The following is a 59,519-nucleotide window of genomic DNA, read 5'->3' as shown; positions in this document are numbered from 1 at the left end:
CATGGAGAACATCGACTGGGATCCGGCTCGAACAAGAGCCGCCACTGGTTGTCATATTGGGCTCATGGAACGGAATCCGTGTGTGACGGGGTTTCGGCTGGTTCGTTATGGTTTTGTGTTTATTCTCCGTGTAAACATTTGACTAAGCTGTTTGTGGGTTACTCACACCTGACAATGCTAACAATCATAGAATAACACTCAACAAACGATGCACTCAATTCTTTGTTTTATTTTGTGGGAACGCAAACGACCATCACTCACTGAGTGTAAGTTATGACGTCATCTAAACGAATTAATGTGTGTGTGTGTGTGTGTGTGTGTGTGCATGTGTCTGTGTGTATGTGTGTGCATGTGTCTGTGTGTGTGTGTGTGCGCGTGCATGTGTGTGTGTGTCTAACCCCCACTAGACAATGCAGGGTACCCCCACTAGACAATGCAGGGTACCCCCACTTGACAATGCCGGGTACCCCCACTTGACAACGCCGGGTACCCCCACTTGACAACACCGGGTACCCCCACTAGACAATGCAGGGTACCGCCACTAGACAACGCCGGGTACCCCCACTTGACAACACCGGGTACCCCCACTAGACAATGCAGGGTACCCCCACGAGACAACGCCAGGTACCCCCCCTTGACAATGCCGAGTACTCCCACAAGACACCTCGTCAACTCATTCACCAAGTTTTGTCATCATCCGTTCATTCAACAGCTCAGTTCATATTGGTGACGTGTCTGGGTTCCCATGGTAACGTTTGACACCGGTCCCTTTAGATTGTTGGCCTTGACACATAGTGCCGGATGAGGAACATGAACGATTTGACATATTCATTGTTTCTACATTACCTCCATCAACAGATTAACAACACCAGTATGTGCCCGTAAAAAAAAAAAAAAAAAAATATATATATATATATATATATATATATATATATATATTCAACCCACGAGCAACAAACAACAACCACACAGGCCGTTTCTTCGCTCTCGAGTGCCCGACGTGTGTGGCCCGGAAGTTCGAATACTATTCGCAGTTACGATTATTCGCAATTTAGTTTTAATACCCAATTATTCAATTAGCACCAATGTATTTTACCTTTTTCCAATATCGTGGCAAGGAAAAACAAAAAGAGAAGAGAGAGAAAAAAAATTTACTTTCTGATTCGGAGCATACCAGCACTCTGATGTTACCGAAATTTATACACCGTCTAATATGAAAATGATCATAACTTGGAGCATTGTGTTTGTCTATAAATGCGCATAAGAAATCGAGAAATTATTAGAATACACGAAGTCATCATTATCCGTACGTTGTAACCCGTAATGGATCCGGAAGTCCGTACGTTGTAATCCGTAATGGTGAACTCAGCTGAGCTTCCCTTCCCCATCGGCCATGCCCACGCAACAACGTGTCTTCCCATTGGTTTGGTAAATAAATGGCCATAACTTGGGAAGCACTTGTCTGATTAATATCAAACCTTGAAAAGGCACATCCTCAGGTCCCCAGCAATATATCTGGCAAGTTTCAATCAGATCGGACCAGAGGTTGTCGAGAAACAGCGGTCACACACACACACACACACACACACACACACACACACACACACACACACACACACACACACACACACACACACACACACACACACACACACACACACACACACACACACACACTGCTGGAATTATAGATATATGATGATCATATGAGTGACCTCACAAGCAACTTTGAAACAGGAGGTAGTCATTCGGACAGACACGTACACAGACAGACAGAGACACACACACGCATACACACACACACACACACACACACACAGACACACACGCACACACACACACACACACACACACACACACACACACACACACACACACACACACACACACACACACATTGCTGGAATTATAGATAGATGGCCGGATAAAAGTAGTAAATGCTGAGTTGAACAAACGTCCTGAACTCATGGACTTGGTTAAGTAAAGCACGTCATTTGGGACCCCGCCGTCGGTTTGCCGCCGAACGCTGCTGATTGTGACGTCATCGATTCCTCTTTGAAAATTCTATCTATATTCGATTTTCTGAATCCGCCATCACCTGCGACAATACATGGAACACATAATGTGAAGATTTCGGAAGTGTGAACAGAATATGTTCGGAGAAAAGTGTGTTCGAATTTCCAGACTTAAGCCCATTATATTATGACTAGTGCAGGCCCGTAGGTGCGTGCCAGTATGTGCAGCTTCGTGCCTGCAGTATCAGGTCCCCAGCATCAATTGTGACGTCATATCAAACGAAGAAGAATTGTGACGCCCCCTCTCTCCCCCTCCTCTGTCCCCTCCTCTCTCGCCCCCTCTCTCCCTCCCCTCTCTTCCCCCTCTCTCCCCCTCCTCTCATCCTCCTCTCTCGTCCTTCTCTCTCCCCTCTCTTGCCCCCCTTTCACCCCCTCTCTCGCCTTTCTCTCTCCCTTCTATCTCCCCCCTCCTCTCTCCCTCCCCTCTCTTGCCACCCCCTCTCACCTCTTCTTTCCCCCCTCTCAACCCCTTCCTTTGTCTGTCTTTGTTTGATCACAGCTTGATAATTTAATATTTGTTCTTACTCTCAGGTTGAATCAGGGAAACGTTTACCCTGGAGTAAATCGAAGTGGGGGGGAGGAGGGGAGGGGTCGCACAGCCCCCTCCAAGCCGTCTCGCCTGGATTACAATCCCGACCCCATTACACAAGCTGTCATCCTGATGTTTCACAGTCAGGGTGATGCATCAATGTTTGTGGCGTCCCTCGGATGGACGTTAAACTGGCGTCACGTCTGCTCCCATTAATTGGTGAACGTGAAAGATCCCACCCACCCTGTCCCTCGTGAACAGCCGGCGAGCTATCGCCCGCACCCTGAACAAATTCAGGATCGTGAAAGATTTGGGGCAAACATTCCCACAGACAACAGCCAACCGCACAGAAAGGTGGGAATAATTGTGGCCGTTGAAGAGGGAAAGAAGAAGAAGAAGAAAAAGAAGAAGAAGAAGAAAAGAAGAGGAGGAATAGGAAGAAGAAAAAGAAGAAGAAGAAGAAGAAGAAAAGAAGAGGAGGAATAGGAAGAAGAAAAGGAATAGGAAGAAGAAGAAAAGAAGAGGAGGAATAGGAGGAAGAAGAAGAGATGAAGAAGAAGAAGAAGAAGAAGAAGAAGAAGAAGAAGAAGAAGAAGAAGAAGAAGAAGAAGAGGAAGAAGTGGAGGAATAGGAAGAAGAAAAGAGAAGGAATAGGAGGAAGAAGAAGAAGAAGAAGAGATGAAGAAGAGGAAGAAGAGGAGGAATAGGAAGAAGAAGAAGAAGAAGAAAAGAAGAGGAGGAATAGGAAGAAGAAGAGATGAAGAAGAAGAAGAAAAGAAGAGGAGGAATAGGAGGAAGAAGAAGAGATGAAGAAGAAGAAGAAGAAGAAGAAGAGATGAAGAAGAGGAAGAAGAGGAGGAATAGGAAGAAGAAGAAGAAAAAGAAAAGAAGAGGAGGAATAGGAAGAAGAAGAAGAAGAAGAGATGAAGAAGAAGAAGAAGAAGAAAAGAAGAGGAGGAATAGGAGGAAGAAGAAGAAGAGATAAGAAAAAGAAGAAGAAGAAGAAAAGCAGAGGAGAATAAGAGGAAGAAGAAGAAGAGATAAAGAAGAAGAGGAAGAAGAGGAGTAATAGGAAGAAGATGAAGAAATCGCTCTCTCCATCCGATTGAGACACACCTCCAATAAATAGCCCACACAGTACAGAATACAATTGTTTGTGTGTTTGCCCCCCCCCCCCGGTTGGTGTATTAAGGTCGAGAGACCAAACCTCGAGCTCTCCTAACTACAGTACGATATATTGATTGAACATCTGACTTGCGTTATATATTGTTCGTTGTGTTGCGAAACGCTCTGAAGAGGTTTTAAAAGGTGAATCAGGGAAGTGACGTCATTCCACCACCATGGCGGCTGTGGAGCCTCAGACTCTGCGGTCCTTGGCGCATCACGTTCGAACTGCGGCCGAACTGGACAAGAGAGATCCCGTCACGGCTTATTACTGCCGTGTGTTCGTCATGCAGACCGCCATGAAGATCGACTCGCGGAGTCCAGAGAGCCGCAAGTTCCTCGGAGGTTTGATGGACAACCTGGAGAAGGCCAAGAAGGAGCTGGCGGACCGGGAGGAGGTTCACGACGAGGTGGTCGGGCAATGTCACGTGGAGAATTACGCGCTTCAGTAAGACTGTCCTCCTTTATTGTTATTAAAGTCGGTTTCTCTCTCTAACCCCTCTCTTCGTAGGCTCTTTTCTATGAGCCTCCCCCTCCCCCTTCTCACAACCCCCCTTCCCCTTCTCGCAACCCCCCTCCCCCTTCTCGCAACCCCCCTTCCCCTTCTCGCAACCCCCCTTCCCCTTCTCGCAACCCCCCTCCCTTCTCGCAACCCCCTCCCCTTCTCGCAACCCCTCCCCTTCTCGCAACCCCCTCCCCTTCTCGCAACCCCCACCCCTTCTCGCAACCCCCACCCCCTTCTCGCAACCCCTCCCCCTTCTCGCAACCCCTCCCCTTCTCGCAACCCTCCCCCTTCTCGCAACCCCCTCCCCCTTCTCGCAACCCCTCCCCTTCTCGCAACCCCTCCCCCTTCTCGCAACCCCTCCCCCTTCTCGCAACACCCTCCCCCTTCTCGCAACCCCTCCCCTTCTCGCAACCCCTCCCCCTTCTCGCAACCCCTCCCCCTTCTCGCAACCCCTCCCCCTTCTCGCAACCCCTCCCCCTTCTCGCAACCCCTCCCCCTTCTCGCAACCCCTCCCCTTCTCGCAACCCTCCCCCTTCTCGCAACCCTCCCCCTTCTCGCAACCCTCCCCCTTCTCGCAACCCCTCCCCCTTCTCGCAACCCTCCCCCTTCTCGCAACCCCTCCCCCTTCTCGCAACCCTCCCCCTTCTCGCAACCCCTCCCCCTTCTCGCAACCCCTCCCCCTTCTCGCAACCCCTCCCCCTTCTCGCAACCCCTCCCCCTTCTCGCAACCCCTCCCCCTTCTCGCAACCCCTCCCCCTTCTCGCAACCCCTCCCCTTCTCGCAACCCTCCCCTTCTCGCAACCCTCCCCCTTCTCGCAACCCCTCCCCCTTCTCGCAACCCTCCCCCTTCTCGCAACCCCTCCCCCTTCTCGCAACCCCTCCCCTTCTCGCAACCCCTCCCCCTTCTCGCAACCCTCCCCTTCTCGCAACCCCTCCCCCTTCTCGCAACCCCTCCCCCTTCTCGCAACCCCTCCCCCTTCTCGCAACCCCTCCCCCTTCTCGCAACCCCCCCTTCTCGCAACCCCTCCCCCTTCTCGCAACCCACCACCCCCTTCTCACAACCCCCACTCTGTTTTATTAACTCGACCTTTCCTTACCCTCCCTCTCTCAACCCCCTCTTCTCACGTCCCCCCTCTTCTCACGTCCCCCTCCCTTCTCACGTCCCCCTCCCTTCTCACAGTCCCCCTCCCTTCTCACAATCCCCCTCTTCTCACAATCCCCCTCTAACAACCTCCTCCCACTTCTCACAACCCCCACCCCTCTGTTTTATTAACTTGACCTTTCCTTAACCCACACCCACTACCCCCTCCCTCTCCCCCTTCCCCTCCCCTCTCCTCCCTCTCCCCACCTCCCCCACCTCCGCCCTCCCCACCTCCCCCCACCTCCGCCCTCCCCACCTCCCCCTCTCCCCCTCTCAGAAATGCAACGCAACATTAAGATTTGCCAAGATTGATAACACGAGTGCGGGCCCGTACGTGCGTGCCAGTATGTGCAGCTTCGTTCCTTCGCTCTCGTAAATGACGACTGGATTGGGGCATTTTTTCAATTAGATCAGACCAACCGTATCATAAATGGCCATAACTTGGGAAACACCTGGGAAACATACTCAGGTCCCCAGCGTCAATTGTGACGTCATATAAAAAGAAGAATTGTGACTCCCCCACTCTCACCCCCCCCTCTCACCCCTTCACTCTCCCCTCTCTTGAATTGTGATGCACCCTCTCTCACTCCCCCTCTCTCACCTCCCCCCTCTCTCTCACCCCTCTCTTGAATTGTGATACCCCCCATCTCTCTCACCCCCATCTCTCTCACCCCCTCTCTCTCACCCCCTCTCTCTCACCCCCTCCCTCCTCTTCCCCCCTCTCTCTCACCCCCTCTCTCTGTAAATGTATTCACAAATGTCTACCAAGCACAACAATTAATTCAAACCTTGGGGGAAAAAAAACAGCTTTCAAACCCTTGGGGAAACAGCTGTTTCCTTTGGGAAAATTCAAACCTTGCGATTAATTAATAATTTGAACAATTAATTAAAACCTTGGGAAAAAAAACAGCTTTCAAACCTTGGGAAACAGCTGAAATGGATGAAGAACGATATCAAACCTTGAAAAGGCACATACTCAGGTCCCCAGCGTCGATTGTGACGTCATACCAAACGAAGAAGAATTGTGACAATCATGCAAAAAAAATAATAATAATAAATAAACGAATTGTGATGTCATTCGTGCCGTCATAGCACCGTGTCCTGTCATTGGTTGACGGACGTTATTGGTTGACAGACAATATATCGGTCGTTATTGGTTGACAGACATTGGTCATTGTATCACGTTATTCTTTTTTATTACTGCCAACTATTGTGCTATTATTATTATTAATATGCTGTTGTCATTATTCTGAGATATCTTTGGGGAAAAATGGCATGAAAATGTGGAACGACACTTCAGCTGCGATATATATATATATATATATATATATATATATATATATATATATATATATATATATATATATATATATATATATATATATATATATATATACACACACACACACCTTTCCAACACTGAAAAAAGCAATAAAATGGCCGTAACTTGGGAACCGCTCGTACGATTAATATCAAATCTTGTAAAGGCACATCTGTGGGTCCCCGGCAATATTCCTGGCAAGTTTCAATCAGATCGGACCGGCGGTTGTCGAGAAATGGCGGTCGCAGACAGACACACACACACACACACACACAGATTGCTGGAATTATAGATAGACTAGTGCATGCCCGTAGGTGCAAACAAAAAAAAAAAACTTTCAAACCGCATGCCAGAAACAACTCCACAGGCCGTTCCTTCACTCTCACGTGCCCGTACGTGCGTGGCCGTACATGCAAAAAAAATATAAAAAAAAACTTTCAAACTGCATGCCAGAAACAACAACCACACAGGCTGTTCCTTCACTCTCATAAACGACGACTGGATTGGGGCATTGTGTTTATCTATAAATGCGCATAAGAAATGTAGAAATTATTAGAATACAGTAAGTCATCACTATGCGGAAGTGGTGCGTGCCCATATGGAATGTTCACATGCAATCCACAAATTATCGCTTGCATTGATTTTGCCTTTTATCGCAAGGAAAAACACAAAGAGAAGAGGAAAGAGGAGAGAAAAAAAACGTGCAAAAAATAATTTACTTCCTGCTTCGGAGCATACCAGCTAACTCTGATGTTACCGAAATTTATGCACCGTCTAATCTGAAAACGATCATAACTTGGGGCATTGTGTTTATCTATAAATGCGCATAAATCGAGAAATTATTAGAATACACAGTCATCATTATCCGGAAGCCCGTACGTTGTAACCCGTAATGGGGAACGCGGCTGCCCGTAAAAAATAAAAAATTATAAATAAATATTCAAACCGCGTGCAACAAATACACAGGCCGTTTCTTCACTCTCGCGTGCCTGTACGTGGGTGGCGCGGAAGTTCGCATATCACAGTTACGATGACTCGCAATTTAGGTTTTAATGGCCAATTATTCAATTTGCGCCAACGTATTTTTCCTTTTCGCAATGTCCTCGCAAGGAAAAACAAAAAGAGAAGAGAAAAAAAAAATTTACTTCTTGGTTCGGAGCATACCAACACTCTGTTACCGAAATTTATGCACCGTCTCATATGAAAACGATCATAACTTGCAGCATAGTGTTTATCTATAAATGCGCATAAGAAATTGAGAAATTATTAGAATACACGGTCATCACTCTCCGGAAGTCCGTATGTTGTAACCTGTAATGGGGAACGCAGCTGAGCTTCCCTTCCCCATCGGCCCCGCCCACGCAACAACGTGTATTGTCATTTGTTTGGTAAATGAATGGCCTTAACTTGGGAAGCACTTGTCTGATTAATATCAAACCTTGAAAAGGCACATCCTCAGGTCCCCAGCAATATATCTGGCAAGTTTCAATTAGATCGGACCAGTGGTTGTCGAGAAACAGCGGACACACACACACACACACACACACACACACACACACACACACACACACACACACACACACACACACACACACACACACACACACACACACACACACACACTGCTGGAATTATAGATAGATGATGATCATATGAGTGACCTCACAAGCAACTTTGAAACAGGAGGTAGTCATTCGGCCCATTAAAGCCTGCGTTATTATTACCGACCTATGGTTTTTGTCCCTGCTCTATCCATGTTAAATTCTGAACATCACGCAAGGAAGCAGCAAGTACCTTTTTTAAAGTCGTCAATATTATTAGGACGGGGTTTGAACCACCGACCTCCCAGACTCAGAGCAGATGCTCTAACCATCACAGCACTGATTGAAAGACTTGTTCCATTTGTTAGATGAGCATCTAACTCCAGATCAGCAGAGTGATGCAGCTGCAGTCTGCCTCACTGTGGGATGGGGAACTGAATGACTGAGGGTTTTCCAGAGCATAGACAAGGGTCGTTGATGTATGCGAGGAAGACTTTGCCCATGACAGAGTTCCATCTTGTGTAAGTTGGGGAAGTCAGAAATGGAGGTATTGTTGTGGGGCCAGGTATCGGTGGCAAGCACGACTGCTCGAGGGATCAGTTGAGTCTGCTCCACCGAACACCCGGAATTTATGTCGAGACCCTCGGATAAGTCCGAAAGGCACCGGTCCCTTACAGGACCATGAGTCGCCAATATTTCGACCGCGTGGGGTAGGGTTAATTGCCAAACTTCAATATACCTAATTACCCATGCGGCAAAGCTATCGGGGAATTCACACCCTCGACAGACCTCGAGCGGAACGAGCCGTTACCGTGCCTGAACCGTGTGTAACCCAAGCGGATGGTTACCGAGGCCCGTCGGTCCAAATGAACAATTTACTGCCTCGCTATTTCTCAACACCGTGCGAAGCCAATGAAAGAAATGACAGGGAACGAGCTGGAACATTCAACAATGGGGAAATTTATTACAATAATAATCGGGGTGGGAAGCACGTAAGGGCAGAGTTATCCGAATACCAGGCAGGCAATATACAGTGAGCAAAAGCACTTATCAGTTCCACTTAAGAGACGGCCACAGACACACACCCAAAGAAATGGACCCCGTCGGGTCTTTATTGAAGGCTTCCAGCTCGAGGAAAGGTGAGCTGGAGACAGAGCCTGTGCTTGGACCTATCCGCCTCATGCGGTTTGACGATCTGGCTCAGTGGCGGGACTCAAACACGCAGCTTCCACGTGGCATCAAGGACGAAGGCACCAGGAGTGGAGCAGAATATGCCAGCACGATCGGCAAAAACAAGCGAGGGGGCGGCAAGACAGGCGAAGCAAATGATTCTCCTCAGGCTCCGAAGCCAACACGATCACGATTATGAATACTAACACGAACACCAACCCGAATACGAACCACCCTCCAAAGAGAGCCTGGTCTTTTTATCCACTCCCTGAGCGGGGCGGAGCCTCGGTGTCCGACGCTCTGTGCGCGCTTGGTTGGACATGGATCAGGTGTGGTGATGCGCTGTTCGCTCCTGATTGGACAGCAAGGGGAGCCTGGTAAAGCGTGAGTTCAGTGGATGAGTCGTGAATGGGAACACGCTGTAAAGCGTGAGTTCAATGGAGGAGTCGTGAATGGGAACGCGCTGGTTCAGTGGAGGAGTCGTGAATTGGAACATGCTGCAAAGCGCTAGTTCAGTGGAAGAGTCGTGAATGGGAACACGCTGTAAAGCGCTAGTTCAGTGGAGGAGTCGTGAATGGGAACGCGCTGGTTCAGTGGAGGAGTCGTGAATTGGAACACGCTGCAAAGCGCTAGTTCAGTGAAGGAGTCGTGAATGGGAACGCGCTGGTTCAGTGGAGGAGTCGTGAATTGGAACACGCTGCAAAGCGCTAGTTCAGTGAAGGAGTCGTGAATGGGAACGCGCTGCTTCAGTGGAGGAGTCGTGAATGGGAACACGCTGTAAAGCGCTAGTTCAGTGGAGGAGTCGTGAATGGGAACGCGCTGGTTCAGTGGAGGAGTCGTGAATTGGAACACGCTGTAAAGCGCTAGTTCAGTGGAGGAGTCGTGAATGGGAACATGCTGTAAAGCGCTGGTTCAGTGGAGGAGTCGTGAATTGGAACATGCTGTAAAGCGCTAGTTCAGTGGAGGAGTCGTGAATGGGAACACGCTGCAAAGCGCTAGTTCAGTGGAGGAGTCGTGAATGGGAACACGCTGTAAAGCGCTAGTTCAGTGGAGGAGTCGTGAATTGGAACACGCTGCAAAGCGCTAGTTCAGTGGAGGAGTCGTGAATGGGAACACGCTGTAAAGCGCTAGTTCAGTGGAGGAGTCGTGAATGGGAACACGCTGTAAAGCGCTAGTTCAGTGGAGGAGTCGTGAATGGGAACACGCTGTAAAGCGCTAGTTCAGTGGAGGAGTCGTGAATGGGAACACGCTGTAAAGCGCTAGTTCAGTGGAGGAGTCGCGAATGGGAACGCGCTGGTTCAGTGGAGGAGTCGTGAATGGGAACACGCTGTGAAGCGCTAGTTCAGTGGAGGAGTCGTGAATGGGAACGCGCTGGTTCAGTGGAGCAGTCGTGAATTGGAACACGCTGTAAAGCGCTAGTTCAGTGGAGGAGTCGTGAATGGGAACGCGCTGGTTCAGTGGAGGAGTCGTGAATTGGAACACGCTGTAAAGCGCTAGTTCAGTGGAGGAGTCGTGAATGGGAACGCGCTGGTTCAGTGGAGGAGTCGTGAATTGGAACACGCTGCAAAGCGCTAGTTCAGTGGAGGAGTCGTGAATGGGAACACGCTGTAAAGCGCTAGTTCAGTGGAGGAGTCGTGAATGGGAACGCACTGGTTCAGTGGAGGAGTCGTGAATTGGAACACGCTGTAAAGCGCTAGTTCAGTGGAGGAGTCGTGAATGGGAACGCGCTGGTTCAGTGGAGGAGTCGTGAATTGGAACACGCTGTAAAGCGCTAGTTCAGTGGAGGAGTCGTGAATGGGAACGCGCTGGTTCAGTGGAGGAGTCGTGAATTGGAACACGCTGCAAAGCGCTAGTTCAGTGGAGGAGTCGTGAATGGGAACACGCTGTAAATCGCTAGTTCAGTGGAGGAGTCGTGAATGGGAACGCACTGGTTCAGTGGAGGAGTCGTGAATTGGAACACGCTGCAAAGCGCTAGTTCATTGGAGGAGTCGTGAATTGGAACACGCTGTAAAGCGCTAGTTCAGTGGAGGAGTCGTGAATGGGAACACGCTGTAAAGCGCTAGTTCAGTGGAGGAGTCGTGAATGGGAACGCGCTGGTTCAGTGGAGGAGTCGTGAATTGGAACACACTGTAAAGCGCTAGTTCAGTGGAGGAGTCGTGAATGGGAACGCACTGGTTCAGTGGAGGAGTCGTGAATGGGAACACGCTGTAAAGCGCTAGTTCAGTGGAGGAGTCGTGAATGGGAACGCGCTGGTTCAGTGGAGGAGTCGTGAATTGGAACACGCTGTAAAGCGCTAGTTCAGTGGAGGAGTCGTGAATGGGAACGCGCTGGTTCAGTGGAGGAGTCGTGAATTGGAACACGCTGCAAAGCGCTACTTCAGTGGAGGAGTCGTGAATGGGAACACGCTGTAAAGCGCTAGTTCAGTGGAGGAGTCGTGAATGGGAACGCACTGGTTCAGTGGAGGAGTCGTGAATTGGAACACGCTGTAAAGCGCTAGTTCAGTGGAGGAGTCGTGAATTGGAACACGCTGTAAAGCGCTAGTTCAGTGGAGGAGTCGTGAATGGGAACACGCTGTAAAGCGCTAGTTCAGTGGAGGAGTCGTGAATGGGAACGCGCTGGTTCAGTGGAGGAGTCGTGAATTGGAACACACTGTAAAGCGCTAGTTCAGTGGAGGAGTCGTGAATGGGAACGCACTGGTTCAGTGGAGGAGTCGTAAATGGGAACACGCTGTAAAGCGCTGGTTCAGTGGAGGAGTCGTGAATGGGAACACGCTGTAAAGCGCTAGTTCAGTGGAGGAGTCGTGAATGGGAACGCGCTGGTTCAGTGGAGGAGTCGTGAATTGGAACACGCTGTAAAGCGCTGGTTCAGTGGAGGAGTCGTGAATGGGAACACGCTGTAAAGCGCTAGTTCAGTGGAGGAGTCGTGAATGGGAACGCGCTGGTTCAGTGGAGGAGTCGTAAATGGGAACACGCTGTAAAGCGCTGGTTCAGTGGAGGAGTCGTGAATTGGAACACACTGTAAAGCGCTAGTTCAGTGGAGGAGTCGTGAATGGGAACGCACTGGTTCAGTGGAGGAGTCGTAAATGGGAACACGCTGTAAAGCGCTGGTTCAGTGGAGGAGTCGTGAATGGGAACACGCTGTAAAGCGCTAGTTCAGTGGAGGAGTCGTGAATGGGAACGCGCTGGTTCAGTGGAGGAGTCGTGAATTGGAACACGCTGTAAAGCGCTGGTTCAGTGGAGGAGTCGTGAATTGGAACACGCTGTAAAGCGCTGGTTCAGTGGAGGAGTCGTGAATGGGAACGCGCTGGTTCAGTGGAGGAGTCGTGAATGGGAACGCGCTGGTTCAGTGGAGGAGTCGTGAATGGGAACGCGCTGGTTCAGTGGAGGAGTCGTGAATGGGAACGCGCTGGTTCAGTGGAGGAGTCGTGAATGGGAACGCGCTGGTTCAGTGGAGGAGTCGTGAATGGGAACACGCGAGTTCAGTGGAGTTGTTGTTGGTTTGTCAGATCTAAAGATTTAAAGACCTGATTGTAAAACAACTTTGCAGTGCACGTACACTTAATTACCCATTAAACAAGGGATGGGACTCTAACCAGAAACATTCTTACCGATATAACTGATCTTTAAGGACTCTGGCCTGTTGTGTGCGATGGCTTCCAGATTCGTAACAGCATCAAGGTGGCCTTGCACACCACAGGCAGAGCTTCAGAAGCACATCAGCATGCCAGATCGTTGACGACCCATGATGTAACCAGGGAGACTATCCTGACCTCTCGCTTAAGATTTGGAACGTCCGACTATTGCTAAAAGAGAAACGGTGCCGTGTCCAAGGCTGTGATGACGATTGAATCTGAACTGATGGTCAGAGATTGGGATGTTCAAAAACTGTAAAGATTTGACCCAGGAACCATTTCTTCCAAATATTTTATATTCCATTTATCAGACTGCCTCGTGCCCGTTCATCCAGCCTTTCGACAGTAATGCACATTATCATGTTTTACCGACCCCTGGTCTCTTCTCCCCTTGATGATCCCACCCCTGCCACCACCTTTCATGTCTTTCAGTGTGGATTTTTGCCCCATCACTTAGCTGCTCCATGAGCCTCTGTCTGCATTATAAAAAATATCTTCAGATATCCCTTTCATCCCATCCCCCCCCCCCCCCCGACGCTGTTCTGCACCATTCCACTCCCTCTTTCCATTCTCGTTTATTTTGCACATTCGTGTTCCAGTTATGAATAGATAATAATTTAATATGCAAAAACAAATGTTCGTTTCATTTGAAGTATTCTTTCAAACACCGCAGGATTTTTATTTATGCTGACAACGAGGATCGTGCAGGACGAGCAACACGTGCTGTTGTCCGGGCCTTCTACACAGCCAGTCTCCTCTTCGACGTCCTCTCCCTCTTTGGCGAATTGTCTGACGAGCTAATGGAAAAGCAGCGTTACGCCCGATGGAAGGCAACGTACATACACACATGCCTCAAGAACGGGGAGACTCCAATACCAGGCCCTCTGGCCGAGCACAAGGGCGACTCCAACCCGGCACCTTCCATCGGCTTCTTCGGCTCTGACGCCCACCCACAAACCCCAGGCTCTCATTTGGCCGATGGTAATATTGCGGATTTTCCACCACCACAACCTTCCTCCTCTTCTGATGCTTTTCCTCACCCCTCATCCTCTTCCACCACGCATCAACCAGATATTGCTGCTCCTCAGGCATCTCCTACCGCTCCGACTCCATCTATCCACAACTCTCTGGCCCCTTCCGGAGCTACCGCCGTGGTCCAAAGCTCCACCACGGTGAGCCTCACTCAAGAAAATAAAAACAGGGCCCAGCGTTTGGCCAAGTTTGCAGTGAGTGCAATCGAATATGACGACATGATCACAGCACAGGATAATTTGCAGCGAGCGCTTCGCCTGCTCACCACGGGCCAGGAATAACCTTCAAATACAAACTTGTTGTATTGAAATGAGCTTTAACTGTTTGTGGTTTACAAAAAAAAATTACTTATTCTACATCTTGTCGTTACATCCTGTTATAGATTTGTAATTTGCAAATGTACTATTACCATAGCATAGATAACGGCTGCCTGCTGAACAAATCGTCATTTGAGGCCACAATAAAGTGTTAAATTAACAGTTTGTCACATTCCAAAGTGAGGCGTGAACTCTCGTATTTGAAAGAGGAAACATCTGTTTACATGACATGCTGTTTTATGGTTATGTCTTCACCCGTTTGTCAGTCTGTCTGTGTGAGCTGGATATCTCAAAGTTGTGGACAGATTTGGATGAAAGCTTGTGGACAGGTTGTGTGCGACAGACAAATTTATTCGATTTTGGTAAATATCAGGATCATATAATTTTAAAAAATTTTTATTTTACAAGTAATTCTTAATCGGTGAGAGGTTTCATCAAAAACGGATTGACTCAAAAAGAGGTATTCATCAAAAACGAAATATCGCATGATATTTAAAACGGTTTTCGATGAGTTGTGACAAAACAGGGAAGACGAGTTGGTTAGGTGATGAGAAGAAGCCAATTCGATTCTAGTTCAGGTCCGGATGCAGATCGGGCCGACTCGTGGAATACAAAACGTAAACGATTCAGCCTGGCAGAGGTATGCACTCTACCGAGTGCCGTTCTCGTTTGCAGTGTAATAATTATGTTGCAGGAATTTTGGCTTGAGCTCGATGCTACTTTATGATTTTTTGCTTTGGTGGTGGGAAGAACAGGACTATAATCAAATGGTTTGAGATGAAGGGGAAACAGTTGCACAAGAATGTAGCTATGCACCACAGCACAAGGAGAGGAATTACAGGTATAAGGGGAACAGGATCTCAAAGTGTAGCAAAGGTTGAGTACAGAGAGATCATGGGATGTGGGGGCGCAGAGTTGAAATTCTGCAAGGAAGAGCCCGAGAGTTCACTTCAGAACCAGTTTGACAGGTGAGAGAAGTGGAGGATAAATAAGGTGGTTGTGAATTTTTGACATGGAGAGGATAAGGTTTTACCTTTGTGTTTAAAAAAGCCAAATAATATCCAGGATTTTGTTCGTGCTCCTTTGCCCAGTTGTTTGAACTGCAAGGTGCTCACTCCCCATGCTCTGGTCAAGCATATTGAGACTGAGCTTGGAAAGGCATGGAGTCATGGGAAAGGATGAAAAAGTAAATAATTTAATTGGGGACAGCTCATTTTGTGAAGGACAGCTCAAGGTTCGAAGCACAGAAAACTGTCCTTTGGTCACTTATTACAACGAGAGTTCATAGAACACCTTACCCCACGTCGTCATGAGAAACAAGGACATGGGCGGGGTCTGCGAGCACCAAATTTGATTGGTCGAGATTACGTAAAATGTTGTAATATTTTGTCTATATATAATTCACTTCAAATAAAAAACAATTTTAAAGGTTGCAGAAATTTTCTTTGGAAGTTTACCGCCATTGATGCAGCTTCTTTTACACCACCTTTTCGAACACGTTACATCAGTTCTTTGTGCCTGTTGTGTCCTTTATGACGTCCTTAAAAAAAAACAGGGAGTTTCCTGTTTGGAATGATTTTCAATTTTATTTGCCTGCCAGACGAGCAGACAGAATAAAATAATTATCTCGCTCCTCTGTGCATGTGCAATCGGGACGAATTTAGAGCCAAAGTTCTACCAAATTGGAGGTTAGTTTTCCGATTTGTAATCAAAATATAACATTCAATAAGAAGTTGTTCCTCATTCATAAGCTGATATTTGTAGACGGATAAAGTAAACCAATCGCTTCACCTCACTTTTCACTTTGCTTGCATGGGGGTAATAACCATAAATCAATTGGCATTAGCTATTTCAACACATCAGGCAAAATTAGGAAACTGTCTGCCTTGAAAAGTCATTTGAATTTGTTGTTGGGGGGTGGAATCTATGTACAAGTTCAAGCTTGTCTTGTCTTTTTTTTATGTCCAAGATCTTGGCTCGTAGAAGAATGAGGTGAAAGGGTACAAAAAGACAACATATTGATGGGGCAGCAGAGGTGGAGGCAACAAAGGAACAAACTAACAGAGAGATGATGAAAGGAAAGTTACCTTCAATTGAGGATGGGAGATGACATGAGATGGAGTTCTGCCAGCTTCCAGCTCTGGAGGGAGGAGTGGAATTGAATCACTTTGAGAAAGCAGGTCCTTAAATTGGAGAACAAAGGTGTGCAGTAAGCAGTTGAAGCAAAAGGTTTTTGGAGTTTAACCAGAAGGGAGTTACCGGAAGAATGCATGCGTTCTGCAGAGCCAGAGGGCTGAGAAAACATCAGGAACGAGAAGGGCACTCAGAGCGCATACCTCCACCCCGCATTGACTGATCCACGAAAACATATCGGGCCCAATACATTTTAAAAATATGTTTTATGTATCATTTTTGGCCCTATCTCTAAATGGAAAAGAATCACCTTATAAATTCTAGTAGTCGGATCTGGATTCGATTCTTCACCAAAATCTAATCAGTTCGTCCTTGTCACACAACGATCCTGTTAACAAAATTTCATCCGGATCCGTCCACAACTTTTTGAGATATCCTGCACAGACAGACGAACAAGAAGACGTGCAGAGCACGATACTTGCAAAATCCACCCCCTCTCCAAAGGTTGCCATGGATACATCAAATTGTCAATTTCATTAAGATTAAAATTGACAATCTTACAGCTCAGGTCAATTGGATGAAAATTGATTATTTTTCAGATTTAAATTGATGATTTTTGAAGTTTGAACTTGAGTTGACCTTTGAGTTTTTGCCCTCAAATAGTTGGTTTCCCAATTCACTGACTATGTAAATCTTGTTGAAATTTCAAGTCAATCGGATGAAAAATGACTGTTTTATAAATCTGACCTTTGACCTCAAAATCAATAGGCTTCTCAGTTGAGACAACCTCAACAACTTGGTGAAGTTTCGTGAAGATTGGTTTGAAATTGTGAACTGTAGGCGATTGATTAACAGGTAGAATACCAAAATCAACTGACCAATATACTGTACTTGTAAAATCTTTGATTTTGCAAGTAACAAACAGATAAGCACACAGGAGTGAAAACATAACGTCCTTCACCTTTGGTGTACGGAGGTAAATTATGGAAGGAGAGGCAGTAAAATGAAATTAAACGAGACAATTAGATGTTGCGACGTCGACCGTTATGTCTCCTCCAACATTTTACACACTTGTACCAAGTTTGATTCAAATCCGTTCAGCTGTTCAAGTATCACGTTTTTACCTGACCCTTGACCTCTGACCCTTGACCTCTTGATGCAGAAATCTTATCAGTTTATCGTTGCATCATAATATATACTTCTAAGTTTGGTCAAAATCCCATCACTGGTTCACAAGTTTGATCCCACAATCTAATCAATTCATCTTCACATCATTAAACATACTTGAACCAAGTTTGACTTTGATCCCTTAAGCCATCAAGTTATCGTGGTATTGAAAACCTATCACGGACGGACGGATAACCCAAAAGCGTGCCTCTGGTGACTTCGTCTGCAGAGGGAGAGAAAGGTCACCGAGCTATCTGTGATGCGAGATGAACACACATTGGCCTCATCATGGGAGATTCCAATAACGAGAGCTTTGGAATCCAGGAGAAAGGGAGGGAGATGTGATACTGGAGTGCCAGCCTGCAGCTGAGACGAGGACCCCATTGAGCTACAAACAAAGGCATTATAAAACAGACTACTTTTATTTTGAAATATGACAGCAGTTGTCCAGTCCACGGATGGCTTTGGAGGCTCGAGATGTGGTCGTTAAATATTTGCAAAGCTTTTGAAGCGTTTGATGCATTTTGAGCATCAGTTATCACAACTTAACATGGCTGAGAAGGGTTTGGTGTCAAGAAATCTCAAACTTCGGAACATAAGTATGAATAATTAATCTGTCATTGAATAATCACTAATTTTTTATTTTGTACACATCGTCGAGGCTCGTATGGGAGCTAACACACAACGCACAGCAAGGGGGGGGGGGCATGGGACAAGAGGGCCAGGAGAAGGAAGGACAAAACAGTGGGGAACAGGGACATGAAGAGATCTGTGGAAGGGAGAGGGATCGGGTGGGGAACACAGGGTATACAAGATGGACATTACAGGGACTTTCAGGAAGGAAAGCAAGGAATTTGAAGGAGGTGGATTAATGGGGGTCAAAAAGATTGAGGTTTTGTCTGGGGGAAGATAAGAGGTGGTGGTGAACAGCTGTTTTGAAGACCTGGAGGGAAGAATGGGATTTAACAGAGTGAGGGAGTTTATTCCAAAGGCGGGGAAAAAGAGGAATGAAAGAATGAAGGTGAGCAGTGAGCAGTGATTTTGGTAGTTTTAGCAGAAGGGGGTTGTTGGTGGACCTTGAGCGCCCTGCAGAAATATGGTGGGGACATATCACAGACAAAGCAGAGGGGGGCGAGACCGGAGAGGAGACGGTAGAAGACAGAAAGACCACCGACCTGCCTGTGGTGAGAGAGTGAGAGGCCCGAAGACTCAGCCTCACCGTGGGAAATACCAATGATACCAAATGCCTTGGTTTCCTCAATGTGAAGCCGAGAAAAGTGAGAGGCAGGAGCTCCAACCCAGAGGGGAGAGCAGTGCTCCATCAGGCTGTGGACAAAAGCTTTGTATGTAGTCAGGAGCTCAGGTGGGCTGAGGAAGGACTTTGCACGACAGAGGATTCCCAGTCGGTGATTGGCTTTGGAGGTGAGGTTTGAAATGTGACTTTCCCAGGAAAGATCATAGCAGATAGTGAGACCCAGAAGCTTGAATGAAAGGACTTCTTCCAGAGGATTGTTGAGAAAGTAGATGGGGGGGGGGCTCTAAACGGTCCTTTCGGAGAGACATTGTGAGTGTGAGATTTGTCCGGATTAAAAGATATGTTCCACGTGTTGGACCAGTTTGTGACTTTCCCAGATCTGCAGTGAGCGAAGAAGCTGCAGCATGCCGGTCTGAGGGATGACAGATGATACGGCAAAGGGTGGAGTCATCAGCAAAGAGATAATGGGGATTTTCCACGAATCAGAGATCACTGATAAAAAACAGAAAAAGAACAGGGCCCAGAATAATGCCTTGAACTCCAGCCTGGACAGGAAGAGGGGATGAGAGAACTCCATTGAGGACCACACTTTGGCTGTGACAGGAGAGGAAGTCTGCGAGCCATGAGTGGAGATGACCTTGGATACCATGGGAAACAAGTTTGGTGAGCAGGGCAGGGTGCTAGACCGTGTCAAAAGCACGTGATATGTCTCGGGATATGGATCTGATTTCATGTCTGGCATTGAGGACCTCCATCCATTGTTGGGAGAGCAGAAGCAGCATATCCAGGGTAGGGTGACCTGGTCTGAAACCAAATTGATGATTGGAAATCAAGCCATTGGAGAAGAGGAAGGATTTCATGTCTGAAGCAATGATGGATTCCATAACCTTGCTGATGATTGGGAGAAGGCTGATTGGTCTGTCGTTGCAGGGATCTGTTTTTTAACCTCCGCCATCGAAGATGGACGGAGGTTACTGTTTTCACCCGTTTGTTTGTTTGTTTGTTTGTGAACAGTATTACGGAAAAACTCCTGGACGGATTTTGACGAAACTCGGTGGGGGGATTAGGTATGGTCCAAGGATCATGCCATTAAATTTTGGACTTGGTCCAAAAAAAAATTCGATTTTATTTGAAAAATATTTGCATTTTTTTTGCATTTCTACCTGTTTTAAGTGATTTCCACCCCCCCCAAAAAAAATTTGTTCGAGAAAAAAAACATTTTTGCAACTTTTTTTCAAAAAAATTTCGATTTTTTTTTTTTGGCATTTCTTCATGCGCGTCGATCTAGTTTCGTTTATTCAATCGTGGTTCAGTCGAGTCTGATCCGTTTTGACCTACAATGAATCGGATATCAGGTTCACTTAAGTGACCCAGCAGTATTGGCGGTGGAGGTTTTGCACTCCACAGAGTGCTCCCCCTCTCGTTTGCACCTTTTTTGTGCAGGGCAGTAATGTTTGCTGATTTCCAAGCAGATGGCAGGTGACCTTGAGCAAATGAGAGGGTGAATAGAACAGAGAGAAGGTGAGTAAGAGCAGAGGAGCAGGTTTTTAGGACACGTGGGCTGATGCCGTCTGGACCGGTGGCAGAATCTGAGTCGAGGTTTGACAGCAAACTCTCCACTTTGTCATTAGAAAAGGACACAGGGTCCAGGGACAGTTGGGTGCGACTGGGCAAGGTGGGAAGAGAAAGCGATGGGTTTCAGACACTTGATGGGTTTATCACAATCTGTATATCATGGAGGGAATGTTAGTGCAGTGTGTTGTCTATTTCATCTACTCCTCCGAGAGACTTTGACCTCGGAAGTTGAAACTTTCAGGGATTAATGAGGGTACCCTGAAGACTTGCCTGTGAAAGTTTTGTTTGATTGCATTTGAAGAGAAAAAATTCCACCCATCTTGGTGTTTTGGGGGAAGAGGGGGATGAAATTGGAATTATACGAGCGATATAACCACGGTGTATTATATCGCACATAAGTAGTACATGTTTTTGCTTCATATACGTAACCAGGGTTTTTTTTCTTTTCGGGAGATATCGAGGCAGTGGTCGGTTGTCTGTACACCGCCTAAATAAAGGGACGTTTCAGAAAAACGTGTTGCACGCTTGGAACAAGATCGCCCGTAGGGCAGGTACTCAGCTCGTGATTATAATGATCCATTCAAAGAATTGGGAATTGAACACATCAACTAAATGACCTTGTCTGAAGAGGTCCGCATCTGGTAACCGATATATCTCGCAACCCCACATTATTGTGTGTGCTTTAAAAATAAATAAATTTTGTGCTGAACATGGCAATTTATTTTTACCTCTGCCACCAAAGGTGGATGCAGGTTATGTTTTCACCCCTGTCTGTCTGTTTGTTTGTGAACAAAATATCTCAGTTGTGGACGGATTTGGACGAGATTTGGTGGAGAGCTTGGCAAAGTGATCAGGACAAAATTATTAGATTGTGGTGAAGATTCGGATCTGGATCCGAGAATTTAAATGATTTTCACCATTGAGAGATAGGGCCAAACCCGACGTGGTCGCAAGATATCTCAAAGTGATGGACGGATTCGGACGAAACTTGGTGTGCAGGTTGGGTATGTAACAAGGAAGAATCGATTCGATTTTGGTGAAGATTCGAATCCGGATCCGAGAATTTTTTAAGCGATTCTTCACCATTGAGTGATAGCGCTAAAACGATATATTGCACGATATCTCAGTTGTGGACGGATTCGGATGAAACTTGGTGGATGAGTTGGTTAGGTGATAAGAACAAGCAGATGAAATTTTAGTTCAGGTCCGAATCCAGAAACGGCCTATCAGTGGGATACAAAACGTCAACTGATCAGCCTGGCGAATGTATGCATTCTACCGAGTTCCCTTCTCGTTAAAGTACATTTCCCTCATCTTCATGAAACTCTCCAAAAACACCTTTTGTTTTCCTGTCTGGCTTTTTGACAACCAAGCAATGTTATTCTATATTAATGATAAAATGAGAACTCCAAGAATGAGGAAAAGAAACAAATGATGAGAAGTTCTGTTATTTTAATTTTCTATTTCATCTGGAATAAAGGCTGAGAAATTGAGATGGAAAAGGGAAGCAATGGTTAAAAGGAGAGGATGAAAACAAATTTAACATTCTCGAATTTCCGATTTACAAACACCCCGCCACAAGGAATTCAGTATTTTGTTGTATCCGTTGGCCAAACTTGTACTCAATCCATTTGATTTATACATATCTATAAACTGCCAGATTTTGTTCCTCCTTTGGTATGGTGGGTGGTGGTATGAGGTATCCGGGACCGGTAGTCAGCGATTCCATAGCGGAGAACCAACCATGGACGGTGCGCTAAACAATTGCAGGGTGCTGCTCTGACAACCCTCGACCAAGATGGGGATTTGGAATTCATTTGGCCAGGGTACGAGCACATGATGGTCAACCATTTTCTAAGGGTAACAAACTGCCAACGGATAATCGGCGAAAAAAAAAAGCAAACCATCGGCTTGGCATGCTAACGTCAGCGAAGAACTTGTATAGACAAACTATTTGAACAACTCAAGATGAGCTCTCTGCATTCTGCAGCTTCGCCTTCATCCTGCATCCCTTTGCCTTGAACTTCATGCTGTTCTCCCTCTCTTGGTCACGTGCCATCTCGGCCTTTTTGTTGTGCCATTGCGTCATTGCATTCTCCATTTGATGGCTCAGACTCACAATTTGACTCTGCAACAGAGTCATGGCACAGGGAGGGGGAGATGGGGTGGGTGTTAGCCATGTTGTTGCAAGCGCAGAATGATAAAACTTCCCCCATTAAGCTGCTCCAAGGTTCGCCTGTCACATCAATCCTATCTTCTGGCCTCGCGGTCAGTACGTCCAATCCATCACACGAGGCATTTAGCAAGTAATGTTGAGATTCCAGGTTAAATCCCAGTTATCGTGTTGATTTGTCCCGAGTTTAGGATTGCTCTTGCAATTGATGTAAAAATTAATTATGTACATGGCTCATAATGTCCTTATCCCTACACGAATTAAGCCACGAACCTTGGATTACCACTGTGATAAAAAAAAAGAGGGAGAGTTAACTTCACACACTTGGGATTCAAAGCAGGAAACAATTTTCTTGCCGGATATGGGTATCAATCCCGAAGGTTATGCATTACTATATCAAAAGAACAATCAAAATAAACAGTAGCTCGTGGACATTTGACCAAATATTTGCAGATCTTTACCACCCAAACAGCACAACTTACGGCAATCTCTGCTCGCTGCACCCTCCTCCTGGCAATGCCTTTTTGTATCGGTGCCGGGCGTCCATCTGACAACAAAAAATAATTTCCATTCTGAGCACATCATCCATCTTTAATTTCCACCACAATATTTACCTCCGCCACCGAAGGTGAAGGAGGTTATGTTTTCACCTCCTTTCTGTCTTTGTTTGTTTGTTTGTGTACAGGATATCTCAAAAAGTTACGGACGGATTCGGATGAAATTTTGTGGACAGGTTCTGTGTGTGACAAGGACGAACAGATTCGAGTTTGGTGAAGATCCGGATCCGACTACTGGAATTTTTTAGGTGATTCTTCACCATTGAGAGATGGGGCTCAAAAATGATATATAGTACGATATCTGAAAAAGTTGTGGGCTGATTCGGATGAAACTCGGACAGGTTAGGTGTGTCGCAAGGATTAATCGATTCGATTACGGTGAAGATCCGAGAATTATTTCAATTTTTAAGTGATTCTTCACCATTGAGAGAGAGAGAGGGCCAAAAACGATATAGTAATGTATAGCATGATATTTCAAAAATGTATTGGGCCCGATATGTTCTCGTAGATCAGACATTACGTATATAGTGGAGGTATGCGTTCTACCAAGTGCCCTTCTCGTTTATCCTAAGATTGTGGGGTTTGTCGGACAGTGTAAATTTTCGTTTTTGTGGACAAATAATAAATTTCTCTTCAATTCAATGAGGTTCAACACCCTCAACCAAGCACGAAGCTTTCAACAAAATCAAGAAGCACGCACCCGACGAACACAAATGTTTTGTTAAAAATACAAACTCAAAGTTCAACGTTTCATCCAAAAAATTGCCGTCAGTGACAATGCAAGCTTGGTTTGCTCACGAGCTTCATCGAAGGGTAGAACGACACACCTGCAAACACACACAAGGTCAAGGTGTGTCTCATATACCTGCAAATGACCAATCGGGGAGGTCAGTCAGTGGTCCATAAACCGAGTTGTTTTCAGCCAATCCATGTCTGCGATTCCAAAAAAGAAAAAAAAAAAAAAAAGAGAGACATGGAACAGATGTTAGTGCAGACAGCCATCCCTCCCACAGCATGGATCCAACCAAGGACCAAGGATCCCCATGACAACCACACATCCCTCGAGTGAGTGCAAGAGCTTCACCGCACACCAAACCAGCAAGATAACACCACCGTGGTATCTTCGATGTTTTTTTTGTTTTTTTTAAACATTTCTCGCAAAAACATTTTAAAATCTACAAATCCAAAACGTGATGACGCAGTGTTTGCTCGAGTGCTTCTGGACAAACGCACTTCACCCGCCATTCGGATCCTGCGCAGCATCTCGGTGAAGTGGACAAGGAGGAAGAGCACACTCTCACTGAAGATAAGAACCCTGGTCCTGGTTTGGAACAAAGAAAAGGGACACACGTCACGTGACCGTACGTCATAACGTGTTGGGAGTCATTCAACGCAGAGACGAAGAGACGGGCTTGGGGGAACGAAAGGGGGCACTGAGTCAGGAAGAGGCCGTGAGTGCCATCACGCCTGTGCTTTACCTCAACAACCGATTATACTCGACAAAAACAACAAACTACTCACACTAACTTAGCATCCACATCGTTTCATGGTTAACTTGATGTACAACGAAACGCGTGGGGGCACACGACGGCCTCCTCGGACTATGGACGTACAAAAACACCAAACAACTCGAACTCTGGACACACGGACAACCGACCGATTCGAGAACACGCCAACAGCGCCGCCATGACGCTTGGGTGGTCGTCGTCGTCGTCGTCGTCTTCTTCTTCTTCTTCTTCTTCCGACTTTCTTCTTCTTCTTCCGACTTTCTTCTTCTTCTTCTTCTTCCGACTTTCTTCTTCTTCTTCTTCTTCTTCTTCCGACTTTCTTCTTCTTCTTCTTCTTCCGACTTTCTTCTTCTTCTTCTTCTTCCGACTTCTTCTTCTTCTTCTTCTTCTTCTTCTTCCGACTTTCTTCTTCTTCTTCCGACTTTCTTCTTCTTCTTCTTCTTCTTCTTCCGACTTTCTTCTTCTTCTTCCTTTACTCTTCTTCTTCTCTTCTTATATTCCACACTGTGCTGTGTCACGTTCGTTGCTTGGCATCTTCTTTCATACTCCCGACGCATGTAGAATGAGAAAAGTGTGAAATATATTTTGTATTTGCCCAAATAATAAAAAAATTACACATATTTTCGAAACAATCCTGAGCAATCGCAATTTTGTCTCCTTCGAACAGGAAATAAATGTTTGCACGGTCTACAGAGAATAGGAGAACGGTTTTTTGACACGGTGGTTTTATTTTATTTTTTTAAATAATCATTGTTACGCGGAAAACCCGAACAGAAATGAACTCCAACACAGGATCCCAACCCACGACGATTGGGGGTGTATATAGCTTTGCTATTGAATTGATCGGAACCTTCATCCCGCTCGACCAACTTTTTATTTTTTTTTTGAAACGTTGTTATACCGTAACTATTACCGTTTGAGAATTTATTAAGCAGTTAGACATTGAAGAAACTATTACAGTGATGAGGTTCATGTCCATATTTGGTTTTTAAAAAAATTGATTTATTGACGTCATTTGAGCTCCAGATTGTGTCCAACAGGAGGCGATGTGACGCAGGATATGGTTCCTCACGACAACAAAAAATTCACACAAGCAGAAATGGAAATGAAACTAAAAAACGTCTTGTTTTTCAATAGCTTTCTGTAAACATGGTAAGGGAATCCGCAAAAATCGATTTTAACAACATCGGTAGATATTTCACATAAGTCAGTCAATTGTCGAATAAGGGAAACAATTACAATATGCAAGGAACATTCACGCAATGTAAGATGTGACTTCAAGTCCCCAACCTCCCGCACAAACCCCAAATCATCAACCATCCCCTACCGAACCCCAAGTCATCAACCGCCGCGCTGCCGAACCCCAAGTCATCAACCCCCTCCCGAACCCAAAGTCATCAACCCCCTCCCGAACCCCAAGTCATCACCCCCTCACAAACCCCAAGTCATCAACCCCTCCCCTCCCGAACTCTAAGTCATCAACGCCCCCTTCCCGAACCCCAAGTCATCAACCCCCCTCACTCCCGAACCCCAAGTCATCAACCCCCTCACTCCCGAACCCCAAGTCATCAACCCCCTCCCAAACCCCAAGTCATCAACCCCCTCTCCCGAACCCCAAGTCATCAACCCCCTCCCGAACCCCAAGTCATCAACCCCCTCCCGAACCCCAAGTCATCAACCCCCTCCCGAACCCCAAGTCATTAACCCCCCCTCACTCCCGAACCCCAAGTCATCAACCCCCCCTCACTCCCGAACCCCAAGTCATCAACCACCCCTTCCAAACTCCGTCCCACCGACAATCTCTCAAAAAGCGTCTTCATCACGTCTCGTAAAAAATAAAATAAAATAATTAACAAACAAACAAACAAGCAGTCATATACTGGTACTGACGAAATCATCAACTTGACCTCTGACCTTGTCTAAAAAAGCTGTCTCTCGAGAAGGTAGCGACGCAAACCAGAAGTTTCTACGATGATTCTGTACCAAACCTCTCATAAAACATCCCATTTTTACCAGAATTTCGACAACCGAGTGTTAAGCATACTTAACCGTTTCCAAAAGTGAAAACAGGATTGAAATCGACTTTAAAACGAACTCGTAATGCCATGTTACAATCCCCCTCATTAGCATAATCTTCAGTTTAAGGTCCCCTGACATGCAAAATAAACTTGTTATTTATAAATTAACTTTATCCTCCGAGTGAAGAAATCACCCATGTTTTTTTTTTAATCAAAATGGGATAATTAGAGCAATATTTCGATCATTTCTGGAGCTATTCACAACTTGCTATGCCCCGCCACTAAAAAATGGACTTCAGCGAATCTCTGCGTGACGTCACAAACAGTAACTCACACAGAGTGGATTGACTCTAGTCGAGATGTCGCGCGCCTCAATACAGTACCTACAAATGCATTTTGCACATGTTAGTGCAATCTCTGTGTTCGTCTTAATTCCGGTGATTGTTTCGCGAGTTTTAAATAGTTTTAGCCGTACTTTCTAAAATGCCTGCAAGATGTATCGTAGCAGGATGCAGCATTACAAGCAAAGACGGTGTAAGCCTTCATGTATTCCCGAAAGATGATAATCGTCGGAGAATATGGACATCTAAACTGAAGGTACTGCTTCCATTGGCTTGCTATTCATTAACATTCAGCCAAAATGCTAGCCTGGTGTTGGCTCAGTGGTTAGGGTGGTGGCTTGGGATCCTAGGGTCCTGAGTTCAAGCCCCGTCGGCCGCTAAATTAATACACCAGGGGGTTGACTCAGCCTGTCATCCTTCCGAGGTCGGCGAAATGAGTACCAGTTCCAGTGTGTGTACTCGTAGAGGGGCACTGCATCAGCGACACAGCCGCGCTTCAAGAAAAGATAGCTACCCCGGCAGTGACGCTGCCATACGACCACCACCACCAGCCAAAATGCTGTAATAAAAGAAAAGGGGAAAATGTTTGCACAACTATGAAAGACAAATGTATCTGTCCTATTACACGGCCTCATATCCTCGGGACTCTTACGCATTGACTTATCCATTGTGTGCATGCTAACACAAGTTACTTGTCAACTCGAGATCTCTAGAGTCTTGACTACTCCGATAAATCTGTTGTCCGTCCGACTAGGCCGATAAATCTGACGTGCTGTAGCTTTATTTTATTATTGTCTTTTCTTCATTGTTTTCTACTGGTGCTACATGACGACAGTAGGAATAAGATAAATAAAAATGCAACAGAATGTCAGATTTATCGGACGACTCGAGACAATTGTGTTGCAAGGTGTGTTCTGCACACAAGTTTTCATCGTATCTGGACAGCGAGGTTGCTTCGTTTTATGCGCGGAGAGATACGGCCGATGACATGCGCCGGCCTTGTTTGTGATTAATTCGCCGCGGAGAAACATGTCCGCTGCGCTATTCACGTCACCTCACTAAAATATTTCTGATATTGAGCAGTATGCAAGTCGAATTTACATTATTGAATTACGAAGAGGATTTAGTCTCACCAGTTGTTATTTCCGAGCCTTCCTTCGATGTCCTCCCGATCGTCATGAACTCCGGGAATTTCAGCCATTTTCCTCTGCTTGTCCTGCTTCGGGCTCGAACTGCTAAGGCCGTATTTCATTTCCAGCTGCCTGAACTTCATCTCCCGCAACTACGTTATCCGACAATGCTCCATGTGATTCAGACCAAAATCCTTCATTTCTCTCACACTCACTGTCATTACCAGACAAGTGAAAGTCCATGTCATCCATGATTCAAAACCAAATGTTCGATTTTTTTAAAGCAGAAATGAACGAAGCGATTGAGTCGACCAATCAAATGTGGAAACACACAGGAAGCCAATAGAATCACGTAGACCACCCACCCGAGTAATTAACGTGCAGCCTTTGACATCCTATATATGACGTCATGTGGGTTACGCCCCTTTCAGGAGAATTTTTAGGGGCGTTCCCAAAGACGTTGTTTTTTTAATTTTACATTTTACAGAATGAGTATTGTGAAAAAAACATTGTCAGATCTGAAATCACGATGAAAAACTCCTCTAGGACATATATAAATGAAATTTATGTACTTTGGCATGTCAGGGGACCTTTAAGCCTCAGACACGACACCCGACATAAATCTCATAAAACATCCGATTTTTACCAGAATTTCGACAACCTAGTATTAAGCATACTTAACCGTTACCAAAAGTGAAAACAGAATTGCGATCTAAGTTAAAACGAACTCGTAACGTCGACCGAAGCAAAAATCTCCATTTCTCCACGCAATTATTTAATATTATTTTATGAAAGTCACAAAACCGTAATATTCGGCCATCCACCAACAATCTTTACATAATCCGACGGCTTAGCGAGTCAGGCATGCGACGATAACCTTTATTGGGATAAAAAATGACTTTTAAACACCATTTTTATCGAAAACACCATCAGCGCGCACACGCAAAACCTTTACGTGACTCAACGCCGCGTCTGCTCGAGGGCGCTGCACCACGTGACGAGCCGTGACGTGGCGAGTGAAATATTTTTTTATACAATCTTAAAACGTCTCCAAAACATCCGATTTTTACCAGAATTTCGACAACCGAGTGTTAAGCGTCCTAAGCGATCGCAAAAAACCGAAGACAATTAAAATCGAAGTTAAAACGAACTCGTAACGTCGACTGAAGCAAAAATACTCCATTTCTCCACATGAATTTACGGAATTATGTTTGACCTCACTGTGACCTTGACCTTTGACCGATTTTGACCAAAATCTAATCAGCGCTAGCCATCGCCCTCCTGAATCACGTGGTGTAATTTGACATTGGTAGCTTCTTCCGTTCTCGAGTTGTCGTGCATACAAACAAACAAACACACAAACAGAGGACAGAAGTCATCAAAATACTTATGAAATCTTTAGATTTCGTAAGTAATAGAGAATGAATTGATGAATGAATGAATAAGTGAATGAAACAAGCCAGTATGCGACATGGCTGCTCGTTCTAGATGGAAAGCTGGCCGACGCGACTAGCCGATATTCATGTGCATGCTATCAATCAATTTAGCACAATAAATATGATTATCACAGCCCTCTGAGTTTGCGCCCAGAAACCCGCCTTGTGAAATTTCAGGCATGTTTCCAAAGAGACTCTAACAAATGGCAGCCCTGGTAATTCCATTTATCTATTCACTAAATATTTTATTTTTTTATATGATGCTGTAAAACATTCTCCTTGGGCACAAAAAAAACAGGTCCCTCGGAGGTCCAGTTTCGGAGGTATTGATTTTTTGGTACAGTCCACAATAAGTGTACGATGTACGATAAAGTATTTTAGCTGTTGCTAAGCGACGGAGGTGTGCATAGCAACCATTCATTTTTGCGTACATGCCAGCCACATTGTACACATTTCACCCAAGTTTCATCAAAATCAGACTCTTTCTCTTCGAGATATTCGCAATTAACCGTTTCTGAAATGTTCGACATGTACTCGCCCAAAACCTATCTCCTCCTACAAATATTTTTTGTTAGAGCTGCAAATTGGCATGAAGGGAGCTAGATAGATTGTGCACAGAACTCTAAGCTTCGATTTTTCGATTTTTTAAATATTTTTTTTCGAGATTTGACAACTTTAAAGGGCTGTTGCTATTCCGTTGCTAGGGCCCGGGGTCCCATATTCGAAAGCACACTATTCCCAGAAATATTAGTCCTACCTACCAAATTTCATTGGAATCGGTTGAGTGGTTTAGCCCCGAGGCTTGACCAAAGTTTCGCGGACAGACGGACAGATGGAAATGTCCAGAATAAGGGTGCTCTCAGAGCAGCCAAAAAACCCACTTTCGATTCCTACCAACCCTCTTTTTGTCTGTCACCTCTAACTCGCCACCAAAAGTTATTTTATTGAAGACTTCAAATATTAATCATGACGACGTGTATTTTCTATCCTCTGCACGGTTTGTAATCAAAGTGTATCTTTCTTTCATGAGAGACCAGTTGTTCAGCATTTAAATGTACATTTAACTCAGCAGTCCTCTTTTTTTTGTGTGGATTAAATCGACGAATATAGAGCAGCAGAGATCTTCACAGCACAACAGGACCCCAGGTGGCTGGAAAGAACCCTGTCCTCATAAAATCTCGTGGCACCTCAAATCTCGCAGAACCAAGGAACAGACCAAACCCCAGACGAAACTCTGCCCAACTGGGTCACAACCCTCAGCTCCGCCCAACTGGGTCACAACCCTCAGCTCCGCCGAATTGGGTCACAACCCTCAGCTCCGCCCAACTGGGTCACAACCCTAAGCTCCGCCCATATTTTTACTTTACTTAAAAACGGTATTGCAGAACAGCTGCTCTCAAAAGCAGGTTTTGAATCAATTTAATAAAATCATTCAAAGACCATTACAGGGTGGAATAGGGGGATGGGGGTAAAAGGGGGCTGAAGTGGGGGTGACTGCCTTTTCATATGCAGACTTTCATCCACAGCCTGATGGAGTACTGCTCTTCCCTCTGGGCTGGTGCTCCTGCCTCCCACCTTTCTCGGCTTCACGCTGTGGAAACCAAGGCATTTCGGATCATTGGCATCTCCCGCGGTGAGGCTGAGTCTTTGGGCCTCTCACTTTCCCACCGCAGACAGGTCGGTGGTCTTTCTGTCTTCTACCGTCTCCTCTCCGGTCTCGCTCCCCTGATTTGTCTGCGATTTGTCCCCAACCATATTTCCGCAGAGCGCTCAAGGTCCGCCAACAACCCCCTTCTGGTGAAACTACCAAAATCACGAATCAATCACTGCTCATCTTCACTCTTTCATTCCTCTTTTTTCCCCACCTTTGGAATAGACTCCCTCACTCTGTTCAATCCCATTCTGCCCTCCAGGCCTTCAAAACAGCTGTTCACTACCACCTATCATCCCCCATCCAAATCATCGATCTTTTCTACCCCGTTAATCCACCCCAAACCCAACTCCTTCAAATTCCCTGCTTTCCTTCCTGAAAGTCAATGTAATGTCAATCTTGTATTCCCCATGCTCCCTGCCCCACCCCTCTCCCTTCCACAGATCTCATGTCTGTTCCCCACTGTTTTGTCCTTCCCTCTCCTGCCTCTCTTGTCTCATACCCGCCCCCCCCCTTGCTGTGCGTTGTGCGTTAGCTCTCATACGAGCCTCGACAAGGTATACAAAAAAACAAAAAACAACACTTATACCAATAAAAATATTGACATTTAATGTGCTGGGACCACAGGAAATTAATAAACTATATCAGGTGGGCCAGGCAAATTATCCCTCCCCTCCCCTCCTCTGATCCTCCCCTCCCCTTCACTATTTTGTAGGTGGCACAAGGCTGTGGAGTAGCATCATTGGCTGACGGCACTGCTGTGCTACTGGTGCAGTGTCCCTGTTGGTTACAGAAGGAATTTGTCATTCGTTTATCGTGCTGGCGATAGCTCGCCCACTCTTCGTGAAGGACACCGTGAGATCTTTAACGTCCACCAACTAATGCTGGCAGACAGGACACGCAGCTTGGCATTCATCGGAGGAAAGGCACACACATTGATGAATCATCTTGCCTGTGAAACAGCAGGATGACAGTTTATAGCTGAGTCAGGATTCAAGTCCAGGCTAGACAGCTTCAAGCCGAGTGTGTGTACCTCGTAGTCTATCCCATCGTGCCAGCTCCCATCTCCTGCTGAAGGTCCATCATGAGTCAGATGGGTTTTCATCCATGATCCCCCAGTGACTTGGTAATTCCCTGACATGAGCCGAGTTCCCAGAAACTGTAAATGGAATCCAAGTCCTTGTACCTCTGCCTTTAGTGAGATTGTTTAACCCACTGCTTACGTGATCCAGTGCTCCTGGTCCAGCCTCCAACCATTTTGTACACTATTCTTCTTTTTTAAGCCTTAATCACAACAGTTTGGGATTGTACACTGCCCCACCTTAAATATGGCACATTTGGCATGGACATCACTAGAAGTTGTGATTTACATATTTCTCCCCCACAGTTGGTGTTTTAACTTCTCTGCATTTGATGACACTGTAGATTTCATTTGCTTCGGAAACATCAAATCGATCCATCCATAAATACCTGCAAAGCACACCTTCTGCTTTTCATAATTACCGGATGCCACTCTCTGCTTTCATGAAGAGCATTACTCTTGGGGTGATCCGAAAAGGATAGATGATCCAACAAGAATCATCCCAAAAGGAATGCTTCCCATTAAGTTTTTATTTCTAAAAGGTGGATAAAAAATGACGACTGTAAACACATTCATGGTCACCAACCTTTTGTAAGTTCAGTACTAGTGACAAGCTAACGTTGTACACCAGCAAATACAACCCACGCTTCGCAGACAGGAATAATAACGGGGGGTGGGGAGGGGGAGAAAGAGGGAGGGAGAGAGAGGAGGGAGGATGGAGAGAGAAGGGAGAGGGGAGCAAGGAGGGATGCGGAGCGAGAAGGGGGGAACAAACAGAGAGGGAGCTATAAGTGGGAGAGTAAGGGAGGGAGAGAGGAGGGAGGGGGTGGGGAGAGCGACGCCTCACCAAACATCGCTACACACTCCGGGAGGTTGGTGGGAGTGAGGAGGATGGAGGAGAGAGGGGGGGAAGTTGGAACACTAAGGGGGTTTGGGAGGAGGTGAGGGGGTTCTGAAGTTGAATTTGATCGGGGACTTGTGGAGAAAAGCAGGGGCGGGGGGAATAGTACAGGATTGAATGAAATGGGGTACATTAAAACATCACATTAATACAGCACACGATAGGAAGAGAAGGCAGCGTGAGGGAAAGAGAATGTGGTGTGAGGGGAAGGGAAGGCACCATGAGGGGAGGGAAAGGAAAGGCAGCATGAGGGAAGGGAAGGGAAGGCAGCATGAGTGGAGGGGAAGCAAAGTCAGCGTGAGGGGAAGGAAGAGTGAGGGGCAGGGGAAGGAAAGGGTGATAAAATGCTACGAAACAGCAACATTTTATTTTTAATCGCCAGGTTCTTTATAGTGTATATATTGTTACGGTTATGGAAATTCACAGAACACCATAAAGGTATCCCAGACATCAGTTATGTCGATAAGTCTGTGTTCAGATAGATTTCCCCACTGATGTTTAACGGGAAATTATTTGTGTGCAGGGCTGTGAATCTTCAGTTATCCGTTTTTCTTTTGCTATCTTTATTTTGGACCAACCACATTTTAACCACCACAACCACCTTTTCCACGACTGCCTTCACAATAACCACCTTCACAACAACCACCTTCTCCACAACCACCTTCACAACAACCACCTTCACCACAACAACATCTCCTTGCCATCTCCTAAACCACATCTCAACAATGAACAGCATCGCCTCACCTTCACCTCCGCAAACGCCGCCATCTTTGCGCCAGCCACGGCGAGTTCTCCACGAACGGCATCACCACCGACAGACGCAGGGGTTCCCTGTTAGGACGGGGGCCGGTGATTTCCACAACGTCCGCGTGGGGCAGATGATCTCTGCCACGTCCGCTCTCTCCGAGCTTCGCATCAAAATCGGATCAAAAGATTGAAAGGGGCGGAGCCAGCTGGGGGGTCAGAGATGAGAGATCGGAGATCAAAACCTTGCCTTACGAACCCAATATAAGGGCGCGCAGAGACGCCAAGCGCGCAGTTGTGAGGAGTTGTGTGGAGCCGCGTTGGGAGCTGGATCAGTCTGGAGTCTGGAGTCTGCAGTCGGTGAGGAGCTGGAGAGAGCGGAGGAGACGGGAGCCTGGAGCGCAGCCTGCTGTGCCGTGCCGAACTGTGGGTCGCTGGGGAGAAGCCGGAGAGGAGTTGCCAATGAGCGGCATAAGGTCCGAAGTGATCGGGCTCCGGGACAGTCCAAACGACGCTGAGGAACGGACGGGCTCTTCAGAGAGCATCAACTCAGAGCAAAGGCCCGTTTGTTCCTCTGAGGCGTTGTCGACTAGGCCTAATCGACCGGGCCGCACAGTGAGGCCTGGGCCGCGCCGCGGTCACTCCAGCTGCCGTGTGGATGGGACGCCGAGGAGCACCCAGCGAGTTGCCACGAAGGCGACAGGTCACCAGCACGGCCTCTCGGAGCTCCTTCGGTCTCCCAAACTCTAAGAAACATTAAAGGCCCGGGCCTTTTCTTTCCGGGGTATTCTTTGTATGAACGTTGTGGTGCCATGTCTTTAAGTAGACCGGTTGATAAGTAATTGTACATAATAAATAGACGGTTGTAGTTTTTTTTACTCGTGTCCTGTCCCTTACCCCCGTTTCATTGCTTGTATATGTGCATGTGTTAATAAATGTCATTGTTATCTTGCCAAAACGAAGTTTTTGCAAGATATGTTCGTCAGCTTGTATGTTTTTGTTTAATTTTTTTAATTTTTTTTTTGTCTGTAATCATGTATAAAAAATTCTGCAGAGCAGAGTTATCATTGGAAATTTTTGTAACCGCATATCAGAGGCCTATAGAGGTCCCTTTCAGCGCATAAAATTTTGAAGGTCAAGGTCAAAGGTCAAGGTCACTTTGTCGTAAATCAGGGGAGTCGACGAAACCCTTATTTTTTGAGTAATTTTGATCGGATCGTCTTCAAACTTCATGGGAATATAGTTCATGGTCTGGCGCTCAGCTGATTAATTTTTGGTGGCGATTTTCCTTGACCTTCATGGTTAGCGCCTGAGGTCAAACATATTTGACCCCAAGGTCAAATTTTCAAGTTTTAGGAACCATATCGTGTTGAACCTCAAATTGAACACCTCAATGAGTGCTTTCTTCATATGTTAAGCTTGAGACATTATGACGTCATTTGGTGACGTTATGAGGCAAACGCATATTTTTCATGATTACTCTGTAGAACGATTCTCATCGGAATCTCTCGTAGGCAGATATTCCTCAAGGAGTCGCTCCTGGTGGATAGCAGCTCTGTTCACCTCAGTGTGACCTTAAAGAAGTCACACGTGGTCACCTTTTGGCAAGATACAGGTCACCCTGCTGGTCACATTGTTCATTTAAATGTTTACCCGTTCGTTGCGTCCTTTCCCTCATTGAACTGCCATAATTGAGTTCGGAATATAGCTGGCTTTTTAATAGCCGATAAAAGAATCGGATCCGGCGGGGCTTGGCGATATACACCGCTCGGCAAATCGCAAACGGAGCGAGCTGCTTAGCGGCTCATTTCCAAGCAGGCCCCATTGAGGTACAGTCTCTCGGTAGTCTGCCCGCGCGATTAATTAGGTAAATCGACCATTTGGTGATCGGACCCTGTAGCGCAGGTGGAGTATTGACAAGGCTGTGGTGTGATTAAAGATACACCGGTAGCTGGATTTCAGCGTTGATCCGAAAGCTGCGACTAGGTTTGTCCGTTCGGTGGGCGAGAGCAGCCGCCATTGGCTAGAAGCGGTCGCCCGCACGCCGAACGGATGGTAACCACAACAATATATATATATATATATATATATATATATATATATATATATATATATATATATATGTATGTGTATATATATATATATATATATATATATATATATATATATATATATATATATATATATATATATATATATATATATTTATAACCAGGTGGGAGCATGTAAAACCCACACTATCTACCTGGCAAAGGCCTGCTTTCATGCATGCATGCATGCTCGCACATGCAGTGATCTTTGCACTCCTTTGCATCCCTCCGGTCGGCTCACTCAGAATCCGATTCATACATGATACACTCTTGAGAAACCATTTTAAATTTAAAACTAAACCATCAGTCCCCTTAACAGAGGTGGAGGGGTGGGCGATGAAGGGGGGGGGGGTGGGAGTGGTGGGAGAAAGAGGGAGAGAGAGGGAGGGGAGGGAGAGAGGAAAGAGGGTCAAGCGTAGGGAGAGGGGTGGGAGAGGGTTGGGAGAGATCGAGAGAGATCGAGAGAGATCGAGAGAGATCGAGAGAGATCGAGAGATCGAGAGATCGAGAGATCGAGAGATCGAGAGATCGAGAGATCGAGAGATCGAGAGATCGAGAGATCGAGAGATCGAGAGATCGAGAGATCGAGAGATCGAGAGATCGAGAGATCGAGAGATCGAGAGATCGAGAGATCGAGAGATCGAGAGATCGAGAGATCGAGAGAGAGAGAGAGAGAGAGAGAGAGAGAGAGAGAGAGAGAGAGAGAGAGAGAGAGAGAGAGAGAGAGAGAGAGAGAGTGTTGGGACAGAGAGAGGAGTGGGAGAGGGAGAGAGGTGAGCTGTACTGGATACACTGTGCTGATTAAACCAGAAGCACCCTCGACTCTGCAAATGTTGTTGAAATTTATAAACAAAACGGATCAAACAATAAATGTCCCCCATACTTGTCTGCTCCAGTTGAGGTGTTTGACTGACATATATAGACCCTCATGGGTCTGAAAACGCCATTAAAACCAAAAGAAGACGAATAAGAAACACCAGGATGACAGTTTATAGCTGGGTCGGGATTTGAACCCAGGCGAGACAGCTTAGAGCGAGAGTGCGTACCTCTTGGCTATCCCGCCATGATGTGATGATTCATTGCTTTGCAACAACTGAAAACATGTTCTATTAATTGTAATCATCTAATTTATTTTGTCTTCTTAATGCGTGGAGATGTCCCCATGGAGAACTGCACCACAGTATCACCAGAGAAGCTTGCAGAGATCGAAGCTTGAAAAATGCTACAAGCAAGAGTTCCAACGAAACGGTTGAATAAATTTTTCAAAAAAGAAACATTTTATCAGCTTACCTGTGACGAAGTTCCGGGGAGCTTATGGGATGGCGCACATCGTCCGTCCCTCCGTCCGTCCATCCACAAACATTTGCAACATCTTCTTTGAAACTACGCACACTATTTCAATGAAACTTGACAGCAAACGTCATAAACTGTTATAAGTAGACCAGCCAAGAAGCAAAAAGGCTTCAAAAAAAACTTTCACCTGCATGGAATGTTAATAGCCGGCACCCATGCTAAATCAATGTCATAGGTCAGACAGAAATACGAGGGTGGATGCCACTAAAAATTTTGACCTTAAAGGTCATTTCAAGGTCATTTTATGCCCCAAAAAAGTTCAAATTTCAAAGTCATCCAAATATAGTCATGTAATACATCAAAAGAAAGGTATGGAAGAGACAAACCGTTTGGTACTATTTTTAGGTCCGAATATTGATCTCAGAAGTAAGTCATGTCGGTCAAAGTCCACCCTAGTATAATAATATATTGTCCACCCCAGTATAATACTGAAAAGTAGTCAGGAAAAAATACTACTACTTTTATATAATATTTATTTAAATTGCCAAGAATTAATATATACAGATGCATCTTTTGAGAGTATTATTAAAAACAAATGGCATTAGAATCTCAAATTAGAACAAATGAATATATATTTTTTTTAACAAAAACTTGATGTGTATGTAATATGTATTTGACAGAAATAGTGTTCAATCTGATGGATTACAGCAGTCAATAGAATCGCAGCCACAGGCATTTGTACATTTCATATTATCCCCCGCCAAGCAACGAAGTTGGCGGGGGATATAGAAATGGGTTCCATCCATCCGTACGTCCGTCCGTCCGTCCGTCACATTTCGTTTCCGGAGCTGAACTACAAATCCCCTCAAGATATCTTAACGAAATTTGGTACACATATCAAGCAAGTGGTGAACTCGTGCCTTTTGATGTTTACAGATTAAAAAATTTTTTTTTTACTTTGGCGGGGGATATCGAAGACTTTGTCTTCAACGGATGCTAGTTGTTTTTGAAGCAGTAGCATCGAGCAGTGTTGCACTTCGTTTTGCAAGAACAGGTCACAGGTTTGAGGCAGGACAATGGTACAGGAGGTAGCCTGGTCCATTGAGGTTTCAGACAACCTGACTCCTTCTTCCAAGCATCTGGGGAAAATGTCACAACAATAGTTTCCATCTCTGCCTGAAGCCAAATCTTGGCCTGGATCACGTTGTACATGAAGCTCCAAAGCATCACGTGTTGGAGGAAGCAGTTCCAGGCCTGTCTTGGCTTTGCTGAACATGTTCAATCTTGCACTATCAATTGTTTGCAGCCCTGGACTTTCTTTGAGGTTGCAAACAAACTGTTCAACCAGTTCAAGCTCACCATCACGGTCAATCCCTTCTACCAGTCGTGGGTTTTTCAAAAAAAAATTCCAGCAGGTCTTTTTTCCATATCTACTAAATGAAGAGGTTGTGTCGCAACCTGTGGGTGCGTGGAAACTCAAGAGGTTATTAACCTCCGCCATCGAAGATCGGAGGTTACCGTTTTCACCCCTTTCTGTTTGTTTGTTTATTTGTGAACAGTATTACAGAAAAACTCCTCGATGGATTTCGACGAAACTTGGTGGGGGGGGGGGTTAGGTATGGTCCAAGGATCATGCCATTAGATTTTGGACTTAGTCCCCCCCCCAAAAAAAAAATTTGGAGAAAATTTTTTTTTTCATTTCTACATGTTTTAAGTGATTTAAATTTGTTAGAGAAAAAAAAATTGCAACTTTTTTTTCAACAAAATTTCGATTTCTTTTTTTGCATTTCTATATGTTTTAAGTGATTTCCAACCCCCCCCCCCCCAAAAAAAAATGTAGAAAAGAACTATAACTCTGTCAGCACTGTTGACATCATATTTAATGAATAAGATATCAGGTTCACTTGAGTGACCCAGCAGTATTGGCGTCGGAAGTTTTGCACTCTCCCGAGTGCTCCCCCTCTAGTTCTTCACTGCATCAGGAACTTTTTTTGCTACTTGATGAATGGGAATGCACTTCTGCTTCTTTGCAGTCCCAGAGATCATCCAGACTTCACTTGCTTTTGGGACGGTGAAGTGCAAAAGGAGAAGCATGACATCAGTATCTCTGCACTTCACAAGAATTCGTTGATAGCCCAAATCCACTGCTTCAGAGCCATGAAGAATCAACCTTGTGTCTGCTTCTTCATGATTCCCATTAAGTTTGAGGTCATCTTTGGATCTCCTGGTTGTTTTGCCCCAGTGTGGTCCATGAATCCACCTCCAGTTACCATCTCGTATTCTTCTGGATGATCTTTGGTTTTCTGGATGATAATTTCAGAGAGTAAATGTGCCAGGTCTGCCTTTTTTTCATCCACAGCAAAAAGTTGGCTCCAAACCTGAGGCAGTGGAACATCTGGTCAATCTATCAGCTTTCGAATAGGCTTCTTCTTGTTCACTCGTTTTGCTCTGGTACCAGATTTGATTGAATCACACCCAGATAGCGATCAAACACAATGTCAACTCGTGTCATGTTATCTCCAAAATAACGTGTCACTGAGCGAATAAAAGCAGCTGCATAGTCTCCAAATGTCTGACATCCATGAGGCTTTCCCATTGCTTGGATGAGTGCATGACCATCAATGAGAAAACAAGTCTTCATGTCAGATTCTGGAAGTTCTGAAGCAGTTTCAATTCTGTTCATCAAAACACTGATCAGTTCTGCTTTATTTGTTGAATTCATCTCTCCTCCAGTGTTTGCCAAGGAGAGTGGGATTGGTGACAGTTTGTGTTTCAGGATATTTGTCATTTCCACTGTTCTACCTGCAGTCACCGCATTCAAAAGACGTTGAAGCAATTTTCGGTCTGCTTTAATCGTCTTTTCATGTTCAGCAAAGCCAAGACAGGCCTGGAACTGCTTCCTCCAACACGTGATGCTTTGGAGCTTCATGTGCAACGTGATCCAGGCCAAGATTTGGCTTCAAGCAGAGATGGAAACTATTGTTGTGACATTTCCCCCAGATGCTTGGAAGAAGGAGTCAGGTTGTCTGAAACCTCAATGGACCAGGCTACCTCCTGTACCATTGTCCTGCCTCGAACTTGCGATCTGTTCTTGCAAAACGAAGTGCAACACTGCAAGATGCACCTGCTTCAAAAACAATATGAAATGTACCAATGCCTGTGGCTACGATTCTATTGACTGTTGTAATCCATCAGATTGAACACTCTTTCTGTCAAATACATATTGCATACACATGAAATTTTTGTTAAAAAAAAATATGAGGTGCCGTGAGGAGGAGTGATGTAAGGGCCACATCGGCCATATTGGAGTTAATGCCATATAGCACTATTTTAACCCTTCCCCTATCATCCGAGCCTCGAATCATATCATTAAAATGTCGCTTACATCACCCCTCCTTGCCGGGCCTCATATATTCATTTGTTGTAATTTGATATTTAAATGCCATTTGTTTTTAATAATACTTCAAAAGATGCATCTGTTTATATTAATTCTTGGCAATTTAAATAAATATTATATAAAAGTAGTACTTTTTTTTCCTGACTACTTTTAGGTATTATACTGGGGTGGACTATATATTATTATACTAGGGTGGACTTTGACTGACATGACCTACTTCTGAGATCAATATTCTGACCTAAAAATAGTACCAAACGGTTTGTCTCTTCCATATCTTTCTTTTGATATATTACATGACTATATTTGGATGACTTTGAAATTTGACCTTTTTGGGGGCACAAAATGACCTTGAAATGACCTTTAAGGTCAAAATTTTTAGTGGCATCCACCCTAGTATTTCTGTCTGACCAATGACTCATTGATTTAGCATGGGTGCCGGCTATTAACATTTCATGCAGGTAAAAGTCACAATTTTGGACCTTGGCTGGTCTACTATATGTACTGTACCAAAGTTTGTTTACAGCATTGAATCAAAAATGTTAAAATCAGGGTCAAAGAGGGTCTATGGAGGGGGGGAGGGGGAAGAGGGCTGCACCCCAAAATATGTATTTGCTTTCTTCTCTGAAACCACACACACACACACAATTTCAATGAAACTTGACCACCACCTTCATCACCTGTGATGTACCAAAATTTGTTCACGGCATGAAAAAAAAGAAAATCCATTGGTATTTACTTTCTTCTCCATTACATATTTTGTGAGTCACCCATGTCCACGAGTGATTCCCTGTTTTGTTTTTTAATCCAGCTGCTACCAGGTGAACGCCCAGGGGTATTGCCACTATTATTTTTTATGCCTCTGCTGATGAAGTCGCCAGAGGCATTATGTTTTTGGGTTGTCCATTCATCCGTAAGTACATGCTAATTTTCTCTGAAACTGCTTATCCAATTGACATTAATTTTTTTTTTTTACCATTGGTGCAACTACTTGTGTTGAATGTTTACTGATAATTATGACCTCATAGACCACGTGGTGTAGCAGCCATTTTGGAAAAAAGGAAAAACTTTGAAGCTGAATCTCCGAAACTACTCCATGGAAATTTTTTTTTAACTTGGCACATGTAAAGTACTCCCCATAGGAGAATAAGTGCGATTTTTTTTGATGATGTCATAGGTGGCTTTGTTATGACGTCATAATTGCACACGTAGAATGGTCATCCAGATCTCGGGCTACATTGTATGGGGGGAAAATATTGATGAAGTCATCGGTTATGTGGATCGGCAGCCATTTTATTTTTTTTTTTACATAAAAGCCTTCAAAAATCTTCTTCTCTGAAACGGCTGAACAGATTGAGGTGAAACTTTACAGATATGATCGCATATTCATAAGAAACAAAAAGTTCTCCACCTATGATGTCATAAGTCAAATGGTTTGGTAGCTATGATTTTTTTAAAGAACAAAGCTTTAAAAAATCTTCTCCAGAACAGCTTAACAGATCGAGGAGAAACGTCACAAGCATGTTCCCGAAGCCTTGGGAATACCAGCGTGTTCATGAATAATTGATAGATCACATGGTCAGGTCGCTATGTTGGATTGAACGAAAATCTTGAAAAAATTATCTCTTAAACCGCTTTATCAATCAACGTGAAACTTCACAATTATGATCAAGTAGTGATGCGGAAGATATTTTTTTAATTTGATCGGCCACATGGTCTGGCAGCCAAAATTATTTAATTTTTTTGAAACTGGGTTCAGAATTTAAATCAGACTTGGTACAAGAATTACGATTATGTAATAATGTGGGCGGAGGCAGATCTGTCGATGTCGCGACGTCAAAGAGTGCCGTTTTATTTGGTATAGAATACTCCACCACCGAAGGTGGAAGGAGGTTATGTTTTCACCACTGTCTGTTTGTGTGCAGGATATCTAAAAAAGTTGTGGACGGATTCGGATGAAATTTGGTGGGCAGGTTGGGTGTGTGACAAGATGAACTGATTAGATTTTGGTAAAGATCCGAATCTGGATCTAGACATGAGAATTATTTGATTTTTAAAGTGATTCGTCACCATTGAGAGATAGGGCCAAAAACAATACATAGCATGATATTTAAAACATGTATTGGGCCCGATATGTTCTCATGGATCAGCCGTTGCATGGCGGAGGTATGCGCTCCACCGAGTGCCCTTCTAGTTTTATATGTATCTGTCCAGGTCGAAGTGACGAGTCATATAATGAAAGAAGATCGTACAAAAAGGGGAAATGTCAAAATAAAATTGCACATTTTCAGAAAGTTAGCCACCACCCAAGGGACCACATGCGCAACAACGCGAGACCAAACACAGGTGAGTTGGGCCTGAACTTTGTTCAAGTCGATCGATATATTCAGTGACAGTGCGAATACTTTTGCAGTATACGGCCATGGCTTGGAAACGAACAACCAAGCTCGCCGAGTGGCTTAAGCACTGAAGCAAGCACTCAAACAAAATGGTTGATAAGCAACGGCTGGCTTGGCAAATGATTGCCGATCGGTCATATAAACACCATACACCCGGAGATGCCCGGAATATCGAGCATTGTCCGAAATTGACAAATTAACACTTTGTTTAAGCAGTCAGAACTGTTGATAAGTTAAATTCTGGAGTTTACATTTTGAAATTCGGCTGAGATTAAGAGATTCTGGAATCTAGAGGTTATGGCATGTGCGGAAATGAAATAAAGCCACGAACACTGGTGCCTCCGGGCGTTTATAAGCATTGCAATGTATCCAGCGATTCGTAGCTATGATGAACAGGCATTCAAGTCGAGGATATGAGTGAGGAAAGTGAAAAAAAATAAAACCTTTATCATTAATAAATTGTTGTGGCCTGTTCCAAGTCAAGGCATTGTTGAGCATGCCAAAAAAAATGGGGAATTCGGACCCCAGTGAGGGACAGAGAGGTGGCTGAGGATCGCCTGATGAAGGTTATAATTAAATAAAGTCGTTAATCATCTTTGAAAGGAGTGTTTTAATTAACCCGAACATGCAAAATAACCCAAACTCATGCACTCCCTTGGAGTTCCCTTAGTATACATGCAAAGTTTCAGGCCGTCAAATTTCATGGTTTTGGAATTATGAAAGAGACACATACACTGACTGACTGGCTGACACACATACATTTATTATTATTGATAAATATATAAATCACCTCTTAACTGCAATGAAACCTGAACCCGTGCCGCACGAGCACTTGCTGCAAGGGTTTTTACCAACAGAGGGCACCTTCCCCATGTACACCTGTTTAAGCCTCTGTTACACAGCTTAAGAAGTTTCTGAATCAAAGCCTGGAAATATTATGTTCGAGTTGAAGTGCACTTATTGTTTTGTTGCAGTTTGAATTTAGCAGCGGGCAGCTGTCACAGAAGAGACATAGTGGACAGGTGGAATGAGGAAGTACAAGACGTAATGAAAAGGAACAAGATGGCTCATAAAGAATGGAAAACTGCAGGAGAAGAGCAAGCGATAGACTGGTATGAGACTATAAATGGTGAGGCAAAGAAACCAGGAGGCAAGGCAAGAAGGAAAGCAGCACAAGAATGGTGTGATCATTTGGAAATAGTCCTGTGATCAGCAGGACTTTGGAGTGGAGGGGGAGGGGGGGAGGGATGATGCTGGTCAGATACGACAGGGGGAAGAGGAAATTAAGAGAAAATGTAGAGTACTTTGAAAGATTACTAAATGTGGAGCATGAGAGGGAGGCTCCGACTGAGAAATGGGAAACTGAATGACCGTGAAGGAGCTTCAAGGGGAAGAGATAAGAAAAGCACTTGACAAAATGAAAAGAGGGAAAGCTTGTGGACAATCTGAAGTTGTGATCGAGTTAGTGAAGGTGCTAGGAACCAGGGAAGTCTCCGTTGATGTAGACCGAATTGATGGAGCATGCTATGAAGGTACTGGAGAGGATTGTAGACCTAAGGTTTAGGGAGATTGTGACATAGATGAGATGCAGTATCTACGGATTCAGGCAGGGAAGGGGACACAGTGGATGTGATGTTTCTTCACGAGACAGATTCAGGAAAAGATGCCGGAAGGAAATAAGAATCTATACTGGGTATTCATAGATCTGGAGAAGGCACGTGATGGGATTCCAAGAGAAGTGGTGTATTGGTGTTTGAGGAAGAAGGGCAATCTTCCAGAGAAGATTGTTGGGATCGTAATTGAAATGTATGAGGGAGAGAACATGATGGTCAGGACAATGTATGGGAACTCACAATATTTTAGAGTGCAGGTTGGTCTGCACCAGGATTCTGCACCAAGTTCCTTCCTTAATGTAACGGTGATAGACATGCTGCTGAGTGACAACATCAGAGATGGAGCATCGTGGAAGTTGATGTTCACAGATGACTTCATAATAACAACAACAACAGAGTCAAAGGAAGAGCTGCAGAGAAGAGTGCTGGAATGGCAAGATAGCTTCGAGAAGCAGCGATTGAAGGTTAATGCTCGAAAGACAGAGGTAATGGTGTATTGGAAGACTGGTGTCGAGAGGATAAATGCTGTAGATACAAAATAGGTGGAAGGAGAGCTGACACAAGTGGACAAATCCAAATACCTTGGTTCAACCCTTCAGGATGGAGGAAGTTATGAAGCAGAAATCCAGGATCGAGTGAAGGCAGCATGGGGAAAATGGATGAAGGTCAGTTGAGTCGTCTGTGATAGGAGGATACTGATAAAGTTGAATGTTAAAAATCTACAAGACAGTGATTAGACTGGTTATAATGAATAGTGCAGAAACATGGGCTATGAGAAAAAGGGAAGAGGAGTTGCTGGAGAGGAAAGATAAGAATACTTTGGTGGATTCTTGGGAGTATCACGAAGAGAGCAGTTGGGAAATGAGCACGAGAGTTTGAGTTGTAAGCATCGCAGAAATGATTAGAGAGAATAGGTTGCAGTGGTTTGGACGTGTGATGAGGAAAAAGGATGAGGAACCAATCAAGAAAGCATGGAATGAGCCAATGAGAGGGAAAAGATAATGAGGATGACAGAGATTAAGATGGAGGGAGATCGTGGGATTGAAAGAAGAAGATGCAAAGAAGATGCAAAATAGAAGATGCAAAGGAGAATTTACAAAGGAGAAGATGCGGACGAAAAAAGATTATGTAGAAAAGGTCTTTCACAAAATGCACCCAAGCCGAAAGTGCATTTAAAACACACACACACAAACACACACACAAACAAATACACATAAACACACACACAAACACACGTACATACACACACAAACAAATACACATAAACACACACACAAACACACACACAAACACACAAACAAATACACATAAACACACACAAACACACACACAAACACACAAACAAATACACATAAACACACACAAACAAACACACATAAACACACACACACACACAAACAAATACACATAAACACACACAAACACACAAACAAACACACAAACAAATACACATAAACACACACAAACACACACACAAACACACAAACAAATACACATAAACACACACAAACACACACACAAACACACAAACAAATACACATAAACACACACAAACACACAAACAAATACACATAAACACACACAAACACACACACAAACACACAAACAAATACACATAAACACACACAAACACACACACAAACACACAAACAAATACACATAAACACACACAAACACACAAACAAACACACATAAACACACAAACAAATACACATAAACACACACAAACACACAAACAAATACACATAAACACACACACAAACACACACACAAACACACAAACAAATACACATAAACACACACAAACACACACACAAACACACAAACAAACACACATAAACACACACAAACAAACACACATAAACACACACAAACACACAAACAAATACACATAAACACACACAAACACACGCACACAGTCCGTAGCTGGTGTTTGTGCACGGAATATGTGATTTTGTAACAGATGTTTTATGACATATCGCTCCATTGATAAATGATTTCTTTCTGTTTGGAGGATTTCTCGAACTGAACCCACAATTCATCACTTGTAGGAACACGAGAGAAAGGAATACTTTGTTTTCGACCTCGTTACACCACACAGCGTTTAGCAAAGCAAATATGGGATGCATTACTCTTGGGGTAGCCCTCCTACAGAACGGTTTACTTATTTAAACACACACATCGTGCATTTTCATTTCAATCTCCATCGAGCTGCAGCCTTGAGGGGTCCACACGGCAAGGGGACTGAGCCGAAGATCCATTTCCTCTTGATTGCAGATGGGACGGCCAGATTGATGACCCTCATAAAGTATGGCATGATATACATATATATATATATATATATATATATATATATATATATATATATATATATATATATATATATACATATACATACATATATATATATATATATATATACATACATATATATATATATACATATACATACATATATACATATATATATATATATATATATATATATACATATACATACATATATACATATATATATATACACACACACACACACACACACACACACACACACACACACACACACACACACACACACACACAAACACACACACACACATACACACACACACACACACACACACACACACACACACAAACACAAACACACACACACAAACACACGACTAAAATAGTGATTCCTGAAAGCCCAACTGTGGGGGAAGAAAGCAAAAACAGAACACTTGGACAAGTTTCTTTCCAAGTGAAAACATGACGTTCCATAAACATGAGGGAGAGACAGAGTGAGAGAGTGTGAGAGAGTGTGAGAGAGTGAGAGAGTGAGAGTGAGACAGAGTGAGAGAGTGAGAGAGAGACAGAGTGAGAGAGTGAGAGTGAGACAGAGTGAGAGAGTGAGAGAGTGAGAGAGAGACAGAGTGAGAGAGTGAGAGTGAGACAGAGTGAGACAGAGTGAGAGAGTGAGAGTGAGACAGAGTGAGACAGTGAGAGAGTGAGAGTGAGACAGAGTGAGACAGAGTGAGACAGAGTGAGAGAGTGAGAGAGTGAGAGAGTGACAGAGTGAGACAGAGTGAGAGAGTGAGAGTGAGACAGAGTGAGACAGAGTGAGAGAGTGAGAGTGAGACAGAGTGAGAGAGTGAGAGTGAGACAGAGTGAGACAGAGTGAGAGAGTGAGAGTGAGACAGAGTGAGACAGAGTGAGACAGAGTGAGACAGAGTGAGACAGAGTGAGAGAGTGAGACAGAGTGAGAGAGTGAGACAGAGTGAGAGTGAGACAGAGTGAGAGTGAGACAGAGTGAGAGTGAGACAGAGTGAGAGTGAGACAGAGTGAGAGTGAGACAGAGTGAGAGTGAGACAGAGTGAGAGTGAGACAGAGTGAGAGAGTGAGAGTGAGACAGAATGAGAGTGAGAGAGTGATAGTGAGACAGAGTGAGACAGAGTGAGACAGAGTGAGACAGAGTGAGACAGAGTGATAGTGACAGAGTGAGAGTGAGACAGTGTGAGACTGTGAGAGTTGGAGAGTTGGAGAGTTGGAGAGTTGGAGAGTTGGAGAGTTGGAGAGTTGGAGAGTTGGAGAGTTGGAGAGTTGGAGAGTTGGAGAGTTGGAGAGTTGGAGAGTTGGAGAGTTGGAGAGTTGGAGAGTTGGAGAGTTGGAGAGTTGGAGAGTTGGAGAGCTGGAGAGCTGGAGAGCTGGAGAGCTGGAGAGCTGGAGAGCTGGAGAGCTGGAGAGTTGGAGAGTTGGAGAGTTGGAGAGCTGGAGAGCTGGAGAGCTGGAGAGTTGGAGAGCTGGAGAGCTGGAGAGCTGGAGAGCTGGAGAGCTGGAGAGTTGGAGAGCTGGAGAGCTGGAGAGCTGGAGAGCTGGAGAGCTGGAGAGTTGGAGAGTTGGAGAGTTGGAGAGTTGGAGAGCTGGAGAGCTGGAGAGCTGGAGAGCTGGAGAGCTGGAGAGCTGGAGAGCTGGAGAGTTGGAGAGTTGGAGAGTTGGAGAGTTGGAGAGTTGGAGAGTTGGAGAGCTGGAGAGCTGGAGAGCTGGAGAGCTGGAGAGCTGGAGAGCTGGAGAGCTGGAGAGCTGGAGAGCTGGAGAGCTGGAGAGCTGGAGAGCTGGAGAGTTGGAGAGTTGGAGAGTTGGAGAGTTGGAGAGTTGGAGAGCTGGAGAGCTGGAGAGCTGGAGAGCTGGAGAGTTGGAGAGTTGGAGAGTTGGAGAGTTGGAGAGTTGGAGAGTTGGAGAGTTGGAGAGTGTGAGAGTGTGAGAGTGTGAGAGTGTGAGAGTTGGAGAGTTGGAGAGTTGGAGAGTTGGAGAGTTGGAGAGTTGGAGAGTTGGAGAGTTGGAGAGTTGGAGAGTTGGAGAGTTGGAGAGTTGGAGAGTTGGAGAGTTGGAGAGTTGGAGAGTTGGAGAGTTGGAGAGCTGGAGAGCTGGAGAGCTGGAGAGCTGGAGAGTTGGAGAGTTGGAGAGCTGGAGAGCTGGAGAGCTGGAGAGCTGGAGAGCTGGAGAGTTGGAGAGTTGGAGAGCTGGAGAGCTGGAGAGCTGGAGAGCTGGAGAGCTGGAGAGCTGGAGAGCTGGAGAGCTGGAGAGTTGGAGAGTTGGAGAGTTGGAGAGTTGGAGAGCTGGAGAGCTGGAGAGCTGGAGAGCTGGAGAGCTGGAGAGCTGGAGAGCTGGAGAGCTGGAGAGTTGGAGAGTTGGAGAGTTGGAGAGTTGGAGAGTTGGAGAGCTGGAGAGCTGGAGAGCTGGAGAGTTGGAGAGCTGGAGAGTTGGAGAGCTGGAGAGCTGGAGAGCTGGAGAGCTGGAGAGTTGGAGAGTTGGAGAGTTGGAGAGTTGGAGAGTTGGAGAGCTGGAGAGCTGGAGAGCTGGAGAGTTGGAGAGTTGGAGAGTTGGAGAGTTGGAGAGTTGGAGAGTTGGAGAGTGTGAGAGTGTGAGAGTGTGAGAGTTGGAGAGTTGGAGAGTTGGAGAGTTGGAGAGTGGGAGAGTGGGAGAGTGGGAGAGTGGGAGAGTTGGAGAGTGGGAGAGTTGGAGAGTTGGAGAGTTGGAGAGTTGGAGAGTTGGAGAGTTGGAGAGTTGGAGAGTTGGAGAGTTGGAGAGTTGGAGAGTTGGAGAGTTGGAGAGTTGGAGAGTTGGAGAGCTGGAGAGCTGGAGAGCTGGAGAGCTGGAGAGCTGGAGAGCTGGAGAGTTGGAGAGTTGGAGAGCTGGAGAGCTGGAGAGCTGGAGAGCTGGAGAGCTGGAGAGCTGGAGAGCTGGAGAGCTGGAGAGTTGGAGAGCTGGAGAGCTGGAGAGCTGGAGAGTTGGAGAGTTGGAGAGCTGGAGAGCTGGAGAGCTGGAGAGCTGGAGAGCTGGAGAGTTGGAGAGTTGGAGAGCTGGAGAGCTGGAGAGCTGGAGAGCTGGAGAGCTGGAGAGTTGGAGAGTTGGAGAGTTGGAGAGTTGGAGAGTTGGAGAGTTGGAGAGTTGGAGAGTTGGAGAGTTGGAGAGTTGGAGAGCTGGAGAGCTGGAGAGTTGGAGAGCTGGAGAGTTGGAGAGTTGGAGAGCTGGAGAGCTGGAGGCTGGAGGCTGGAGAGCTGGAGAGCTGGAGAGCTGGAGAGTTGGAGAGCTGGAGGCTGGAGGCTGGAGAGCTTGGAGAGCTGGAGAGCTGGAGAGCTGGAGAGCTGGAGAGTTGGAGAGTTGGAGAGTTGGAGAGTTGGAGAGCTGGAGAGCTGGAGAGCTGGAGAGCTGGAGAGTTGGAGAGCTGGAGAGCTGGAGAGCTGGAGAGCTGGAGAGCTGGAGAGTTGGAGAGCTGGAGAGCTGGAGAGCTGGAGAGTTGGAGAGTTGGAGAGTTGGAGAGTTGGAGAGTTGGAGAGTTGGAGAGTTGGAGAGCTGGAGAGCTGGAGAGCTGGAGAGTTGGAGAGTTGGAGAGTTGGAGAGTTGGAGAGCTGGAGAGCTGGAGAGCTGGAGAGCTGGAGAGCTGGAGAGCTGGAGAGTTGGAGAGTTGGAGAGTTGGAGAGTTGGAGAGTTGGAGAGCTGGAGAGCTGGAGAGCTGGAGAGCTGGAGAGCTGGAGAGTTGGAGAGTTGGAGAGTTGGAGAGCTGGAGAGCTGGAGAGCTGGAGAGCTGGAGAGCTGGAGAGCTGGAGAGTTGGAGAGTTGGAGAGTTGGAGAGTTGGAGAGTTGGAGAGTTGGAGAGTTGGAGAGTTGGAGAGCTGGAGAGCTGGAGAGTTGGAGAGTTGGAGAGTTGGAGAGTTGGAGAGTTGGAGAGTTGGAGAGTTGGAGAGTTGGAGAGTTGGAGAGTTGGAGAGTTGGAGAGTTGGAGAGTTGGAGAGTTGGAGAGATGGAGAGATGGAGAGATGGAGAGTTGGAGAGATAGACAGTGCGAGACAGTGCGAGACAGTGCGAGACAGTGCGAGACAGTGCGAGACAGTGCGAGACAGTGCGAGACAGTGCGAGAGAGTGAGAGTGAGACAGTGCGAGAGAGTGAGAGTGAGACAGTGCGAGAGAGTGAGAGTGAGACAGTGCGAGAGAGTGAGAGTGAGACAGTGCGAGAGAGTGAGAGTGAGACAGTGCGAGAGAGTGAGAGTGAGACAGTGTGAGAGAGTGAGAGTGAGACAGTGTGAGAGAGTGAGAGTGAGACAGTGTGAGAGAGTGAGAGTGAGACAGTGTGAGAGAGTGAGAGTGAGACAGTGTGAGAGAGTGAGAGTGAGACAGTGTGAGAGAGTGAGAGTGAGACAGTGTGAGAGAGTGAGAGTGAGTGAGACAGTGTGAGAGAGTGAGACAGTGTGAGAGAGTGAGACAGTGTGAGAGAGTGAGACAGTGTGAGAGAGTGAGACAGTGTGAGAGAGTGAGACAGTGTGAGAGAGTGAGACAGTGTGAGAGAGTGAGACAGTGTGAGAGAGTGAGACAGTGTGAGAGAGTGAGACAGTGTGAGAGAGTGAGACAGTGTGAGAGAGTGAGACAGTGTGAGAGAGTGAGACAGTGTGAGAGAGTGAGACAGTGTGAGAGAGTGAGACAGTGTGAGAGAGTGAGACAGTGTGAGAGAGTGAGACAGTGTGAGAGAGTGAGACAGTGTGAGAGAGTGAGACAGTGTGAGACAGTGTGAGACAGTGTGAGACAGTGTGAGACAGTGTGAGAGAGTGAGACAGTGTGAGACAGTGTGAGAGAGTGAGACAGTGTGAGACAGTGTGAGAGAGTGAGAGTGAGACAGTGTGAGAGAGTGAGAGTGAGACAGTGTGAGAGAGTGAGAGTGAGACAGTGTGAGAGAGTGAGACAGTGTGAGAGAGTGAGACAGTGTGAGAGAGTGAGACAGTGTGAGAGAGTGAGACAGTGTGAGAGAGTGAGACAGTGTGAGAGAGTGAGACAGTGTGAGACAGTGTGAGAGAGTGAGACAGTGTGAGAGAGTGAGACAGTGTGAGAGAGTGAGACAGTGTGAGAGAGTGAGACAGTGTGAGACAGTGTGAGAGAGTGAGACAGTGTGAGAGAGTGAGACAATGTGAGACAGTGTGAGAGAGTGAGACAGTGTGAGAGAGTGAGACAATGTGAGACAGTGTGAGAGAGTGAGACAGTGTGAGACAGTGTGAGAGAGTGAGACAGTGTGAGACAGTGTGAGAGAGTGAGAGTGAGACAGTGTGAGAGAGTGAGAGTGAGACAGTGTGAGAGAGTGAGAGTGAGACAGTGTGAGAGAGTGAGAGTGAGACAGTGTGAGAGAGTGAGAGTGAGACAGTGTGAGAGAGTGAGAGTGAGACAGTGTGAGAGAGTGAGAGTGAGACAGTGTGAGAGAGTGAGAGTGAGACAGTGTGAGAGAGTGAGAGTGAGACAGTGTGAGAGAGTGAGAGTGAGACAGTGTGAGAGAGTGAGAGTGAGACAGTGTGAGAGAGTGAGAGTGAGACAGTGTGAGAGAGTGAGAGTGAGACAGTGTGAGAGAGTGAGAGTGAGACAGTGTGAGAGAGTGAGAGTGAGACAGTGTGAGAGAGTGAGAGTGAGACAGTGTGAGAGAGTGAGAGTGAGACAGTGTGAGAGAGTGAGACAGTGTGAGAGAGTGAGACAGTGTGAGAGAGTGAGAGTGAGACAGTGTGAGAGTGAGACAGTGTGAGAGTGAGAGTGAGACAGAGTGAGAGTGAGAGAGTGAGACAGTGTGAGAGGGACAGTGAGACAGTGTGAGAGTGAGAGAGTGAGAGAGTGAGAGAGTGAGAGAGTGAGAGAGTGAGAGAGTGAGAGAGTGAGAGAGTGAGAGAGTGAGAGAGTGAGAGAGTGAGAAAGTGAGAGAGTGAGAGAGTGAGAGAGTGAGAGAGTGAGAGAGTGAGAGAGTGAGAGAGTGAGAGAGTGAGAGAGTGAGACAGAGTGAGACAGAGTGAGAGAGTGAGAGAGTGAGAGAGTGAGAGAGTGAGAGAGTGAGAGAGTGAGAGAGTGAGAGAGTGAGAGAGTGAGAGAGTGAGAGAGTGAGACAGTGAGACAGTGAGACAGTGAGACAGTGAGACAGTGAGGCAGTGAGACAGTGTGAGACAGAGTGAGAGTGATATATAATCCAAGGTGGGGAACCTGAGGTGCAGAGATAGATTCAAGAGAGACATGAGAAGCCGATGGGAAAATCTCAGTAAACCGAGAGATCACACATCATGTACAAGACAGGCCGCAGCTGATGCTTCGTTTCAACCCCACACAAAGGCTCCGTGGTGTCAGCGCAGCAAACGCTACAATGGATTTATTCCGTCGCGTGGTAACGCTGCTGGAAACCTCGTGTTCCCGCCATTTTTTTCTTCTTTAAAAAAAAAAATTACTTGTTTCATTGACCACGTGATTGGTATCACTTTTCTCCCAGTGCAGACCGAGCTCATCGTTGAAGCAACATGTCTTCAGCCAGGAAAAGCATGTTTTAAAATAATCCTTTGGACATAAACCCCGTCGGCGAGTCCACGAGTCCATTGGTTCGAGTTTCTGCTGCTCTGGCAGTTCGGCAGCTGAACAATCGAGGCACAAACCGCATGGGCGCGGGTGGCTGGGGTCACAAGGCCTAACACTCGGTTAGAATTTGGATGTCAAATGGCTTTGGAAAACACAGAGCAGGCCGTAGAGGCCTGGTGAGTGGAACGCTTACACGGAGCAGGCCGTCGAGGCCTGGTGAGTGGAACGCTTACACGGAACAGGCCGTAGAGGCCTGGTGAGTGGAACGCTTACACGGAGCAGGCCGTAGAGGCCTGGTGAGTAGAACACTTACACGGAGCAGGCCGTCGAGGCCTGGTGAGTAGAACACTTACACGGAGCAGGCTGTAGAGGCCTGGTGAGTGGAACGCTTACACGGAACAGGCCGTAGAGGCCTGGTGAGTGGAACGCTTACACGGAGCAGGCCGTAGAGGCCTGGTGAGTGGAACGCTTACACGGAATAGGCCGTAGAGGCCTGGTGAGTGGAACGCTTACACGGAGCAGGCCGTCGAGGCCTGATGAGTAGAACACTTACACGGAGCAGGCTGTAGAGGCCTGGTGAGTGGAACGCTTACACGGAACAGGCCGTAGAGGCCTGGTGAGTGGAACGCTTACACGGAGCAGGCCGTAGAGGCCTGGTGAGTGGAACGCTTACACGGAATAGGCCGTAGAGGCCTGGTGAGTGGAACGCTTACACGGAGCAGGCCGTAGAGGCCTGGTGAGTGGAACACTTACACGGAGCAGGCCGTCGAGGCCTGGTGAGTGGAACACTTACACGGAGCAGGCCGTAGAGGCCTGGTGAGTGGAACGCTTACACGGAATAGGCCGTAGAGGCCTGGTGAGTGGAACACTTACACGGAGCAGGCCGTAGAGGCCTGGTGAGTGGAACGCTTACACGGAGTAGGCCGTAGAGGCCTGGTGAGTGGAACACTTACACAGAGTAGGCCGTAGAGGCCTGGTGAGTGGAACACTTACACAGAGCATGCCGTAGAGGCCTGGTGAGTGGAACACTTACACGGAGCAGGCCGAGAGGCCTGGTGAGTGGAACGCTTACACAGAATAGGCCGTAGAGACCTGGTGGGTGGAACACTTACATGGAGTAGGCCTGCTGAGTGGAACACTTACACGGAGTAGGCCGTAGAGGCCTGGTGAGTGGAACACTTACACGGAGCAGGCCGTAGAGGCCTGGTGAGTGAAACACTTACACGGAGTAGGCCGTAGAGGCCTGATAAGTGGAACACTTACACGGAGTAGGCCGTAGAGGCCTGGTGAGTGGAACGCTTACACGGAGCAGGCCGTAGAGGCCTGGTGAGTGGAACACTTACACGGAGCAGGCCCGAGAGGCCTGGTGAGTGGAACACTTACACGGAGTAGGCCGTAGAGGCCTGGTGAGTGGAACACTTACACGGAGCAGGCCGTAGAGGCCTGGTGAGTAGAACACTTACACGGAGCAGGCCGTAGAGGCCTGGTGAGTGGAACACTTACACGGAGCAGGCCGTAGAGGCCTGGTGAGTGGAACGCTTACACGGAATAGGCCGTAGAGGCCTGGTGAGTGGAACGCTTACACGGAGCAGGCCGTAGAGGCCTGGTGAGTGGAACACTTACACGGAGCAGGCCGTAGAGGCCTAGTGAGTGGAACACTTACACGGAGCAGGCCGTAGAGGCCTGGTGAGTGGAACGCTTACACGGAATAGGCCGTAGAGGCCTGGTGAGTGGAACGCTTACACGGAGCAGGCCGTCGAGGCCTGGTGAGTGGAACACTTACACGGAGTAGGCCGTAGAGGCCTGGTGAGTGGAACGCTTACACGGAGCAGGCCGTAGAGGCCTGGTGAGTGGAACCCTTACACGGAGCAGGCCGTAGAGGCCTGGTGAGTGGAACACTTACACGGAGCAGGCCGTAGAGGCCTGGTGAGTGGAACGCTTACACGGAATAGGCCGTAGAGGCCTGGTGAGTGGAACGCTTACACGGAGCAGGCCCGAGAGGCCTGGTGAGTGGAACACTTACACGGAGTAGGCCGTAGAGGCCTGGTGAGTGGAACACTTACACGGAGCAGGCCGTCGAGGCCTGGTGAGTGGAACACTTACACGGAGTAGGCCGTAGAGGCCTGGTGAGTGGAACGCTTACACGGAGCAGGCCGTAGAGGCCTGGTGAGTGGAACACTTACACGGAGCAGGCCGTAGAGGCCTGGTGAGTGGAACACTTACACGGAGCAGGCCGTAGAGGCCTGGTGAGTGGAACGCTTACACGGAATAGGCCGTAGAGGCCTGGTGAGTGGAACGCTTACACGGAGCAGGCCCGAGAGGCCTGGTGAGTGGAACACTTACACGGAGTAGGCCGTAGAGGCCTGGTGAGTAGAACACTTACACGGAGCAGGCCGTAGAGGCCTGGTGAGTAGAACACTTACACGGAGCAGGCCGTAGAGGCCTGGTGAGTGGAACACTTACACGGAGCAGGCCGTAGAGGCCTAGTGAGTGGAACACTTACACGGAGCAGGCCGTAGAGGCCTGGTGAGTGGAACGCTTACACGGAATAGGCCGTAGAGACCTGGTGAGTGGAACGCTTACACGGAGCAGGCCGTCGAGGCCTGGTGAGTGGAACACTTACACGGAGTAGGCCGTAGAGGCCTGGTGAGTGGAACGCTTACACGGAGCAGGCCGTAGAGGCCTGGTGAGTGGAACCCTTACACGGAGCAGGCCGTAGAGGCCTGGTGAGTGGAACACTTACACGGAGTAGGCCGTAGAGGCCTGGTGAGTGGAACGCTTACACGGAGCAGGCCGTAGAGGCCTGGTGAGTGGAACCCTTACACGGAGCAGGCCGTAGAGGCCTGGTGAGTGGAACACTTACACGGAGCAGGCCGTAGAGGCCTGGTGAGTGGAACGCTTACACGGAATAGGCCGTAGAGGCCTGGTGAGTGGAACGCTTACACGGAGCAGGCCCGAGAGGCCTGGTGAGTGGAACACTTACACGGAGTAGGCCGTAGAGGCCTGGTGAGTGGAACACTTACACGGAGCAGGCCGTCGAGGCCTGGTGAGTGGAACACTTACACGGAGTAGGCCGTAGAGGCCTGGTGAGTGGAACGCTTACACGGAGCAGGCCGTAGAGGCCTGGTGAGTGGAACACTTACACGGAGCAGGCCGTAGAGGCCTGGTGAGTGGAACACTTACACAGAGCAGGCCGTAGAGGCCTGGTGAGTGGAACGCTTACACGGAGCAGGCCGTAGAGGCCTGGTGAGTGGAACGCTTACACGGAGCAGGCCCGAGAGGCCTGGTGAGTGGAACACTTACACGGAGTAGGCCGTAGAGGCCTGGTGAGTAGAACACTTACACGGAGCAGGCCGTAGAGGCCTGGTGAGTAGAACACTTACACGGAGCAGGCCGTAGAGGCCTGGTGAGTAGAACACTTACACGGAGCAGGCCGTAGAGGCCTGGTGAGTGGAACACTTACACGGAGCAGGCCGTAGAGGCCTGGTGAGTGGAACACTTACACGGAGCAGGCCGTAGAGGCCTGGTGAGTAGAACACTTACACGGAGCAGGCCGTAGAGGCCTGGTGAGTGGAACACTTACACGGAGCAGGCCGTAGAGGCCTGGTGAGTGGAACGCTTACACGGAGTAGGCCGTAGAGGCCTGGTGAGTGGAACACTTACACGGAGCAGGCCCGAGATGCCTGGTGAGTGGAACGCTTACACGGAATAGGCCGTAGAGACCTGGTGGGTAGAACACTTACATGGAGTAGGCCTGGTGAGTGGAACACTTACACGGAGTAGGCCGTAGAGGCCTGGTGAGTGGAACACTTACACGGAGCAGGCCGTAGAGGCCTGGTGAGTGGAACACTTACACGGAGTAGGCCGTAGAGGCCTGATGAGTGGAACACTTACACGGAGTAGGCCGTAGAGGCCTGGTGAGTGGAACACTTACACGGAGCAGGCCGTAGAGGCCTGGTGAGTGGAACGCCGAGTGAGCCGCTGATGGAAAGAAACATGACGATCGTGCTTGTGGATTCCCGCGTTTAATCAGCCAATGTGACCCGCACTCCCAAAATCTTCCATCGACATTCGGGCTGAAAATTAAATTCAAAAAACCAATCAAATGGAATCTCGTCCAATCTTGGCCTGGTCTTCAGAGTGCGCTGTACCCAGAAAACCCTCATCGTGCACAATTTTCAATTGAAAGTCTGGGGACCTTCACGTATAAACGATGAGGGTCTCACAGCGAACGACTCAAAAGGAAAGAAAGGAACCGCCCTTGACAGAGACTGTAAACTGACCGGCATGACGGTTGTGAGTAATGTGAACAACTCGTCCAAAACCGGGTGCTCTCAATATCTCTTTCCCAGGCCGCCTGGCTGGCATGTACTAGCTCTTCCCGCCGAGGGCCCACATGCTAAAACGCTTCGGTTATGCTGGCCAGACAAGCGCTCCCTTTACTCTGCCAACTCGCAGCAGCTGGACAATACAGTATTCACATCTTGCCACATGCAAAGGCCTTTCTTGCCTCATCAGTGGCTCAGAGTTCCATGGTTTCAGGGAGGCTGCAACATTACCGGCTGGGTATCCAGGCGAGCTGGGTCGTGAATCCCAGGCGGTTGACCTCGAGGCCAATATTGGATTACCTGGAAAGATTTTGGCTTTTCCAGCGAATGAGTACGCTGTGCTCCAGTACCATGTTTGCTCGAAAGTGGTTGCATCTGGGTGAATCGATAAGTGGATTAAATTCCAGGACTTTGAGATGATAACGAAAGCGTTTGCCATGCATCGTCCGACTCACGCCACGTGCTGACATGGCGCGCGGTGTCACATGCCAGGAGATATCCAAGACCTGACTCCTCAGTTTTTGAGTGTACCCTTATGCTCACCCTGAGCAACACATTTCCAAAGGGTGAAGGTTGCATCCTCGAAAGCCTCAGGAGTCCGTTCCGAGCTGAGAACGTCATGGCATTTACATCACAGAGACATTGTTTTACATTCGTTACTTAGCAACATGGGTGGAACAATTGCTCGTGGACATTTCCATCGCAAGATAATATAATGACGTCTCATTTGTTGACCACAGGGGAAAACGTTCAGTCAGGGCACGACCTGTGGTTGGAAGTGTGGCACAAAATGGTGTGTGCTTATCCCCTGGAGTAAAATTCATTTGAGTGTCTCTCACATCATGAACCACTGTTTTCCTTGGGATAACGCTTGGTCGTCTCCACGGACGGACCACCATGACGCTGGAGCGAGTCTTCGAAATGCAAACATGATGTGCTCTCGAGAAATACACAGCACTGCGAGATGCGAGACGCAATTCCCACAGGCACAGGTTATCCGGCTTAATACCCACCACGAAACAGCGTGGATCCAGCATTCCCTACTGTCCAGCACGGATATCATCAGAACACGCGATTGGGTCGTTGGTCCACACATACATCAAGTCCTTGGACCAAACTCACAATATTGCATTGATCAGCATTTATAATCTTCTTCTTCTTGAAGATGGCAGCTTGGCTGCCAGGTAACTATAATTTTGTTGGGGCACGTGATTGGTGGTGCTGTACCCCTATACCAGTGCACTGGTACTCATTTCACCAACCATAGAAGTATGGCAGGCTGAGTCAACCCCACCTGGTGTTAATTCAGCAGTGACCAGGGTTCGAACTTAGAACCCTAAGATCCCAAGCCAGCCACCCGAACCACTAAGCCAAACACCAGGCTCAGCGGATGAGATGATAAGTGAGGAATAAACAATCCAACACTTCCAGTCCGATGATGCACAGGAAGGTGCACAGA

At 46.6% G+C, this 59,519-nt stretch overlaps 2 protein-coding genes and 1 long non-coding RNA gene across 3 annotated transcripts; 1 reads left to right on the top strand and 2 right to left on the bottom strand.

Moving 5' to 3' along the window:
- The first annotated feature begins 3,796 nt into the window (after positions 1–3,796).
- Positions 3,797–14,605, top strand: VTA1 (vesicle trafficking 1). The gene is made up of 2 exons (XM_085858042.1): positions 3,797–4,216; positions 13,751–14,605. Exons 1-2 carry the CDS (start codon positions 3,945–3,947, stop codon positions 14,388–14,390), a joined length of 912 nt encoding a protein of 303 aa, XP_085714168.1. The 5' UTR covers positions 3,797–3,944; the 3' UTR covers positions 14,391–14,605.
- On the bottom strand, positions 9,216–20,173 carry LOC147011483 (uncharacterized). The gene is made up of 2 exons (XR_015051896.1): positions 16,514–20,173; positions 9,216–9,501 (listed from the first exon to the last, which is right to left on the bottom strand). It is a non-coding gene; the product is annotated as an uncharacterized LOC147011483 (long non-coding RNA).
- A 1,818-nt stretch (positions 20,174–21,991) lies between these two features.
- MRPL52 (mitochondrial ribosomal protein L52) lies at positions 21,992–24,998 on the bottom strand. The gene is made up of 5 exons (XM_085858043.1): positions 24,944–24,998; positions 24,520–24,607; positions 24,152–24,219; positions 23,212–23,276; positions 21,992–22,684 (listed from the first exon to the last, which is right to left on the bottom strand). Exons 1-5 carry the CDS (start codon positions 24,972–24,974, stop codon positions 22,520–22,522), a joined length of 417 nt encoding a protein of 138 aa, XP_085714169.1. The 5' UTR covers positions 24,975–24,998; the 3' UTR covers positions 21,992–22,519.
- Between the last annotated feature and the right edge of the window lie 34,521 nt (positions 24,999–59,519).

Source organism: Eptatretus burgeri, chromosome 15 (assembly GCF_056783735.1).
Source record: "Eptatretus burgeri isolate ZD-2024b chromosome 15, Ebu_testis_v1, whole genome shotgun sequence".
Lineage (NCBI taxonomy): Eukaryota > Metazoa > Chordata > Myxini > Myxiniformes > Myxinidae > Eptatretus > Eptatretus burgeri.
This window is presented reverse-complemented; position numbering and strand designations above follow the sequence as displayed.

Excerpts from the sequence above, each read along its gene's own strand:
- VTA1 (XM_085858042.1), top strand. The coding sequence starts at position 3,945 with ATGGCGGCTGTGGAGCCTCAGACTCTGCGGTCCTTGGCGCATCACGTT. Across the intron at positions 4,217-13,750 it reads GTGGAGAATTACGCGCTTCA|GATTTTTATTTATGCTGACA; the intron begins GTAAGACTGTCC and ends CAAACACCGCAG.
- MRPL52 (XM_085858043.1), bottom strand. The coding sequence starts at position 24,974 with ATGGCGGCGCTGTTGGCGTGTTCTCGAATCG. Across the intron at positions 23,277-24,151 it reads CCCCGATTGGTCATTTGCAG|ATGGACGCCCGGCACCGATA; the intron begins GTATATGAGACA and ends TTTTGTTGTCAG. Across the intron at positions 22,685-23,211 it reads TGCAGCGAGCAGAGATTGCC|AGTCAAATTGTGAGTCTGAG; the intron begins GTAAGTTGTGCT and ends ACTCTGTTGCAG.